Source organism: Fringilla coelebs (assembly GCF_963513975.1).
Source record: "Fringilla coelebs genome assembly, chromosome: 7".
In the NCBI taxonomy this organism is placed as follows: Eukaryota; Metazoa; Chordata; class Aves; order Passeriformes; family Fringillidae; genus Fringilla; species Fringilla coelebs.
The window spans coordinates 18,359,118-18,419,148 of NC_140035.1; the positions used below are offsets into that span (position 1 = coordinate 18,359,118).

The following is a 60,031-nucleotide window of genomic DNA, read 5'->3' on the forward strand; positions in this document are numbered from 1 at the left end:
TTACCAGAAAGAGGAATTTGCATTTATTGTGAAACGTCTTGCAGTAGTTGACTAAATGAAGTTTAAGTTCAATATAAATTGAAGACATGTAAGTCATGGTTTAGAGTACACAGTGGCAAATGTTTGGAAACTTAATCCTGAAGTTTAAATGTTTTCCTTGAGGTAGCAACAGATGATTGTCTCATCTAAAACTTTTGCTTGCTCTTAAAATGTACTTCCAGTAACTGAAGCTTGAAGTTTAGAGATGTTTTCCCTTTGAACAAGCAGGTGGAAAGTCAGGCTGAAGCAAGGCAGCTATAATATACTGCAGCATTAGTAAAGATGTCTTAAATATAAATTTGCATGCAGTCTGTCAGTATCTCTTGCTCTGAGACTGACATGATGCTGAGAAAAACTGGATTATAGATGTGCCCTTTCCTCAATAAAATATCCCCAAGCACCATCACATCTTTAAAATGCTGATACTACTAAAAGTCCTATCAGTGAGTTTTGAGCACTGTTGCTTCACTGCTCTTTTGTAGGCTTTTTTGACATTGGAAAAGGGATTGAGTGTAAATAAAAGATAGATATGACTCTTCTACAAATGTACAGAAGACGAAAATATTACTAGATTAAAACAGCTCTGAGATAAATAGCATGTCTTTAATTTCTCCATCTCTCTGCAGATATGGATACAGTATTCTAATGAAACTTGTGATTAATGGGAGATGTGAGTAATTGATACCAAAAAAATAAAAAACCAAACTGGAAAATTGTGGCCTTTTTCTTCCCTCACATTTGCATGTAATTCTTTCCTACAGCTCCCCTATTTCTACACCCACCCTACAAAAAGATGTTTGTATTTTTAGTACCTCTCCTTCAGTTTTCCATTACTTCATATAATTTTTCCACAAAGAAATAGGGAAAATGGGAAAAGGAGTAAAAGCTTATATTGCCATAACAATTTGATGGAAAATTCACTTAATATTTGTAACTGGACAACTTAAATATTGTGAAGTTAAGGATAAAAGGAAGAGGAGCTGCTTGAGTTTTTTAAGGTTTTTCTATGCTTAAACGCAAAAATATAAGCAAGGATACTTCTTAAAAACTAGCATCCAAAAATGCACTGGACAATTTGCATTCAGGCTTTCAGATGAAAAGATACATGGCTTTTGTTTAGTACTTCATAAATCATTTAATGGAATATATAACTTGAAGTCTTAATTGATTTTGGGGCCAGTTTGTATCCTGCTCTTTCATAAGCAGTACCGATTTGCCTATTTACTCCATTGTCTAATGTGAGGTAGGAAATGTGGGCTGCAGAGTATGGAGCCTGACCCTGATCAGTCGTTTTGAGGGATACGGGCAGGAACTACAGCATCATTTACCGATGGTAGCTTCACCTTCTCGCGTGGTTGTTGGATTTTGATGAGGAAACGCAAGCGATGATACCATTATGTAGTGGGAGGCTGCAGAGTAAATAAGCCTCTGTGGTATTCGTAGCTCTCATTAGCATGCTGCCCCTTCATTACATTTATTTATTCAATTCTGGCAAATAATTTCAGTGCATGCCCATAAGGAAGTGATATTTTTGGTCCGTGCTGCCGGGGGCGATGAAGGCTGCGCGCTGAGCCCGGGCTGCGGCCGCCTTGCGGTGCCGGCGCTGCCGCGCTGTGTGCGCGGCCGCTCTGGAGCGGCGGGGAGCGGAGCGGCGCCAGGCCCTGCTGGGGATCCCAGCTCGGGAACAAGGCTTCCCTTTCAAACACACCTCCCCGGGCTGCTGGGAGTGGCGTCGGGGCTGTGCGGTGCCTGGGGCGTCTCCCACCTGAGGAAAACCTGCCTGCTCCTCCTGGGATGATGAAATAGGCTGACATGGTGCTGGCTTCAGGAGGTCGGGTGTTTTGAATAGGGATATGATGAACTTCTTAGTGATTTAGAATTTGTTCTTTGTCACTAATTGAACAGTGTCTGCTTTAAATGTGTCATGAATGTGTTAACAAGGAAGCTGGACTGCAGATGTTTTCAGTTGCGCTTCCTAAGCCATAGCCATCTCTAGTGAATGCCATTTGTGTGGGGGTGATAGGGTAAACAAAAAATGTTGAAAGCCACAAAATATATTTGTTAATTCTTTTTAGTGTGGACATCAAATGGTATCACTGCTTACTTCCAGCGTGAACTGTGACAGCTGAGCAGGTTATTTTCAAGCAAACATTTTTGACTTTTAAATATTTTATTTTAGGCGCGGGCAGGGAAATCCCACGACTCAGTGGGGAATTGACTCCCAGAGTTGCCATTGTTTTGCTGGCTTGTTGTACCAGAGTCTTTATGGAAGAATTCACTTTCAGAGTAGCTGGAGGTTTAACTTCGTAGCTTTCAATAAAATTGCTCAGTTGTTTACTATACGCTTCTCACCCACTCTTACTTCTAAACAAACATCTTTCAATTATGAAATGGAAAAGTGGAAATTGCACAGTATTAACCTGTTTAGCTCCTTTGGAAAAGAGAGTGATCAGAGATTTAGTAAAGCAAAATATATCAAATAATAAAAAGAACCCACCTCAGGTTGGAAGTGTAAGCCGCGTACCTTCGCAGCAGTGCTTTCAGGAGAGTGTAGGGCAGATAATTAATTTTGTCCCAGCAGACTCCCCTGGTTGAAGTGGTGCTGAATGGTCATAAGGTGCTTACAAGTCAGGCAATGAGATGGCAGTGGGCTCGCTGCTCAGCTCCTATTCATCATTGTCTCAGTGACAAGAGTGCCTTGGGAATTGCATGGGAACATGCTTATTATTAGACCTACAGCTCTTCTGTCAGCTTTCTAGTGAAGTTTTCAGCTTTGAATTATAAAGTGAACTGAAAAGAATTCTTAGACATGTTTATTAGTATACAAGTCACTACAGGCATAAACCCAATTTTCTTTAGCATGAAAAAAAAGTGAAGAGAGTCAACATTCAATTTTAACACAACTGGGAATGTAATTTCAGGTCAGTCTTACTGTGGTCTGTCATGTTGTGTTAGCACCACAGGCCCTTCCTTTGGGTACCTTTGTGTTGATTATACACAGGTACACATGTACAGGTGAGCAAGGACCTATGGGGAATTTTTGCTGGCCACAAATATGAAATTACTATTGGAAATTTTGCCTGTAATTGAATATATGCTTTTAAAATATTTTTGAGGTTTTCAGTTATTGAAAATACAGAGAAGACTACTGGCTTACAGAGAAACGTTTTACTTTATTGATTACGCATGTTTTGTCTGTTTTCATAAAAAAAAATAAAATAAATCTTACTCCATTGACCATGGTCACTAAATTTGGGACTTCGAAATGTTAATGTGGCTGATCTTTTTTACTCATTTCTTAAGGAAATTAGGTTTATGCAGTCATACTTTCTCTGTGCCTGTCATATTGCTCAATATGTCTATCATATTTTCCTAATTAGTATTTTTTACTTGTTAGCTCATATCAGCTAAGCTTGAAGCAGAAGCAGTTAATCTTCTTCAAGTATTGTGCAAATGGGTGGTGAGATGGGAAAGAGAGATTGTTAGTTCACACCAGTAAAAAACAATTTGCACTGTGGCAAAGACCCTGATTATCAAAGTAACCACATAGAGGAAAGCTTAAACACCATGACCCTGGGGAAGAGCATCAGTGAAGCAGCTCTCATACTGTGCCTTGGGTAATCCGTCCAGAAGAGACAAATCCATAAATAATAAAGGTCCATTTGTTTCTCAGATTTTTTTTTTGTAAACGTGAAATTAAATTATTCTCATTTTTAGCTGATAGCTGAGTAGCTTATATTTACCTTGTGTCCTTTTTAGAAGATAAGTGAATTGTCAATTCCTTACATATATGTCAGTGGCAGAAGACTTCACTGTTGTGTTATATGAATTCACTGTTTCCTGCATTCAGTAATTTCTTGTATATGTTACAGGGTCTTTTTTTTGGTGAATTTCCCTCATCAGTGTTTCACTGTGAAATAAAATTCTTTCTAAAAATCTCCATTTTTTTTAAATAAATGTATTGTTTTTCAGAGTTGAATAGATACACCGTGAATGCTGCAAAGTCAAAAGCAAATCCTGGAAACAAATAGCAATTTTACGTCTTCTATTTTTGTGTAATTTTTTTTGTGGACTTGAATATATACTTAGGAGTGTCTTGGGTGTGCATGAAAAATGCAGATTGTAGCATTATATTTTGGTTGTGCATTGTCCTTGATCTAGATGGAAAGCTTGAATTATTACAGCCATAAAGCTATTTTTGAAGATAGCAATTTCAAAACATCACAGCCTTCCAGTAGATATTAATAATTTATATTTTCCAGTACGAATAGTTTTATTGACTTTATTCTCTAGAGAGAAAGATGCACTTAAACATATTTTTACTAATTTTGGCTTTACTTGAAGCCAAGCCTTGAATGAAGTCATGATTTTACTGTCATGCCATGAAGCTACATTCATTTCATTGGTGGCAATTGAATGTTGGCTCCTGGTGACCAAAATTTTTTTTGGTTTTAGGGGCCTCTTTTTTTCTTCCTCAGATGTTTCTGCTGATGAAAATAATGTGTTTTCTGGTATTTTCCTAGCCTGTTTAGTTTCTACCATTTTCTTTCAGCTTTATAGTAAAAAATAGCAACAGAGTTTTGAGCTACCAGAGAAGCCAGTCTGTAACTTTACATGACTACTAATAGCTGTGCCAAATATTTACTTGGTGTCTTTAAAATATGCACAGCACAGATTTTATTAGAGAATTGGGTTAATTATGTTCTTTCTAATGTCAGCATTTATTAAAACGATAAAAACAAGCTGTTATTGGAGATTTTTATGCTTTCGGTGTTAAAAAAAGGAGAGAAGGAAAAAAAGGAAAAAAATTAGAAGCCCGTCAGTCAAAAATCTTTTGATTGGTTCCTTATAAGTCATTTGATACGAAGAACCAAGATCATACAATAAATTTTAAATGTCTTGTTGCTGAAGTCCAAAGAATGTAATCTGACTGTTGAAGTATTGGGGCTCCACACTCTTTTTCCTGTGTTCCCTCACTGAACCTGGAAACTCCTGGAGCACCCAGATCTGTCAGTGCTTGCATAGGAACAGTAGAAGGTATTCCTGTAGCTGTGCCTTTTTTTGAGTGGATGTGACAAGGCAAAGGCATGAGGTTGGTCAGAATCATCTGCCAAGCTGGAATTTGAGCACTGAACTGAGGAGAGTTGAAACAGTGTCCAATAGGGAACGTGCAGAGCATGTCTATTGTGTAATGCTGCAGCAGTACTGAAACGCAAATGGCTGCTGGCTGAGCACAGGCAGGTCTTCAATATCACGGGATTTGGTGCATAATAAGCTAAGACCCTTTTTCATGCCACCTCTGTGGTGAATTCTTATTACCAGTATTTGTTAAAGCATAGTAAACGTGTATGTTAAATGTATATATGTAATTAAATTTTACCAATGTATGACAAAAGAACACCCATGTTAGAAGGGCAACAAAATTTGCAGTTAAATTAGGAATAATTACTAAATAGCATAATTTTTCTATCGTATGACCCTCTACTGTGTATTTATTTTGATATCCAAAGCAGTGTGTATTTACACTTCTGAGATGCCTGTTGAATCTAAAGATGTATTTCACAGGGGTGCTGCAAATGGTGTGTGTTAGGGCAGTGTTCTGCTCCACAGATTAGTTCTGCTCAAAAGCTGTGTATATTAGTGCAGCTGATCTGCTTTTGCTGATTGTGCTGCTTGTTTTAAGTGAGCTGAGCTAATGCAAAACCTTAGCTATATGTTCAGATACATAGCACAGATGAACACCACTGAATGGTAACACTCAACTTTGAGGACACCTGTATTTTTGTATACCTTCTCCTTTATAACTGGCCTCCAGTGATCATGACAGAGCATGGCTTTGCTATTTCATTTCTTTTTCTTTTAAATAGTGAAGGAAATTTGAAACTCAGTATTTTTATGAGTCCCCCTTCTGTAGGAAAGGAATCTTTTCATAACATTTTTCTTCAATCCTTTCTCATTATTTTTTCTTCAGTTTTGCCTCTCTTACTTGGTCTGTATTTTCAAAAACCAACTAATTTAGGCAATTTTTCATGTTTTTAGGCACAGCTTTGACATTTCTCAAAACATCTCTGCTAAGAATTTCAAGTCTTTTCAGTTATGTTCTTTGGAGTGAGAATGCTTTTCAGCCGTTGCAGTTGCAAAATTTTTAATGCAGATAAAACAGTTTATCTCTTTCTCCTTTTAAAATTTTTTTGCTAAGTTTAGACATGTGAAACATACATATGTAACTTGTTATGAAGATAAGAGAAAACAGGTAAAAAGTGAGAGAGTGAGAGTAAGCTTTTCATGGTTCCCTCTCCAGAAGAACCCATTTAGAGGTCAGAATAGCCAGCATAATTGATTCCTGCCAGAGGCAGTATGAATTTATATCTTTACCCTTGACTTGACTTTTAGCCTATATTTGTTTAGCCATTTAAATTGTTGTAACCATTTCCTCCGACCATGCCCTTGGCAGTCGCATTGTTGACACTTTTACTACACTTCCTCTGCATTTGAAGTCATAATGCCTGGAAATATTTTTGAAAGAAAGCATGTAGGCTACAACTACGTACTGTGTAACTCTAATCCCAAGAGTTAAAGCTTTCTCAATTAAAGCAAGCATTGTGTAATATAAGGTGTGTTTCCTCACAGGGAAGTTCTGACTAGATACTGAAATTATAATTTTAATGTTATGTTAGCCGGGATATGCAAACATAATGCTTTAAAAATGTAATTAAAGCTTTTAGAGAGAAAAGTTGATTTTAAGGTCCAGAAGTCCAGAAGATAAATGAAAGAAATTCAGTTGTCTTTTATCGAAGGGGGGAATTTATGTTCAGAAACAGAATTTTGATAATTAATAAGCCAAATTGTCATTCCCCCAGAGATCCTATTATTTAATACATCTGCTTCTTGTGTCAAAGATTTCTTTTTGAAATGTTTTAGAATTGATCAGAATCCCGTTGTATTTGAAGACAAGGCAGAATTACAGAGCCAGCAAAGCTGCTCTTTACCAATGCAGAGGTACAAGGTGTAGGGAGGAGCACGTTTCCTATCAGTGTGGAGATGGCTGTAAAATTCCCTGTCCTTCCGGTGGGTCCTTGAGCAGGGATGGTTTTTCTCTTGTACTGAGGTTTGGCTGTGGCCATTGAGGACAGCAGGTCTCCTGCTTCTGAGTAAGATTTCAGGATTAGTCTCTAAGTCACGTCCGCTTAATGAAGTAAGAAGAAAGGCACTTGGAGGTTAGATGCTTGAGAGAGAAATGTTTTAATCCCCGGGGTCCATGTGGTTACCCTTCAGCATGGAACCATAGCTTGTGCTGTTGGAGCTCCCTGTGCTCACAGTCCAGTACCTCCTGAAGGGGGGTACTCTGACCTTCCCTTTCAAGAGCAGAGCATAGGTCACTCTTGCTCTCAAAACATCTTTCTTGTAAAGATCTGCTGCTGAATGGGTATCTTGTTAATTTACAAAGCAGCACAGCTATGAAATCCACCCAGGTGCTGGAGAGCAGAGTCTGTTGTTCAGTACCTGCTGCCCCTAAGCTTTAGCTTAGTGGAGAGCATCGTAGTCCTTTCTTTAGGTAGAGACTATTTTGCTGTATAGAAAATAACGCCAAGATTCGTAGTCCAAAGAGGGTGGGCACAGGTAGCAGCCAAGTACAGTATTTACCAGCCTTTGGGTGCATAAACAGTTTTTCATGGGTTTGGGCCTGGCCCAGCTTTTCTGTCCCTTTTCCTTCTCAACGTGCTTTGCACTCACAATAGATTTTCCTTTTGTTCTTAGACACCTTACTTGGAAGAACACGAAGTTTCAGGCTCCCAGGGAGACCTCAGCAGATTCAGATATCTCAAAACTCTGTAACTTTGGGTATGTGCAGAAGTGCCTTTTTGTTAGGGGAACTTGAAAGTGAGACCCTGGAAAAGCTCACATGCCTTTGAAGAAGACAATTTGGTGACAGATTGGCAGAGCCTTCTAGGAAAGGGGTTTTGGTCTGAGGGACCAGTAACAAGGATGTTGGAGTATCTGGTTACTCCAGTGAAAGCAGCTGTTGCTCAGTCAGCAGGCAGTAATCAGCCATTTGTATGTCCCTGTGCTCTTGCAGGGGTGACACAGCTGTAGCTGTGAGATGTCAGAGTGTACCTGTTGAGATGGCACATCACTCCCTTGGTTCTTGTTTTCTAACCTTAGGAAATATGGCACCAGTTCCAGGAGTAGGAACATGTTGGCTGTACTGGGGACCCATGCTCCCTCTACATTATTCTCATCAGCTAAATTTTCTGGTGGGATTCTGCATCTTGTTCTAGGGATTTTTAACTCAGAATTTTGAAGAATCTGAATAGTTAACAAGTGCTAAAGTGTTTTCAGACCTGCATGGTTTTTTGCTCATTTTTTCTTCTTGTTCTTGCTGATGAATGCTTTAGTTCCCACATTAAAAGAGGAGTAGTGTCAGCAAGAGGCTGTGTGGCTTTGGGGAGTTCCCCAGGGGTAAGCAGGCTGTTAAGGGTTGCACAGCTGTGAGGTTGGGAGTGTAGGCAGGAACATGCCAGGTGCTTTCCAGCAACTGCAGCCATTGGACAGATGCCCCAGCTTTGGGATGCGGAACTTAATGTGCAGTTCCGTTTGTGTCTCCATCACTGTTCCCTCCCTGCACACCCCCCAAATATAAAGGTGTTCCCTAATTCTGTACTGGATCAGCAGATGCTCTCTACCTCCAGTGTAGTGCATGCAATGGAAATACCACTGTAGTACAGCAACAAGATGCAGTGACTTCTCAGCTCTCTCCACTTTGTGGGGGTACCTGTGTAGTTCTGTTTAGTACAGCATGCTGCTGGACACTGCTGCCTTCCTGCTGCTTACTGTCCAAAATATTGTGGAGTTTGAAACTGCAGTGATTTTGAAGGGGGTGTGGCTATAGTTTCAGAATATTTGTTTTGTTGTGGTTTTTTCCTCCTCACAGAAAACTCATAAGAAACTTGTTGCCTCAGGAGAACAAGTCAAGTGAATTTCTAAGAGGCTGGGCACTGTCATATAGCAATATTTCAAGTCTCATGGTTAGGGGAAATTGGCTGTAAGGATGAGGAAGCAGAGCTGTGTATCTGCAGTTGTTTTGGCAGGATTTTGCATCCCATTGCTTTCCATTGAAGCATTAAATAGTGACTACTGCTGGAGACAGGATATTAAACTTGGTACAATCGTTTATTTGTTCTTCAGAGCTTTTGATTCTCAAGAAGGGAATCAAGTCCCTTATTATAAAACTTCTGTTCTAATCCTTGAAATTTAATAATATCATTAAAATGTTGTATAATGTATATGCAATTTCTAGTTTTGACTTACAAAGGCAAGTTTAAACCTGCTTATAAGTCCCTCCTGCTGTGCATAGGATCTGGCAGACAAAGTAAAGTGCTTTGTCAGCAAAGCAAACAAGTAATTAGAACTAAACTTCTTTGCACTGGGAAGAAACCACTGTGCTCTTGCCACCTCAACCCGTGAATTTCATATAGACAGGTTTCAGTGTTTGTGGAATTATGATTTGGAATTAGTCTCACAGTCTCTGTAAGCTGGTGAGTCCTACTTTTTGGTTTTGGGTTGGTTTTTTTTTTTTTTTTTGTAGTTCTCATTCTCATATACCCACCTTTATCTTGCTGGGACTTCATACCATGCTAAAAGGTTGCAATTCTCTTCACAATGTCACTTAGTTTTTTCCAGGAAAGAAACTGGTGTTGGGGCTTGAAGGGAGCTATAGGATACATAGGAGACATTGAAACTACTTAGTATGAGGCCAAGTGTGAGCAAAGATAGCAGAGAACCTGCTGAAGTGCTGCACTTGCAGGGTCAGAGCACAGCAGCTACATCCCTGAGACTGCCTCTGTACTAATTGAAAAGTGGACAGGCATAGGCTAGGGACAGCATTCTCTGGCTGCTGCTGCCAAGTGGCAGGACACAGCTCCTGTCCACAATGGCTAAGCTGTCAGGTCTCTGCCAAAACCCAGGTACCCTCATCCAGCCTGCCTGCTGGGAATGGTGCTGGGCACCTGCTCCATCCTGCATAATCCAGGAGAGCAAGAAGTGGCCTGAGCCAAAATGCTGAAATGTGCTAATTGTTAAACATTTGGGCCAGTACTGGAATCTCTGCTTTAACCTTGTCTTCTTTAGTAGCCACTTAGCCCAGCTTATGCAAGCCTCCTCATATGTTGGGGTTTTAAACACAGAGCCATAGAAGTGTTGGTTGGAAGGGAGTTCTGGAGGGTATCTAGTTCAGCTTCCTGGAAGGAGCAAATGTGGCTGGTCCAGAATTAAGGAATCCTAAAGGTAGCTGTAGAGATTTTAATAGTTCTGTTTCATGAGCAGTGTAAATGATTTTTTACTTTTTTATTTTTCTTGCTTTCAGTGGGATTGAGCATTACCCTTTGTTAAGTCCTAAGTGCTGGGTTGTGTGTCCCTGACAAGTACAGTGTGTCATCAATCCCACACAAACTCTTTGCTTGGATAAGTGTTAGGAGCATTTTTCTTTACAGTGCTGCGGGCAGGATGGTGGCAGCTGTGCCTCCTCTGGGCAGGCTCCAGCTGTTCTTGATCTCTCCTCAGTTAGTTAATTACATGCAATATTTCCACCTCTGCTGTGTCACGGTTTAGGGGGGTACTGCCGAGTTTAGCGCTCCCACAGAAACTCTTCAAACTCACTCGCTCTCCCTCCACCCCTGAAGCTTGCTGGAGAGGAGAATAGGAGGCAAAAAAGGAGAAGATCTTGGGTTCAGATAAGAACAATTTACTGGAAATGGCAGTGAGATAAGAAGAGGAACAGTAAGGGCAACAATATTCATGACAGAGAGTACAAGAAAAATGTTATAGCGCACCTTGGAAACCCACAACAGACAACACCAGCTCTCTGCCTTGGAACTGGAGCCATAAGGAACTTCTACTCCCCAGAAAAGACTCCCTTCCCCCTGCCCCAGTAATGATGCGAGGTGGTACAGAATAACCTTGCGTTAATTTTTTGCAGTAGCCGAGGTGTTGGTGTCCTGGTTATGCCCTCTCTCGGCTACTGCAAAAAATTAACCCTGTCCTGGCTGGAACCCGGACATGCTGCTAAATTTCTGCATGAATACTTAGCTTTATAATATTCTACTCAACCTCAGGAATATATTAGGCATTTCATTTTAATTATTCTGTGATACCAAAATATCAATTTTGGTATCACAGAATAGTTTAGGTTGGAAAATACCTCAAAGATCATTGAGTTCAATCATTAACCTGACCAGTCCACCCCTAAACAATGTACCCAAGTGCCACATCTACACATCTTTTAAATACCTGCAGGGATGGTGACTTCCCTGGGCAGCCCATTCCCATGCTTGACCACCCTTGTGTTGAAGACATCTTTCCCAATACCCAATCTAAACCTCCCCAGCATAGCTCGAGGCCATTTCCTCTTGTCCTGTCTGTCACTTGTTACCTGGAAGAAGCCGCCAGCCCCCAGCTGGCTAAAAAGTCCTTACAGGGAGTTTTAGAGTGTGATGAGGTCCTCCAAGAGTCTCCTTTTCTCCAGACTGAACAGTCCCAGCTCTCTTAGCTGCTCCCCATATGAGTCACTTTCTAGACCTTCTCCAGCTTTATTGCCCTTCTTTGGACTCATGCCCTACTTACTGTCATCTGCAAACTGACTGAGGGGATGGAGACTTGATCCCCTTGTCCAGATCAGTGATAAAGATATTTAAACAGGACTGGCCTCGGTGGAGCCCCAGGAAACACCACTAGTGACCAGCCACCAACTAGATTTAATCTCTGGGCCATCCAGCCAGCCAGGTTTTACACCTATCCAACACTTAGTCAGTCAGTTTCTCCATGAGGATGCTGTGGGAAACGTTGTCAAAGGCTTTAGTAAAGTCCAGGTAGACAACATCCACAGCCTTTGCCTCTACCACTAGGCAGGTCACCTTGTAATAGGAGGAGATCAGCTTAGTCAAGGGTGACCTGCCTTTCATAGACCTGGTAACTGGGAGAGGAGAACATTTGGGGGGCAGTTGGTGTCTTTAACTGGTGTGGGTAACTTCAGAAATCCAGGTGTTTATTGAGCACAAATTTATATATGTTCTTCGTGCCTTCACTGCTTTTATCTGTCTGTAATATTGGAGTTATCAGATGAAATTCTTAAAGGGTGGTGTGAACACTGGTTACATCACTTATATTTACCATTGGGAACGATAGTGCTTAGGATGATTTCTTCTTAATTTCATCCCTGATTGTGGGCTGTCCTTCTTCCTGTGGCAGCCAAAGGAGGGATCAGGTCCATCATGATGTTCTTCATTTGAAATTTCATGACATAACCTAGAAGAAGATAGGGATGCTGTTGATATAGTGGGAAAAATTCTCCCTGAAAGCAATCTGTTACAGATTATTCTAGTGTAATAATCACCTTCATACGTGTCAGGTTAGAGTAGGACTTAAGATTTTTTTTCTTCTCTATGGCTTCACTTTCCTAATTAGTCATGTGTAATTTCATATTAAATGATCATTCAAGACTAGAAGTGGCAATTTACTGCTATTTTGAAAAAAAAATTACTTTGGAGTTTATGATTGCATATTCTGCAGCTGGATGTTTCAGTGCCTCATTGCCTCTGTTCCTGTTACAGGTACATGTGACAGTATTGCAGCAATGAGTGGAATTTTAAAGAGGAAGTTTGAAGAAGTAGATGGCTCTTCACCTTGTTCCTCTGTGAGGGAATCAGATGATGACATTTCCAGCAGTGAAAGTGCTGACAGTGGTGATAGTGTCAATCCGTCCACTTCTAATCATTTTACCCGTAAGTACTAACTCTGTGTACCTAAAGAATTATTCCTGTTTCTCAAAATAAAATAAATTTTGTGGTTAGATAAGCATGATTATTTTTAATTGAGCAGATCATGAAACAGTCTCTCCATGATGTTCAGTTTGTGACTTGCTCAAAAATACTTAGTAAAATACTCTTAACATTCTTTTACTTCTTGTCTGTTAGACTGTTGTAAAAGTTTGAGGTCCCTTGGAAGCTCCTACGTATTTGCTGTTTGAATTATGTAGCTGTTTGTAGTTAATGTTAGGAGTTGTGTTCAAAATAGGTCAAACAAGTACTGTAGGGAAAGTGCTTTAGCTCAGTTTATTTTCCTTAGCTAAATGTATTGCAGCTGTCAGCTCTCTGTAATACAGTATTGGTGAGAGTTCTTCTCTAAAAACAATATGAGCTTTCTTTTATTTGGAACTGATGAATGTTGTGTTTGGTAGACATTATTTCAATAGTTTCTATTTTTCAGGTGCCAGAGGATATTTCTGTACTTTGCAGTGGTTTTGTGTACAAATAAGAATTTGGTCTTAAGTTAGCCAAGCTACGTTTGCAGCATATATTTCTGGGAATGAGAAATTTACAGTTTATGTTTGCAGTTTATGATAGTTGTTTTAGGTGGTTATATTATTTATTAATAGTGAACTGCATCTTCTAAAAAGCAGGGATTTGCTTCCTTCAACTCTGTTGCATTTAGATCTCCTCTATGGAATTATTCCTTAAAACTGTGAGCCAAGGAGTAGGTGAGGCTCCTCATTGCTGCTCGTACAGAGGGTGTTCCATGTAACTGAGTGGGTGGATATGCCTAGAAATCATGTTTGTAGCATGTGATATGAATGTTCTTATAACTGCATTACCTACCAGATGCTGCTGTTCAGTTCGAGCGGGCATTTGGATGTGTGGGTCTGCATCCTCCTTTGCTCTGGTAGGGAATGTTCCTCCTGCACAGGAGGGACAGGCAGGACTTCTGAAATGGGTTTACGTGAACACTCTTGAGGTGCTGTATGATATTTAAGAGGCAGTGCTAGTCAGGGACCTATTTTATTGAAGTGCCACAAAGGAGTAAGTGATCCAGTAAACCTCTTTGGTAGGATTTAGAAATCTAAATTTAGATTAGTATTTAGAAAATTGTCTTGGGGACAATATTATCTGCATGCTGCTACTTTAACATTTGCATCTGTTGAAGAAGTTAGTTGATTATTCATTGTAGACTGAAAACAGGCTTTTTACATCAAACAGTTATTCCCACCCACACAGAAGACCACAGTTTTATTGTGAATACATGCACAGGTGATACAGTGAAAGGGAACAATTCAGGGGACAAACTTGTAAGTTGTAGTACATGCATGTAACAATAAGCTTTAATTGTAGTTGACATAATAAGCAATTTAGTTTAAAGGAACTTCCCTTTCTGTAAGAGAAATACTACAGTATTTCAGTGTTATGATTAATGATTTATCTAACTGAGACATTTGTGGCCAAAGTAAAAAATGTTTATCTGTGTGTGCACTCACATGCATACAGAAATTGTACATATTACATTTTTTTAAAAAATGCATTTGTGTATATCCATTGGTGATGTAGAAGTAGAAGGAACAAGTAGTTTGTGTGTGCATTGCCTTTTTTAAAAGTATTGTCTTTCATACAGATGCACCAGCCTAAATTCCAAGAAATCAAACACAGTACCTCTGTATTACTTAAGAGCTATTGAGACTCACCTGAAAATTACATGCACATGTAATGTACACTAACACAACTGTTAACAGTGTTTATTGGAAGGTATTTTGTTCATGCTTTAAACTCATTCATCTTCCACAATGAAAGGCAAGAGATGAGCTTTTCTAAGTTGAATATTTGAGTCTAAATATAAGATTGAGTTCTGTGAGACTTTTTTCAGTGAGCAGACTGAAAAGAGCCAGTGCAGAAAAAAGGCTGATGAGATTCCTTGCCTCTGTTACATGCCTGAATACCTCCTTGATGGAGGTTATATTCCTAAGCTACTTCCTGACATGTTATGCCATTTTCTGTTCTATTTAGTGGGACACTGTCAGATCCTGTGTACTGTCTTTTTTCTGGTCTGTTTCCATATAGGTGAATACAAAGTTGACTATAAACTCCCTTTTAGTGACTGGAAAAGGGAGTGAGGGTTGTGTGACCTGTAGTTAACATCAAGATCTATATATTAATTCTTAAATTGAGAATTAAAAAAAAATGCTAACATGGTCCTGTAAGTCTTATTTTTTCTTTCTAATTGACCTGACAAAGATAATTCTAAATTGCTTGTGACTACAATCTCTTCAGCACTTTAGGAAGCAAGCATTTTGTATATAAATCCATCTAGCACAGCTGATGCATCTCTGTATTTACACAGCCCTTGAAACTGTATGTATTGGGTCAGATAAACAGGAGCCTAGCAAGAATTCTGTTCAATTAGTCTTACAGTCAGTTTAACCTGCCTGCTAAATGAGGCACACAGCTGCTGTGGATCATTCAGGTGGGGCAGAACTACCAGAAGATAACTTTGTTCTCAGCAATTAACCCTGTAGTGTGATGGCAGAAAACACATGACTGAGATGGCTCTAAGTGCTATTGCTTGTGTCTGTTACACAGAGATAAGTATGGCGTTTCTTTAACAATATATCCATTTAAACAAATAAAGACAGCGACAAGAAGAAGTTAATAAATTCCTAGCCTAGGCTGCAGGCAACCGAGTCAGTAAATAAAAATTTCAGTCCATAAAGAACAGACAAATTCTACCATTAGCATTTTCTTTATATGGTGTGTGTATTTTTACAGATGTGCACGTTTTTAAGTCTCTTAGCAAAATGGTAATGGAGTGCCTTCATTACTGCTGGCAGATACAATCCCTGTTGTGTATTTTACTTACCTTTCTCAGTCTATTGAAGCAATTTCAGTTTGATTCAGCAGGTCATTAGTCATTGCAGATTTACTTTAATGGGTGCCAAAGTGTATTACTGGCTAGTCCACATGCCTGTCCCATTTCACAGACCTACCTTCATATCAGAAAGAAGGATGTTCATCTTCAAGTAGCAGTGCAAGTGTTGCGCGTACAGTATTAGTCAGGACTTAGGTATACACAGAATACAGGACTGGGGCCCTCAAAATGCTGTTGGAGCTCCTTTCAATTGCCCTGTTCAGTTCTGGCACCCCACTGCTGTGTTTCATTTGCTCCACAGCAAGCTGAAAAGCCTGGAATTGCCGTTGAGGATGTCAGTTCAGCACCCTGACCATTCCTGTATTGTGTGCACTGAGGAACACTGAGTTCCACATAGCAGCTCTGCCATGTGCCCTTCCAGGGAAGGGTAATGAAGCTCGTGAAGGGTCTGGAACATAAATCCTGTGAGGAGCAGCTGAGGGAGTTGTGGGTGTTCAGTAGAGAAAAGGAGGCTCAGAGGAGACCTTATTGCTCTCTATAGTTCCATGAAAGGTTGTGGCAAGGTGGGGGTCTCTTCTCACAGACAAGGGGAAATGACCTCAAAGTGTGCCAGGAGAGGTTTAGGTTGGATATTAGGAAAAGTAAGTTCACTGAAAGAGAAGTTAAGCATTGAAACAGGCTCCCCAGGGAAGTGGAGAAGTCACCATCCCTGGTGGCATTCAGAAAACAAGTAGACATGGCACTTCATGATACAGTTTAAAGGGGCATGGTGGTATTCAGTCAAAAATTATTTGATGATCTTAGAGGTCTTTTCCAACATTAATAATTTGATGATTCTATCATTCTCCCTGCTTTGGTGAGGTACCTGCCTCTAAATGCTTGGTGTTTTTTTTCTGATACAGAATACCTAAATTTAACTTACAGAATTGTGTGCAATTGAAAGACCTGTGGGGACCTTGTGAAGTCCTGTCTTTTGAACTTTGGTGCTGGTAATAACTCTCCATAGCACATTAATCACAGATGCATCTCTTAAGAAACATAAGAAGCTGCTGCTTTCCTCTGCCATTTCAACTTCAGTGTCTTGTAGCTGAAACTTCTCTTCCTTGCTGGCAGAGTCACTTGAGATGGCCATGGGCTTATCTGATAAGGTGATTATCACCAACAGGAGGTGGTGCCATCACACAGTCTGGTTGATGTCCTCCATCAGCTATCTCTCTATTGCCATTAACATTATCGCTGTCATGAGCAAGGTTATCCATTATCGCAGGTCCTGCCATTCCACTAATTAGGGCACTGTCTTTAGAGTACTTTTGGATGTACTTTGGTTCATTAGGAGTGGGCAGGTCACTGAGGGCTCTGAGAAAACCCTTTGGTTTCTTAAGTGCTCTTGCCATCTTTTGATTTTGCTGTTAAAGATAGTGAGGAATTTGAAAACTCAAAGACACCCCTGTTGCGGTTCCTTCAATGTGCCCTGTAAAGTACTGTTTGAATTTTTGTAGAGCTGCTAACTTACTGAGATTGCCCTATGTGCCATGCATAATGTGAAAGTAAGTATGAAATCCTTAGGAAGGTGTAGCTTTTTCTGAATTATCTTCATAGAGGGATAAAGTTTTATTTGGTATAAGGTCAATAGCACAAGACACAACCTGAGCTTTGAACTTAAGCTGCATGTTTAATTGCTGATTAATGACAGAAACTTAACTCTGATTGAGTTAGAAGTGGTGGTGCTGGTTTACTGTGGGAAGACACATGTAACTAAATGCAGGCATTCATTTTTGCACGGCATCTTGCAGTTATGTTGCCAGCAACCAGGCTTGGAATTTCCTTGTTAATGAGAAATATGTTTTTATTGCTATTTGTTGACTCATGTTATGAAATGCTAACAGGTTGAGAGGTTCTTGTATTTGATTTTAAAATATGTCAAGCTCATCTGAGCATTAAAAAGCAAGAAATGCAAATAAATTCAGCTAAACGTAGTGCAATGTCTTAGCTCAAACTCACACAGAATGACAGGACAGGGTATACCATGACAGTATCTCTTCATCTGGAATAAGGAATACTGTGGTGAGAATTGTTAAAAATTGAAAAGAGGGGTTATAAAGCAGGCTCCCACTAGTTTTTAGAATGATTTGTGTGACTAATTATGTTTCTGTATTTTTAAATAAGTTGTCTGTTATAAATTAATGCACTTTGCGCACAATACAACCAGAGACAGTTTTTGCATTACATGATATTTTTGTTGGCCCAATTGGAAAACATCAAACATCTTCAGAAGATGTTCATGATAGGTACATAAAATATGGTTGTAAATGCAAAGTGTCAGCTGAATGGGTAGCTGTGTGGCCATTCACAGAAGTCACAGGTAGGATGGGACAAAGGATTGCCTGCACTGTCATAGGAGAGCTCAGCCAATGCAAGTGTTATTCATGGGTGTTCTTACAGGGATCCCTGGTAGGATTTTCCTCCTCACAAAGCTGGGGCCTAGGTCAGGAATAATCACCTATAGAGCAGCAGCTGGCATTTAGAGGAAATGGTGAGGCAGAGAGCACTTAACCATCTCCACTCCTCCCCACAGGATAATGGTATTTGCAGAATGGAGAAACTGGACTAGTATGATGTATGTCACAGAAAAGCACTCTGGAGGTGGAGGGTGGTGAGGAAGTAAACTTAGATCTTTCACTGAAATTTTAGTAGTGAGGTTGCAGCTTCTAATATGCATCCTAACAATTAAACATTTCTGCAGGATTTCCGACAAAACACTTGACAGTGAGGTAAAATGCTTAAAATACAAATTAATCCCTCTTATTCATGTCAGACTTGTCTGTGAGCTAGTAATTTTCAAAAACCTTTTCCAATGTGACTTAAATCTGGCATTAGGCAAGCATTGCCATCCAGCTCCTCCTGTGAGGTGAATTTAGCTTTGGTTTTACCCTAAAGGAAACTGCTAGAAGGATAGAGCAATGAAGTGTTCTAGGTAGGTGGTGGTGTTCCACAGCATTGTCCTTCTTCTCTCAAATTTCCTCTAATTTACAACTGAGAATGCAGTTCCCTTCTAGACTTTGAGATTCGAATTTCTTCTAGAAAATACCTCCCTTGTCCTCAAGACTGCATGTTTCCTTTGGACGGCACATTTATGTCATTTTATATTTTCTCTTAATGTAGATTTCCAGCATGTAGGAAAAGTGTTTTATCATTCAGGGCTGGAAACTTGTAAATTAGGTGTATGGAGACTCTTAGAAAGTATGTTTTTGATAATGGGATGGAAGGAGAGGTAAGAGAAAGAGGTAGAAGCAATTTCTGGATACAACTTTTTCCTAGATTTTGTTTTCTATGAGGGTTGGGAAGCAAGCTGGCTTTTATAAGCAGTGTTCTGACCTGGATTACCAGGAGGGATTAGGCTTTGCTGTTCTGTGCTGTTAGTCTTGATGAAATGCTGCATGGAAAGTCATGGAGCAGGTGGAGAATGGTGCTAATCCTTCTTACCATAATGGTTTCTATGACACTGAGTATGTAAAAAGCAGACAAATTGGTAGTAGAGTGTAAGAAATACAGCATTTCCACTGGTCTAAGATAGAGCTTTAATCCAAAAGGCTGCTTCACACATGTTTTTTCCAGCCTTTTGAAATATTCACGTGCCTAAGGTATTTCTGCACTGGTGACAATGCATTGCTTTGCCCTCATTGATGCAGGAGTGTGAGTAATCTGCTGGGGAGCCATATGGTTCACATTTATTTTGATGTGTCTTTGACATCAGGAGAATAGCTGAGACAGCAGAAGAAAGTGCTTATGTCTTGGAGTTCAGCCAGAACTGAGATCATTTAAGTTTTGTAATCAAAGAACTACTAGTTTTCTGGGTAAAAAATGTTAGAAAAACATGATGAGCTTAAAATGTCATTCCTATCAGGATTGTATAAAAATAGGAAGCAGATTTTGCATTTGATGGATGAGCACATCTTCAGCGGGTGTTTTTCTTAGGGGGAGATTTGGATTCTCTTTCAGCCACTAAACAGCAGAAAGAAGGGCTGCATCTTCCACAGCAGTGTGAACACTGCTGTAGCTCCAGCACCCAGCTTGGAAAATGAGGATGTTAAAAGGCAAATGGACAGTGCTGCTGCATAATGCCTTGGACATATGAGAGCAAGTCAGGAAAGCTTTGCTTCAGTCTGCCATCATATTACTGCTCTTGCTTTCCTATTGCATTAGTTACAATTTATTCATATACAAATGAAACTTGGGTGATTCTTTTAAGCATAGGTTGGATTGCCAGTGGAAATGATTATCCCCTTTAGAAAACTACTTTTCACAGGATTTGGGAGTTGGATGGGCCAGTGATGGCATCTTTTACCAAGATACAAGAAATAAATTATGACTAAGTATGATAAAACCTGAATTTTTCAAATTTTCAGTAAATTTTGCTGGGTCTATAGTCATGGATCAGAACATACATATTTTGTGTGTTCTTCTGCTCCTTAGCAGTGATTCCAGCAGATTTAACATACTGTGTAAGGTACAGTGCATGAAAAATAACAAATGCCCCAGACTCTTGATTAGGTGGTAGTTCTGTTTTGTTTGGTTTGAAGAAAAGGATTTGAATCAGTTATAGGGCCCTTTGTCCCTGACATTGGAAAATGTTCAGCATTTCCATTCAGTATTTAATAGTATTTTGAGCTCATATCAAGGCAGCCCACTGCTCAGACATTTTTAGGAAGTATAACAGACAAGAACACAGTGCTTTGCCGTGCTGACTGTGCTCCTTTCCATGTCTGTGGTAGCTGAGGTGGTCACAGTTCTCGTGTCTCCTCGCTGACATTCTAATCTGTGCTTTTGACTAATCAAATACAATCCTGTAAACTCCTGCAGCTCCTGCCAGATCTGTTCTTGTAAACAAAATTCACATAAATGTTAATATATTCTAACTCCTCCTGACAAGTAGCATTCAGGAGATGATCATGGAGTTCTTCATAGGGCCCTAACTCTGCCCTTTAATGAGCTCTACTAAAAGATAGAACATGTTCCGGAAAAAGTAGTCCCATGTATTCTGAGGGCTCTGAATGTTTACACATGTTTTTAATTACAGATTGTCATATAATTTATTTGACTATCATGTTAATAAATAACAGCACAACCTTTAGTGGCATTTACAACAAATGTTTGTCAGCTCTCACATTGTCTTCATACACGTCTTCAATCTAGTGCTGAATTTACAGTGCCAGTGACACTGAAGTTACCATGTGTCAACGTTTTCATGAAGTTCATCTTAATTCTATTTCGACAGTTTTAATCAGTGATATATCAAAAAAAACCCACAAACAAACTTTGATGGTATGGCGTTGACAATTCAATTACTGAAACTGATAAAAACTATTAAAAATTGATGACATGCATTAGTGGCTTCTTTAAGACAGCCCATGACATCTACAGTCTTAACTGAGAGGCTGCTCAACAAACTTTTAGGCATAAATATATGGCAATGCATGAAATTCATGTTCTGAATTTTGATGCACACACATGGGCAAAAATGTACATAGTGTAAAAGCTCATTCTAGTTTTTATCAGAGATGACATTCTTTTTTTTTTTTGATCTGGGAGATAAAAAAACCTAGATCACAAACTCCTCTGCTCAGCTTCATTTAGCTATTATTAGTGTGTAGTATGTGAATTAAACCTAAGGGTCAATATTTATGTTTAGCCATTAATATGGAAATAGTATCTGTACCATAAAGAGATTGAGACTTGAAAAAACAGAAGTGCTTTTATTGCAGCATTTGTCATTCCTGCCCGTAAAGCAGCCCTGTCAGGAGTTCCACAGCTAAGATCTAAACCAGATTAATATCAACACAGACCTTGTGTCATAGATATTCAGGTTTACAGATGAGAATTCAAAGGTTTGTGTGACTAACTTGTGAGATTTACAGTTACCTTTGATTTCTTCATGAAATACCTGTGTATATATTTTTTTTTCAAGAGGAACTTTTCTTTCTTTGAGTATTTTGCAATAGTTTTATTTCTCATTTCATTTATGACTGGTTCATTTATTTGACAAAAAAGCTGCCTGCCTTTCAGTAGCTGCCAGTATTTATTCTGAAATAGAGGCGTCATCCAGTTAGGATCCAAATAACATTGATACTGATACCAGAAATTGGATACACCCCAGAATGGTTTAGATACGTCACTCAGCAGAAAAAGGATTTTTTTAATATGCACTTTCTTTTGTATTACAGCGTATTGGCAGTGCAGATTCTGATTTAGTGTATTTGCTTTTCTGCTACATTGAAAGGAAATGTCTCAGTATGAAAATTACCCCATCTTACAAATGCTATGAAGTTGGTTTTATTAAAGGGAGTTTTGTTTTGGAACTGTGGTATGTATGAAAAAGAACAGCACATTAAAACCATATTTAATATCATGCAAAATTGACACATCCCTATCAACTAGTCTGCTAATGAAATACCCTCTTCCCTCACTAAAGACTTCCTATAAATATTTTTGACAAGCTCTGTTGATAGGAGATTTGCTTCAACTTGGATGTAAGTAAAACGTGCCTAATGTAACAGAATTTGTCTTTCAGTTTCCCTTGGTACATGCTACACCTTTTCTTGTAACAGATTTTACTAGCAGCATGTGAGTAACAGGACCTGATCATATTTATCTGTTTTATATTTATAATCCAGCATACCTGCAGGAGGTCTGAAGTGCCTGTTACTTATATAGCAAACCATATACTTTACATACTTCTAGCAGCTTATTAGTATTTAGGAAAAGTAATCCTCCTTCAGTGAGCCACAAAGTTCTGTGATAATGTCTGTAGGATGCACTGTCTGTAATTTGGATACAGGGCTTTATTTTCTAATAGACTTGCTTTTCCCACAGTTTGGTAGATGATGTTGGGTGTTTTGACAGTTTTACTTCATGTAGAAATTTGTGGATTTACATTTGTGTTAACATTTCACCACCAGTTATAGAGGCTGAACTATGTTTCACCTGTGACAATAAACCAGACCTGTTTCAAAACCGACCTGAAGGCCAAGTGGGTCCCATCTCTAGAAATGGTGGAATTCTAGATCTTGTTGCTCTTACTGCTTTTATAGAAGGATTCCAAGCCATTCAAGAGTGCTCAGGCACCCTTTAAATAATTTTACTGCCTGAATTCTGAGGTCTCTCATTCATACCTGCACACACCTGGGGTTGTTGCCTATAAACTGCAAAGCAATGACTTACAAGCTGCATTCTCAACAACTTATTGCTATTTTGCAACAAATCAAATAAATTGAACTGCTCATCTTAAAAATCAAGGAGCATCCCTTACCTTTCTCTAAAGTTTGTGTGTCTTTTCTTCTTTCCTCTAAAGGCATGCAGCTGTTACAAGTGAGAAACAATAGATCAGTATCATGGGAAGGAGTTGCTTAGTGCCTGTAGAACCAAAAGAAGAAGAATATTTAATAGTTAAAATCTGGCGCTTTTTTAAAACAAGTTTCATATGTTACTACATATGTTTATTAAAAAACCTGAGCACAGGTATGAGTGGAATCAGAAAAGAGTTAGAAAATGCTAGGTTTAATTTTTTGTCAAAATTCTACACATTAGACTATATGCACACACATGTATTCAGTGGATGGCAGCAGAAAGACGGATGAAGGTAAAGCAAAACAAAGTGTGTCTGACTGCTAGTCAGAATTATTTCTGTATCATTCAGTGGTGATGATGATGGTATGAGTTTTTGAGACAGCATGAAACACTAAAAATACTGCTTTTATAGTTTTTCCAACATCAATTTATCACAAATTATATAATTGGATATTCTAATCTTTTCTCTCAGCATGACCCTGTGCTGTAGTGATGTGGATCTCTGCTGCCTTGTGCAACTTTGTTGGCAGGGGTTGGAAGAGGTGCAAGTCAGTGGATCACCATCTGTGTGGTGACACTGAAGGAGGTTTCTTTTGCTGGGATTTGGTTGCTTTCTTAGTAAAAGGATAAAGCATTTTTATGATGTCATTGGAAAGAAAAACCTTCCTGGGCAAGTATTTCTCTTCTGAAGTAGACAACATTGTTCATGACTGTAACAGCTTGTAATGGCTTCTAGGTTTGCATATGTGGTTAATATTTCTAACATTATCTTCTTGTTCTTCTCACCTTGGGATGTGGTGTCTGTAGTCAGATATTATCACTTGTGCAGTTCCCTTTGTCTTAACACATCTGCTGCGTGACTGCAGGTTACCGCTCACACTGAAATCTGCCTCTGTTCCAGCGTCTTCAATCCTGAAGAGAGAGAAGCGAAAGAGAACAAAGAATGTCCACTTTAACTGTGTTACTGTGTATTACTTCACGAGAAGGCAAGGCTTCACCAGTGTTCCCAGCCAAGGGGGAAGCACACTGGGAATGTCCACTCGCCACAACAGTGTGCGCCAGTACACCCTGGGGGAGTTTGCCATGGAACAGGAGAGGCTCCACCGAGAGATGTTGAGAGAGCATCTAAGGGAGGAAAAACTCAATTCTCTGAAGTTAAAGGTAAAGCTTGTCTAAGACTTTGATCTCTGCCCTAAGTTCACTGAACAGTGTGAGAAATATAGGGGCCCAAGGTGTGTGTGTGTTAAACAAACAATCACCTCCTGTGAGCTCCTTTTTCAGTAAAAAATGATGTTTTCCTGGAGTTTTCTAATTTTACTGAAGATGCATTTTTGTTTGATTATACCAAGTGCTCTTGTAGTTGCCATTGCTGTGTTCCTCCAAGTGCTTACAAGGAGGTTGTTCTTTACTCCCTGTTTTCTGCAGAGAGTGGTGGGAGTTAGCCTTGAACAAGGTGTCCAGCAGAAGTCTGGAAGAGCCAGGAAGAGAATGAGTCTTCTAAGCCTATTAGAGAAGGGAATGGTAGCATTATTGGTACAGGAAGTGAAAGAGCTTCTTTTCTTGGCTAATTTGAGTGGATTTGGGAAAAAGTAAGAAACAGTAATACTAAAAGGTTTTTGTTTTCAGTATACCAGTATTTATGATTGTGTGTCTATACTATTTAATCAAAGAATGTCCATTAAAGAAGAAATGTGTCAGATAAATTAACCAGCTCTATCAGTTTAGCTAGTCAGAAAAATTCCTGGCTAGTTTTCCCAAGATCACAGAATTTTTAAGATTGAAAGGGACTTCTAGAGATCATCTGCTCAACAGCCTCCACCAAGGCAGGGTTCACCTAGAGCAGGTGACACTGGCATGTGTCCAGGTGGGTTGTGAGTGTCCCCAGAGAGGGAGGCTGCACGTCCTCCCTGGGCAGCCTGTTCCAGTGCTCTGCCACCCTCAGTGTTGAGAAGTTCTTCCACATGTTGAGGTAGAATTTCTTGTGTTTTAGTTTATGGGCATTGCTCCTCGTTGTTCTGCTGGGCACCACTGAAAAGGGTCTGACCCCATGCTCTTGGCACCCCCTTTGAGATTATTCATGTGCATTAATGAGACCCCCTTTCAGTCTTCTCTTCTCCAGACTAAACAGGCCCAGCTCCCACAGTCTCTCCTAACAGGAAGGATGCTTCAGAACCCAAACCATCTTTGTGGCCTCCACTGGACCCTCTCCAGTAGCTCCTTGTCTTTCTTGAACTGTGGAGACCAGAACTGAACACAATACTCCAGATGTGGCCAGGCAGAGGGGCAGGATCACCTCCCTCGATCTGCTGGCCAAACTTCCTTGGTGCCCCCCAGGATACCATTGGCCTTCCTGGGGTCAGCTTCCCAATAAAGCTGTCCTTTTGAATATAACACAGGAGAAGAAAGAAACTCTCTATTTGAGTAAAGGAGAATGGGGAAAGGGAGTGTGTTGCTTCTCCTACTTTAAAACTGGTGACAGAACTGGTTTTTGTCATGGATTGTGTTGCACATGTTTTTGACTCTTTTTCAGTTGAATCCTGTAATTAAAAGTGAACAATATTTAGAATTGAAACTGAGCTTCTGTGGTGCACACCCCCTTCTTTTGTGATACTACATCTCTGTTTCTGTAGTTGTACAGAGCAAAGTGGTGCCCTCCAAGTTTAAGAAATGCCTTTAAGCATTTTTTCTATAGAATGAAGGATGAGTTCATGAGTTCTTTTTTTCAGGGCCCGAGGAAGTGTGCATGATCTTTACATTTGTAATTAATTTTTTCAGTCTCCTAACTTTTGGGGGTTTTTTTCATAGCTAAATAGATTCTTAAATAAATTCATAAGGTCATAAAATTTGAACTGTCATGGAACAAACATAAAACCTCTCAGGATGAAGGTGAATCACAGACAGATATTTGGACAGGTTGGAAACCAAAGGTTAGTAGAGTGTTAGTAACTCATCCCTTGATAGAGGGTATACCTGTAACATCTCACATCACAGGATTTTCAGAGCATCAAGTGTGAATTGTGCTGTGTAACTGATGATAGCTGTAGATCCCTTGGCTGACTTCCAGGAATCAGCTCAAAAATGAGGAATCCCCAGTGGAGTGAGTAAAAAATAGTCAAGTACACCAATATTTCACTTTTCTTAGCTAGAATGTAAATCCAGAAAAATCACAGATCTTATTTACCTTGAAAGAGTAGATGAGGCCTTTTAGCCTTTATGCATTGGAGCTTGGTTCTTCATCCTTTCCTAACCCTCCCCTTGGCTGGGATGTATCTCCTTTCTTAATTAACTTGTTTTGCTTCCGCCCAGCCTGTTTTGGGGACACAGACCATACTTTCTGCTCATTTTCCAAATACATATTTTTCCAACTTCCCAGCCATCTGTTTGAATGGATGGTTATTAAGATTGTTAAGTTTCTGCAAAATCTCTTCATAAGTATTCAGTGAATAAGGAGAGACTTATTTGTATTCCTTATTTTCATCTTACTGATGATAAATCTTTTACTAGAGTGAAATATTGCTATTCATCTGGAGCATGTATAAAAACATAGGCAACAAAAATCTTCCTGTTTTAACTAGTCCATTAACCTCAGTTTAGTTGCATCCCTGATTATGTACTTGGGTTAAAAAAAAAAAAAAAAAAGAAAATTTCAAATATGCAAAGAAAATCCAGGACTTGCTGAATTAGTGAAGAGTCTCTGTAAAGTACCAAGCATGTTTTGTTTGCTTAAGAAAACAGGGCCTTGATGATTTTTCATTACAGAGATGGAAGAGCTGCTTGGTCATTCACATAGTTTCTAAATGAATAAAAAAGGAAATGTGGCATTCTAAGGTGACAGTGTCAGCAGTTATGTCAGCAAAACTATTATTCTTTTAATGAAAATGTGCTAATCAGAATTTGCATTAAAATACTGTACATCACAGAAAAATGAAGAAAATGAGAAAATGGAGTAGACTGAAGTTTAGTCACATGTTTTTCTATTTGAAAACCATTATGTAAACAGAAAGTAACATTTTTGGTGTGGTTTTTAATTTCAGTTTCTCTGGGATTTTTTTTTTAATTGCATTAAAATATACAAATTGGTGAGTAGAAAGTATTTGCTCCTGTAGAACCTGTTAAAAATATAAAAATACAGGAATATATTGAAATTGAGTTTCCATAATATTAGGTACTGTATATTGTTTTTGTTGGTAAAAGCAAAAGGTCAAATAAGAAACACCTCTAACTAAAAGCAGGTAAAGGCTGTGAAATCATCTTCAAGTCACTTTGGCCATTTAGTACCAGCACTTTGATGTAAACACTGCTGACAGGAGCATAAACACTTATTAGCAGCAGAGTGTGAAAATTCTGGATGTAAAAGCATCTTATCAAATGAAAGGTACAAGGTAATCATTTGAGAAAGCATGAGTAAGCACAAAAAATTTCCTAAGAGAATCCTTATTGCTTACTCATAATGTCTCCTGAAATTAACACTATTAGCGTGAGACCAGTGGTGTTAAGGCTCCCTGGTCTGTGGGAGTAGGTTCCCTTTGTGGGAAGTTGTAAGGAGTAACTTCCAGCTAGGGCAAGGCAGAGATGTCCCTCCTGCATTTCTCCTGTTTTACTGAGTGGGACTGAATTTCACCCATCATCATTGGCCTTTGTTCTGTTGTTATGACATTAACCTCTAGATTTATGAGGAAATTTACCCATCTACTATCAAGTTTAATTCAGATGAGCAATATTTTGACAATCAAGTAGTTCTGGACAATGTATTTGGTAGTTTTTGATAATCTTCCTCCCTCTGTAGTTACCCGGTTACTTTTTTGAGAAATTTTAGACTCTTTCCTTTTATTAATTCATTTTTTCTTAGTGTGGCAAAATGGAGGGAAAAAAAGTTAGAGGAGACAACAAGGAAATCATCCTGCAAAGGAGTCAGGAGCTGAGGTGCTTTGAAATGGCAGACTGCTGGCTGGTGGCACACGTTCCAGCCTGCAGGATGTGCGTGGCATTCAGCACATCACTGCAGGCCAGTCCCTAATGCTCTGCTGCTGTGGAGCAAAGTAGTTAAGGTTTGCAGGAGGAGGGGAAATATGTGACAGGATTGGAATGGTTCTGTAGGTGCCTTTGTGTGCTGACCATTTACAGCATTCACCTCATGGGTGAGAGCCCTAAAAGTTAATTTTTATTAAACAGTAATTGGATAAAATAGTAAATAAATACAGGAGCAGGGATTAGAATTTTTCTCCCTCCACAGTTTCAAACTTAGATTAAATAACAGTGATCTGCTTAAGGAGTGGTTTGAGCCTTGCGTATATAAAACTAGAGAAATCAGATTTCCCCTGTTGTATATTAATTTTCTGAATGGTATGAGATCTAGCAGCTAATGGCAAACAGTAAATTTAGGTAAATTAAGAACAGATAATTTCTTACCTTCATTACAAACTTGGTATTAAATGTGTTTTTAATTCATATTCTAAATGTGAAAGAAATGCTTGGTCACCCTAGTTGTGATCATTTTCTGGAACTTCTTGGCAGTCATGCAGCATTTTTACATACAGCTTTTTGTCAATTGCTAATGCATTTCACATATTGACATCTATGACATGACGTACGTGTGAGTGTCGTTTAAGGACTTTGTTCGTTGTTCTGTGCAACAGATGACAAAGAACGGTACGGTGGAGTCTGAGGAAGCCAATACGCTGACTCTGGATGACATTTCTGATGATGATATTGATCTAGACAACACTGAAGTAGATGAGTACTTCTTTCTTCAACCCCTGCCTACAAAAAAGCGGCGGGCGCTGCTGAGAGCTTCTGGAGTGAAGAAGATCGACGTGGAAGAAAAGCACGAGCTGCGAGCCATCCGCCTGTCCAGAGAGGATTGTGGCTGTGACTGCCGTGTCTTCTGTGACCCAGAAACTTGCACCTGCAGTCTTGCAGGCATAAAATGTCAGGTAAATGTCTACATTATTGTCATTATTTAATTGTCTGGGGAGGGGGAAGGTTGTGTGTCCATGCACGTGTGTGTACTTTCTGTTCTTGAAGTTATAACTATTGGAAATTAAGTATTAGGCAGTAACACTTGTGGGTGTCCAACCTGTTTGCAAATGCCCTGTTTTAAGGTTATATAGTGGGCAATCAGTACAATCTCCCAAAATATCTTCAGTATGATTTTAGGCGCATACATGGCTTAGGGTATTTTTTTGTTCTTACACAAGTATTCTGCTCCTCATCCTCCTTTTAGGCCTTTATCTAAATAGGCAGATGCAGACAACAGAAGAAGAAGTAGCCTGCAGATTTCAGAAGGGATATTAGCTTTTATTTTAGAAACAATTAGCAGACACTCCAAATGGGAATTATAGTCCAAACTCTATGGGAAACGATAAATACATTCTGCGATGCTGTCCTTTATGTAACATGCATGATACTTAAAATCCGTGCATGACAAATTTGCATGTAGGCAGTAATAAGGTATCTGCTAATCTAGCAGGTTTTTCCTCTGCAGTCTGAAGAGGTATTTCATATTGTACTTTTGCATAGTGTCAGCTGTACATGTCCCACAATGTTCCCTAAAAGATATTTCTGCTAGTTCTGCTGAGTTGCTGTTTTGCAGCTGAGTTTTCCTCCTGAATGCATTTTTCATCATCTCATAAAACCAAGCTAAACTTTCTCTGCTATTTTAAATAATACACTCTCATTTCTGTTCCTGTTTTCATCTCCACATGTGGGGAAGATGTACTGGATTGTTGTGTGGTTCTCCTGCGCATATTTGATGTTTAGGTGTTACAGTGCAGGTGAAAGTCACAGACCTTAGGCTGACCAATCAAACTTGCCAACATATGGATTCAAAATTTTAAGGTATTAGGTGTAGAAGTTCTGTGCCTGGTCTGTTGACCTTACAATATTGCATCTAGAATTGACAGGATTACCTTTGAAAATGCACTTGAGTTTTTGTTCCTGTTTTCTGAGATCAGGTGTCCCCATTGGGAAACTTTATAAAGGTTTCTGTACATCATTCATTTTGTTTCAATGGGTGTCTAGTTTCCATGATTTTTACCAAATTTTAAGGTGTTCCTGGTAACACTTTTGCCCGGATTTGAGCACAAAAGGAAGTAAAGCTATAGCAGATCAAGAAATTGAAAAGCTACCTATTTTTTGTTCCACTGTGTAATACTTTTACCTATGGAACAGAATGAATTTTCCCTTCTCTGCAATAGTGGAGCATGTCCAGGCCCCTTACTGTTCTCTCAGTACTGCTAAATTCCAGGGCTGACTCCCTCAATGAATGTTAGCTTGGACTTATTCTACCAGCATTTCTCAAGGTGAATCCCACTTCACCTTTGTATTTCTCTAGGCTGTCTAGGCTCTGTCATGTCACCAGGCTTTTGCTTCCTATTGTTAATCTGTATTCTCTTTTTTAAAAGGTGGACCGTATGTCTTTTCCATGTGGTTGCACTAAAGAAGGGTGTAGCAATACAGCAGGTAGAATCGAATTTAACCCTATCCGTGTACGGACTCACTTTTTGCACACGATAATGAAACTTGAATTGGAGAAAAATAGAGAGCAGCAACTTCCAGCACTCAATGGCTGTCACACTGAGATAAGTGCACATAGTAGTTCCATGAGTCCAGGACCCCATCCAGTTGAATATTCGATTGCAGAGAATTTTGAGATTGAAACCGAACCCCCGGCTACAGTTATGCATTCCCAGTCAGCCGAGGACTTGGACTGCCCCGGGGAAGAGGAGGAAGAGGAAGATGGGAGTAGCTTTTGTAGTGGAGTTACAGATTCTAGTACGCAGAGTTTAGCCCCTAGTGAATCAGATGATGACGAAGAGGAAGAGGAAGATGAGGAGGAAGATGAGGAGGAAGAAAAAGCAGATGATTTTGTAGAAAGTATGAGCTCCCATGCTGATATGGTGCCTCTTCCTTCTGTCCTTTGCTACTCTGATGGAACTGCTGTGCATGAAAACCACTCTAAAAATGCCTCATACTATACTAACTCTTCAACTCTGTATTACCAAATAGAGAACCACGTTGCTGGCACTGCTAACCAGATTGGTGAGACTTACTCAGAAAGGGATGCTGTCAAGAATGGTAGTCTTTCTCTGGTGCCTTACAACATGACTTCAGAACAGTTTGTTGACTACACACGGCCATCAGAGGAAACTTTTAGCAGCCCTCATTACCCTTCTGCAAACCCCTCAGTGATTGTTTGCTGCTCATCTTCTGAAGGGGATGGCAGTGCTCCCTGTAACAGTTTATACACTGAGCATAGGCCGAGTCACCCACCAGTGGAATTTCACTCGTACTTGAAAGGTCCTTCTCAAGATGGCTTTGTCTCAGCTTTGAATGGTGACAGTCATGTGCAGGAACACCCTGCTGAGAATTCACTAAACCTCCCAGAGAAGAGCAGACTGCACGAAGAGTGCATCAAATCACCAGTGGTAGAGACGGTGCCTGTTTAAAATTAAATTATTCTAGGACTGACTTCCTGTGTTAAAATTCACTCCCACTGGATTTTCCTAGAAACTTACTTTTTTAAGAGGTAGACAATACTTGGACTATAGTCAATGTTCCAGACACATTTTGTTTTCTCAAGCTACACTGGCAGTGGTATTGCACAAAACCAGTTAATGTAAAGATTTAAATAAAAATCATCAAACCCTTTTTTTTGATAAAAATAAAACAGATAAGTAAAAATTACACCCAACATATTTCAAAGTAGCCTACCTATGAACATATGTGAAACCTGCCAAGCTATCTGAATCAAAACTTCATGTCGGGCCTGTGCAAGATTGTTAAAAATGATACTTTGAAATAATCATGTTTAGAGTCCTAATTTTCAACATATCTGAAAAGATGGTAAGTTTAATGTAAAAATAACTACTGTACAAAAAAAAGTTTTAATTGTCCTGTACTGTTTGTATTTTATTTATGGTAGTTTAAGAGTCATGTTTTGATAAAAATGAACAGCATGTTCATTTGAGCAGAAGATCCATAGTTACTTACGAAGAGCATGTCCACTTTTCATCTGGAGTACCTTGTATTCTTCCTTATTTTTTCCTAATACTATTTCTGATAAATCATCTTGAAACACATTTTTAGAGTGTACTATTTTTCTCTTTTACTGTTCTTGACAAACAGAAGAGTCACCAAGGGGGCATTTACATCTTCTAGAATAAAGAAAGGTAGACAATCCTCCATTTAAAACTAAAATCAGTGGCATTCCAGAACTAGTTTCCCCTCCCCAAAGAAGAATGATCTTGTATATAATGGCAAAGCAGTAGCTTAAGCTCACACAGCACCTTCAGCCCAGCCACCGTTCAGATCCTTACGCACTTTAGTGCCACTTTGCAGTACTGTACGAACTGCGGGAACTGTGAACCTCCTGGGACAAATGCCATAGCTCCAGACCCTGAGGCAATGTAACATCTTAAAATTCACTGTAACAAAACCTGTACATTTCTCCCAAGCCAGTTTATGAATATGTCAGTATGCAATTTATAAAAGCAGAGCCTTACTGATCAAAGTTTAAATAAAGCATGGGAAAAAATGTGGAAGTGTCTAGATTGCCTAAATTTTTCACATACAAGACTGGCTTTTGTGGACTTCTGATTGTATCTCAAATTTAGTACCATTTGGTCTTACTAGGAAACAGTCCATTCAGTGAGGAAAAATAGCTTCAAAATTTTATACGTGCAAAAGTCTGCAAGCAAAAGAACATGTGCATCATATGGATATCCATAAATTGTGATCTACTTGTTTTTAAATGAAATGGGAATTAAACTATCTTTAATTTATTAAACAGTCTTGCTTTTGTTTAGGAAAGGAGGCATAGGAATCAGCTTTTCTCTGCACTGGTAATTCTGCACTGCCTTATTTTGATTTCAAAATCTATTTCAGCATTTTTGTTCTTCTAATACTGAGATTTCATTTATTATACATCAAGTAGTTGAAATGTAGACCTGTCTTGTTTGTCAAAATGCGGATCAGCATCTTAGTTTTTATCTGTGTCAAATCTAGATGGTTAACAGTGTGCATGTAAACACAGTGTAAATTTTATCTCTGTAACAGTGATTCTTCTGGTTAGAAGCTCTTTAAAACATCATGTACAGTACTACAGTAGAAGAACTGCCAATGTAAAATACGCTTTTCAAAAAAAAGAGCTAACTTAATTGTTTTTATATGAAATCTGGGCAAAGTGATTCCTCGTATTTATGCTAAATTAGCAAAATATTTTTATTCCATGTAGTAGCTGGAAAAGTTTTTTATTTACTTGTTTCCACAAGAAGTCCTACATGTTTTATATGAACTGCATTGAAAAGTCTAGTTCTCTAGGGACTGGATTCCAAACTTGCAACGTATTCCATCTCCTGGGAAAGCGCACTCATGTTGGTTTTCTGGCTCAGCAGTTCCACAGCCTCTGTTCCTCGCAGTCACAGACCACTCTAGTCTCTTTCTCTAAGGCTGAGTAGCCAGGTAAGTGCCTGTGTTCTGCAATGCCATACAGCAAATACCCACAATTTTTAAAGAGAAATGTGCTAGTCCGTAAAGTTCTGCACTTAAGAGTAAATTATTCTGTTCAAGATATTCTAAGGGCAAATTAACAAGTCTCTGTATATATAGGGATCTTGCTTTAACAGCAGGCTTAAATTAGGCACTCCCTTAACACCAGCACCAAAAGCACAAATCTCTTCTGCTTGAGCTGGGACAGTAGATGAGGATCAGTAGTGGCTCTTTAACTTCAGAGTGTGTTGGAGAACCACTCACTTTACTGGGGTATCTCTCTCAGGGGAAAGTAAAATGAAATCTTTTGCTTTGTTATTCATGCCCTTACTGAGCAATAAGAAATTATTTTCTTGGCCCCTATGCTTTCACATGAAAAATATCTTTAATAATATCAGCAAGCACAGTAAGTGATCAACTGTATAAAATACTTGTCAGCCAGCTTTAAACATTGAGGTGATGGTTATTTACTATTTCTATTGGCACAGATTTCTAGTAGGATGTAGAAATCAGGTGAGAGTCAAGTTTCCCATCACTTGTTTAAATTTTGATTTATTTTTTAGAACAAAAAAGCATACTCATCATTTAAGGAAAAGCAGGCTTAAGTCATGGGATGGAAAATATCTTCCTGTTATTTTCTGGACTAGTATATACATGTATTAACATGCTGTGTCCCATTTCCCAGCTGGTTAATATTCACGTTGATAACCAGTCCTTTCATTTTGGGTAGGCTGTTTCTGTGTGATAAAATTATTATGTTACTAAATGATATCCAGCAGTATTTGCTTCTGTATCAACACAGTGTATTATTTGTGAAAATATCTGTATTACTGATAGTCTTTATCAGCTTCATTTCCAAGATATCTGGCTACTGGTAAACACTCCCAAGAAGCCCGGTATATATTTGTGATTATATTGAATCATTCACAAAAATGAGTCATAACAAAGGCATTTCCCTGTCTTGAAACAAACTGGAATTTTCACAGAGACCATTACTGGAACAGCACCTAAAAGCAGATGCCCTTTTGCCTATAAGGTGAACTTCACCTCTCTTGGAAAAAGGTGCATAGTTAATATATATGAACCTGTAATTGATGTTAGACATGAAATTAGACATGAAATTAGACATGAAATTCCTAAACAATTACAGCAATTGCAATTGTTGCTTAACAGTTATAACTCATGTCCATTGAAACATCCTTAAAATTAAAAGCTGGTCAGTAGGAGCTTCTAATATTCTTTGATGAGCTGTATGCCACTTAGATCAGAAAATTCTGGATTTGTAAAGCCTTATAATTTTTCATTTGCATAATTTCCTGCTAGTGAATCATAATTGGAGTTGACATCTGTTTATTTTAAGGCCATTGGTTCCACTCCATAGTAACTATCGCTTGTTACAGATAAGGTTCAGCTGCTCCCCTGCTCTGTTAACAGTGGGATCCTGCCTTTGGTCCAAGTGCTGCAGAACTCCTGTGTGGTATTAGTGATGCTGTTACTCACTAGATTGCTGACTGATCCCAGGCCAGATCCAGTTTCTAACCTGATCTGGCTGTTTTATTTCAGTAAATCTGCTAATAAACTGATCATGTTGCTTTCCCTGCCTCCCAGGTAGTACCTTCACAAACACAGCTGCTTTGTTAAAGATTGTACACATACATTTGTATGCAAAACCGAGCATGTATAAAGGGTTTTATTAGTTCAGGTGTTCCTGACAGAAATGTGCCACACTGGATAGAGAGTACTGGGCTCAGACAGAGGAGTCCCTTCTGCCTTTGTCCTGTTGTGTCATCATGTTCTCTGTGCTCTGGTTTGTAATGTACTTGGAGATACTGTGATAAAACATAATTCTATACAACAGGTAAAATACCATTTTATTCTCATGTTTTGGCATCATAACTAAATTTTTGTACTGCAGACTATGCCATTTTCCAAATTAAGCCCAGCCCAGCTCAGAAGTAACCAGAAATTTTTCAGTAACGTGAAGAACAGCTGACATGAGCTCTCCTTTCCTTAAACTGGATTAATGAGCAAAAGTTAAAAAGTAAATTTCACAGTGAAAAATTAGTCTAAAAGCTATGTTGAATATACAACATTTACCTGTCTAGTGCTTAATATTTGAGCAGCAACATTCCTGCAACGCCATACTTGGCAGCAACAAGCAGTCTTGTTCCTCTGCATGTTGTCTTTTGCCAACTGAATTCTCTCAGTTGAAACTCCTTGTCTAGGCTCCTGTAGCAATGCAGGTGTTCCTACTCAAACATAAAGCAAGACAGACCCATGATACCCTTTTAAAAGGCATTTGTTAAATAAGGGCACTGTTAGAGCTCATGAGTTTTTTAAACCGATGTTCATTGTGCCAGTTGTTTTATTTCCTGAAACAGTCAGGGACAGAAGAGGATGATATGGAAAATCCTTAAGCATTTGGGGCTGTTACGCTTTCCTGCTGAGACTAAAGAGTAATTCTGTCATCTGCTTTATTACGGTTGCAGGACAGTTGATGTAAAATATTTGAAAATCTAGAATTAACTCAGAGAATATATTCTATAGAATTTATTTCTAAAATACTAAAAGTGATTACTATTTTTTTAAAATGGTAGAAAGCTGTTATTTTCAAAACAGAGTCTAGTTCACTTAGCGTGTTCCTTGGTATGAGAAATCTCAGCATTTGCCTTTTCAGTGTTTCAAAGTTTTTTTAATATTCCTAATTTTGCTATTCTCTGTAATCATTGTTCATGTTCAAATTATTGTCCATTTTCTCCAAGAAGTGTCAAATCCAAAGTACAAATACTGTGAAGTGATGAAGAAGTGCAATGTAGTTTTAAAGATGTCTGAGTGAACACATGCTTGAGTTCTTCACAAGTTTTTCCTTTTCACTGTCTCTTCCCTCCCCTCAATCCAAGGCAGCTTTTAATTTTATGGCTAACAAAACCAGAGTATAGTTTCCACTTAAGGAGGAAAATTTTAACATCTTTGAGGACTTTTCTGCTACCCTAATGGCTGATTTTACTTTATATGAGCATCCACTTTATGAAACACCTGTTTTGCAGCTTTATTATTTTCTTTTTAGTTCCTTCCTTGCTGCTGGTGTTTGGGAGGTCTGTTGTACAGTAAGACTTTCCATTAAAATCAAGCACAAGGACAACTCTACTGTCCTTTGTGCTGAGAATGAGATTTTGAAAAGCCAGATTGGGTGGGGTTTTGGACAACGTGATCTAGTGGCCGGCAGGGGCAAGGGGGGTGGAACTAGATGGTTTTTCAGATCCCTTCCTAACCAGGCAATTCCATAATTCTAGAGTTAAAATATATATTGCCCTACTACTGTCTTTAAGGTTAGGCAGACACCCACCCCTCAGAGGGTCCCACTGACTGGAGAACCATATTCTTGGTGCTCTGTGTTGCACCTTCTCAATTGAGAACATAGTCCTTCATCCAAGGCTGGGGGTGGAACAAAAAAAAAGTCAAAAGATTTTGTACTTTATTAACACAATTATTTAATATGGAGTTGAGCAATGACACTTCTCTTTCATGAATGAATGTCCAGTAGACCAAAGTCAAAAAAAGTTTGTCTCTCATGTACATTCTTCTAACTTCACTTTTCCAACAAACCATGAAGATGGGATTAGCTTTTCTTGATGGGAAAAGGGTAGAAGATAAAAATGTGCATCCTTGTTCTAATACAAGGATCGAGATAATCCTTTGTCTTCAAACACTTGAGCGAGTGCAAGGAGGATAGAAAGAACAATTTAGAGGAAAAGAAAGATGAAGGCAAGAGGTAGATTGATGAGGATTATTTTTCTACTAAAGGGAAAAATAAAGCATATTAGAAAAAAAGCAACTGAAGGAAAAAGGCAAATTAAGATCTTTCAGAGCAAGTATGGTAAAGTGTATGGACATTCACTACAAGCTTATGTTAGATTGAAATATTGTTTATTATTTAATATATTGTAACCAAACGTGAACTCGGTGGAAATAGGAACTGACAGTTTTTTCCAGACCAGAGTTATACAGGTGGCCATTCAATAAGACACATGCAAATCCATGGGGTAAAAAAACTAAAAAGCAGCACGCTAGAAGCATTGCTACCATGTCACTCTTAGCAGATGGCAGTTTCCAAGACAAGTTCAAAATCATTTTAGTTAACTCTGCTCCCAGGCACCTGTTCTTATATACCCAGTTTCTCAGCTAGTGAGATGCTAAAAGCAAAGACAAAATGTTCTTTTATCAGCATTTTATCTTGGTGTTTTCAAATGAGGCTTACTACATTATGGCAGGTAATTATTTTGGGTTTCTCCATCTTAAACTTCTAAAATACATTCTTAAGAATGAAATTTTGGGTTGGATTGTGGATGAAGGTTAACCTTGCTGGGTAATGGGGGAATCACTGTAAAGAACCATTTGTGACTCTCAGATATAGATTCAGCACCAATTTTCAACTTCTTGAAAAGCTCATGCTGTGCACTGGCAGCTGGTTCTCTTAAGACCAGAAGCAAGCATGCTGGTTTTTTTCAAGCCATTTCACACAAGTACCACAACTTCAGGTCTCAAATGCCCATGTAAACAAGGCTTAATAACTGGGCACTTCTTTTAACTGACTGATTGTAGGCACTTCTATGGAAATATGTCTGAAGTGTAGTTTGTGAAATATGTTTAAAATGTGTTTGATGTCAAATAAGCACTAGACATTTAACAGTGCAAAAATAGTCAAAATCTGTAGATTACAAAACTGTTCCTAAGATCCTCAGCCTGTAATATTGTCTTAGTAAAGTTGATCTTTTAAGTTACATTGCATTCTGGTGTAATAACCTTTTACAAATAAAATTACTAGTACATATGTACTTGTTAACACCTGTTAACATAAAACATGGCAGTTGGTTCTTTTGATTTGGTTTAATCTCCAACTAATAGAAATTTTGTAAAAAACACAAACAGAAAAAACTCATTACCTTTTATATGTTTACAGTGTTTTGTTTTAGCAGACTGTATTAACATTCACACGGTCTAGTCCATCCCTGTCTTTTAGCAGGTTCATCTCTCTCTGTTTACATACATACATATATGTATTTCCCCACAAGAATATAAAATTGCTTTTGAAATTTTTGTTGGCAAGTGGTAAATAGTACACCATGGCATAATCCCAGAAGCACTTGAGTTGATGGTCTTTCAGACAGGTAATCCATTCAAATGGGACTAGTAAAAATGCATAATTGCAGTCATTAGTTTAAAATTTGTACATTACTTCTAACACTACTGATTTCCGAGAAAAATAATTGTTACGTACTTAACATTTTCCATTACAGATGATCTTGCATACTAAAATTATGGAGGTCTCAACAGTTAAGCAAGATATTTATTTGGACTGCTGCTTTTAAACTGTTTGAAGAAGCAAAGGGAAAGAAAGTTCATCTTAAAATCTGTATATGGAAATAATTTTAAGCTTCATGAACTACACATTCCTTACTTTCCTTTTTTTAAACAAGTTGTAACATCAAAGATGCCAAAGGGTAATATAAGCTACAATAATATTCAACAGAACTTAACCTAGATCTTATGTTGTAATAATTTATTCAAATTAACTGTATTCTTCTGTATTTATATTTTCCATATTTATTATGAATGATATGAAATTTGATGTATTTATTGTGGCTTATTACTGCAGTGTATATATTACAAAAATGAGCATTTTTAAGTCTTAGTTTTTTTGTTAATTAGTGGCACTTGTATCAGCTGTATTTTTATTATATATTGTACAATATATATTGTCCATTTGTTTGCAATGAAGTAAACCAGGTTTCTACGTTACATGCTGGCTGCCAGTGCATTGTGCGTCTCATTTCTGCTCTGCAGTCACTAGACAGCCTCTCAGCTAAGAGAGCTGGCATTAGTACTGCACCTCCTCCCTGGCACCTGCAGAGCCTCCAAAGGCACTGTGAAATTTCAAGCATTTCTCCCATTCCTGATAGTCTGGTAGAATAAGGAGAAGCAGTTTGTGTGGAATTTCTCTGTGTGTGTTCTTTTGTTTCTAAATATTTGTATGTCAATTAAATTAAATAAACAGAAATGCCTTCTTAGGTATATCCATTTGCCCTTTAATGATACTACTGCCTACAATTTTCTTTGGCCAGGGAAATACTGTGCCTGATTCATAATAAGGTAATGAAACAATTGTTTTCAACAGCTGTTGGAATAAAATTTTGCAACAGCTCTCTCTGGTGGACAAGTTGCAGTAATTTTATACATCAGATCATTTCAATGGCAACATTCAAAGAATACTGCTAAATTTCAGGACAACTGCTTATTTTGAAAACTGATGATCAACATAGCTCCATTAAAAATAATTAACAATCACAGCACGATCTCTGCTATCTTTTTATTCTGATATTTATTCAAACTGAGAAGCACATTTGTAAAAAGTAAGTTGCCCTTAAGTTTGCTTATATGATAAATTATGTATAGCTAAATTGTTTGTGTTTTAAAAAACGGATAAAGATGAGATGCTGTCCTCTAGATTATAAGAAAGTTCTCCTGGGAATTAGGGTACCACTTGGTTGTAGTCTGTTGGGAGTCCCATATTTGCTTTTGGCATTGCTGTATATGGTGGCTAAAAGGGCTGCTCCAGGGCTTGCTAAGCCATGCTGATACAATCAAACGTAAAAGAACTTTCAACACTGGTTCAATTCAAGATCCCAGGATGCCCCTTCAGCAGAAGATTTAACACTTTGGGTTCACTTGTAGGTTGATCTGTTAATAGTACTCACATTATTCTATACTCACGCTAGACTAAAGCAGCAATTACTCCCAAGGGTGATAAAAAAAATCCTCAGATATTGTGGGCTGGCAAATTTCCACTGCAGTGAATGGTGTCATAACCAGGTGGAGCCCGAGCAACCAGTAGGGACCTCTTGTTCACAGGCAGTGGCACCCAGAGCCACAGGCCCTGAAGTCCCAAAAGGTTTAAGACCTGCTTCATCCTGCTGGGAGCATGGCTCAACTCTCCTGGCCTGAAGTCAAGCCTTCTTCAGCACTTGTGATTACTCCCTGGATGTGTAAGAGAGCACAGTGAGATGGAGGTTAACACTGATGACAGCTGTTTAGTAACCTGCAGCAGTTTTTACAGCCATCTGATGGAGGTACCAATTTTTACATGCTGTGTATGGAATCCTACTCACCTTTGTCCCCTTCATAGGAGCAGAGAAGGGCATTATAATATTACCAAAAGACATAAAAGAGCCAGAGAACCCCCCCTGCAACAAACTGCTTTTCAGCAAGCCTTTCTAATTATTAGAAACTATTAGCCACTTTCAAGAGAACATTAACCGCCAGAAGATGATGCTGCTTTTTTATTAGCTTAAAAAAACCCCAAAATCCAACTTCCTAAACCTCTAGTCATATTTACAGATCTTATTGTTCTCCTAGTATTATATGATGCCTATATATGTGTGTACACACACACACACACACACACACACACACAAAAATATTTGGAAGTGTAATAGTCACTGTGACCTAAAAGTTAATTTCACATCTTCAAAAAGAAAAGAACAAAAAAAGTCACTTAAAATTTTCTTCTACTTATAGATTTGCTTCCCTCTTTTCAGGCAGGCTGGGGAGAGTCCAAGCAAAACTAAACTGCAGTACTAGGTACTGCAAAATACAGACTAAAATGTCACAGTTTAGGGAACTATGCTAGTTAACATACCAAAAAAAATATTATATATATTTTGTACTAGTGACCTATGTTAGACCAGAAAAAAGTCCCAAAAAATGAAAGGAAAATCTTTAAAAAACCATTTTAAAATCACAGAATTAATTTCCTTTTCTATAGCTAGAACTAAATGCAAAATATAATAACTAGGTGAATTGATATAACTAATCTCTGTGAAAAAACCCTACATATACTGTTATACATGCAAAAAACCCAAAAAATACAAAGTGGAGCCTCTGTAGCATTGCTTAGGAAGAGGTTCCTACTTCAAGTGCAACAGAACACTCGTTTCTTTGCAATTCAAATTCTACCCTGGTTTGAAATGTTAGGTATCAAAGAAAAACAAACCCTCAAACAAATGGCAAAAACCCAACTGATAATGAGTAGATAAATGATGTTTCATATGTGCATATCCCAATATGACAAGCTTCTAAGAGAAACATGTTGCATGAAGAAATGATCCTTTAGTGATATTAAAAATAATGCATTTTCTGTATAACATGAACTGAGAACTAAAAGAACAAGTACTTTTAAACTGGCATGCTAAATACTTTGTCTTCTAGAGCAGGTTCCTCAGACACTGAGTTTCCATTCCATACCCAAGGTTCAACATAACACAATTGGCTCTCTGCATAATCTCCCATCCTCTATTCATATTCAACCCTTTTCTCATTGACCTGTGCTATATTTTTTCCTCAACTCCCCCCATTTTATCAAGTGCATGTATTGGCCTTCAAATATTGGTTTGATCTGCAAAAGTAATAATACTTAGCATTCCATTACCAAATTAAAATATTTATCAGAGGATGCAGGCAAATCTTTGTGCAGTGTTGTTCTACACAACCTTCCAGTTTCAGTGGCATAAATAACCTTTCCTGGTACAGTCTTTTCAACTATTTCAACTATTAACTCTGCATCAAGTTATTTTAAGTTGTATAGCTTTAATATCCTGGGATACTCTCAGCAGGTGTCTCCAAAAGCCTTACAAAAGCTGAGACACAACTCAAAGGCATTATCAACTCTGAAAAAAAAATTAGCATTAAAGCTTCTGGCAAATTATCACTGGTCCTTGCTTATACACTTTTTTGTGTTTTAGATGACTTATAAGTACTGAAAAGAATTTTTCTTGCTTTTATTCAGAAACTGAACTCATTAGGTACCATTAAATTATGAACAGGCTCCCTCCCCACCACAGAAGTAAAAAAACCCCACATCATCATCCATTCACCCACTAGATTTAAGTTAGCATTTATCTGTAATGATATTACTTACTTACTAGGATAAAAGAACAGATTCATTATTAGTGTATTTTTGTCCTATTAAGCCTGTAATACCCACTCCTTCATATTTATTCTCAGCTTTATGTTTGCTCATGCAGCCAAATACTTTTGTCTTCACTTTAAAATTTTAAAAAATTGATTATATATTTGATGATGCTATATTATTTTCTATAATTAGCAGAATAGTTAGGAAGGCCAAGGTCTCACTCAGACTGATAAATCTGAGATCAGTCCTTTGTAACAAGCAAAACAGAAACAAGAAAAAAAATTAATATATAAGTGTTGGCACAAGAAATTACATATGGATAACATTAGAAACTTCTGAAGTAAACATTGCATAAAACACTAGAAGGTAGGTACAGAAGTTTACTAGATAACATGTAATTTAAAAGCAATAATGAACAGAATGCTGAAGAAATGTCTGAATGTTAAACAGCTCAGAGGCCCACTACAATAAAACTTTATAATAATTTTTTAAGTCCATGAAATATAAAAAAGCTGTACAAGAAGTTTTGGCTAAACAAAAGATTAGTATCAAAATAAGCAGATTTTCCATTAAAATAATCATAAATATATATTTTAGTGAGAATTACTTTTTTTCTTCTGCAAAACAACTGACTTTCTAGAAGCTGAGCACAATGTAGTATCCTATTTGGCTTTGACCTGATGATCTAATTTTCCAAGTGAAGTAACTTTAAAAATATTGACAAAGTTTCACTGAGTAAATTATTAAAAAAAAAATAAAGTCAGCCATTTGAGCATAAAAACATACATATAAAATGTATTGGGTTTTAGACAGACAAAAATTTCTCACAACACTACAGAGAAAATTAGTCTTCTTCAGAAGTACTTACAGTATGTCAGGAAAAAAAAAATCCCACATATGGCCCCTAAGATAAGAGAACTAATAGGATCCATAAATCAGTGGTCAACATATAAAGTCTTGTCACAGAAATATTGTAAACAAAACATAACCAGGATCCCAATTATCTTTGGTATACCAGACTTCCAGGGAATCTCTTATGGCACATTTTATATCCAACATAAGAGGGAAAAGAAACTGTTTAAACATTTTGCCTTTAAACTATCACATAAAAATCACAGTTCAGAATGGTTCTTTTCTTTAATAAAATGTTTCTGGCCTATAATATCAAATTAATCGTTCTGGCCAAAGATCCACTTCTGGAAAGGGTCTGAGGGATTACAGGATGCCAAACTTGGATGCTCTCCATTTCCTGTAAGGCACATATGTAGCGCTTCATTGTACAGAGTTTGATCCTGAAGTGAGGAAAAAAAGGAAGAAAAGAAAAGTGAACAAACAATGAACATGCTAGCTCCCCCCCCAGGCTGGGTGCTAAAGAGTAAGCTCATACAGGTGGTGCAGAGGGGGCTAGAAAATACATAAGCAGTACATAAGTGCCAACTTGCTTTGTTAGGAAAGTTTTGTAAAATATTTTAAAAACATCTGAATATACAGATGTACAAAATATACAAAGCATCTGAAATGACCACCAGGTGGATGTCTAGATGTCTAGACAAACACACTAAAGGATATCAACTGGCTTTTTAAGTGACATTCCTACTAGTGACATCAAGTTTTGATCTGCAACTGAAAAGCTGACATTATCTCCATTTTCCTGCCAAAACTAAACTTACATTTTTTTTGCTTCAGAGTTTCTGTTTTGCTGGCATGTTTGCTTTTATTGAAAATCCAAAATTAACTAATAAAAATTCAATTTCACTGCACAGGATATCTACCTTCTGGTGCAGCCACTGCTCCTCCCCAACAGCAAAGGTTTTCTGGCCTTTGTAAGTGCACTCACGAAGCTGCACAGGTCCCTTGGAAGCATGCAGACAAAGCTCCTTCTGAATGTTATGGCGAATTTCGTGGTGTGCAGAATATTCAAAGTACTATTTAAATAATCAAAAAAAATTGGTAAACAAACAGAAAGAAGAGTATTAAACTAAATTAAGCCTTTCGAATTCCCATACACAAAATTATACATTTCTTATTCAAAAATTTGAGACTACAGAATAATTCCTCTGATATTTAGCATAGACACTTCAAAAGTGTTTACAAAACTAAAAGTAGTTTTTAGTAGTAACGCAACACTAATTTATACTTGTATAAATTGGAAATAACATTTGCTGCATGTGTGATGCAAAATCTTACTCCCACACAGACCATATATAACTCAAGGAGACAAACTGAAGAGTAGAGATAGTTTAAGATAACTTAAATTTTGGCATTTCTTAACTAAAAATCTGCATTCAATTCTGTTGCTAGATTTTGGGTTTTCTTAAAGCAACCAAAAAGAAAAGTTGTCACATGAAACAATGCTGATTGCTGTATGCCAACTTTTGCTGCTTGATCTAAACAATAAATGTGAAGAGTAGGATGCTGTTATAGCCTCTTGTGAGGTAACTATTAGAAAATTATAAGCATGTATTTTGTGAGCTCATTTCACCATGATTTTCTGACAGCAGAGTAGTCCTAAGGCTCAGCTATAATTCTGATCCTAACAGGGATTTACTTCTAAAAGATACAGACACAGCTGCTCTTTTACCCCTTCAGCCCTAACCTATAATTAGATCTCTTCCTTTTCTCCCACATTTACCAGCAGAGTCCCTAACATTACATCTCACTGCTACTGTTTCTTGCCGCTGGATGTCAGCCACCTTCACCATATCTTTCCTTTGAATATTAAGGCCAGACTCAGTTACCCCCCTTGGCCTTCTGTTTCCCAGTGGTCAGCAATCATCTCCTCCCTACCTTGGAAACAATGGGAACAGCACTGAGGAACAAACAGGCATCTCACTCTTAAGACTCTAGCACCAACATTAGTCCTCAAAACAGGTAGTGAAGGAGGAGTGAGCTGCTTAGTCATTGAGCTCTCAGACATAGTAATTTACTCTTCATCTGGTTATCTGACCTAATCTGTCCTGATTTATTTTTGGAACTTGAACATCTCTGCAAGCCCTGAAAATAATTATTTGAAAGCTATGTTTAGAACTTTATTAATTTTGGATATTGAGATGACCATGTTTTCAGCCTCCAATATTCTAAAAAGGAAGAATAATACACAACTGACATATAACTCTGAAAACTAGGTTCTCTTTTCTACTCCCATTTCAAATATGTGGATGAAGATGACAGCATGGGAAATATCAGCCTACACTGCCAAAAGTCTGGTAAAGAATAGAGGAAACTGAAAACAGAGCATTGTAATGAGAAGGGTTAGGCAAGCAAATATGCATCTCTTAAGCATTATCAGCAAAATCAGTTCTCTGAAGGCTGGCATTTAAAGGGATTCAGACTGTTATTTTGTAGCAGGAGGGAAAACAAAAAACTTAACACTTGAAAGAATAGAATTTTAGTATGGCCAAGATAACTTAAGAGAACAATAGAAACATACAGCAGATCTCTTAATACGTCTTTCTACAGTGTTCCCAAATTAATGACTGCGACAATGTGAAAAGGCTAATAGAATTAATCCACAATCAAATAAAACCCCAAATTCAATCCTGTAAGAAGCTAGCATAATAGGGTAGTTTTTAATCTAGACAGCATGCCATGTCTCACAAAAAATGATTAGGAAGAAAGTATCACATGACAAGGATTGTGTCTCAATTTTCACAGCGCAATAAATGGATGTCTTTTAAGATTGAAAAAAAAATATTAACACCCTCCCTCCCATAAGATAACAATTATATTATATATATATCTTTTAGACCTTTGCTGACCTTTAATTATTAAGGATCACTTTTAAAGGTAACAGAGAAGTGTGCATTTCTGGGCAGGGAAGGAGATGCTCTTTTTGTTAGTATTACAGTAATGATGGAACGATTCAATATCTGACATCTATTGAAAGTCATATTGTAGAAGGAACAGAGCACCATAGCTGCCTCCAAGAGCTATGGACCAAAGAGAGCTCTTCTTGAACAAATGGAATCATATTATTCACTTGCATTAGCCAGTACAGGATAGGCCACTTGGACCTCACACTGTGAGGCTGCAAGCGTGATAGGGAAGGTGGCTCAGGCCTGGACACCTGGTCTCCCAGTGGCCGGATTCCAACCAGCATCTTCCTTGACAGTGCGAGTCCTGGTGACAGAGAAAGAAGCAACAGGAGGAAGCATAAGGAAAGGAAGAATTAAGAAGACAACACTTATAAGACAGGAGTAAGGGTGGCATGAAAAGGTTTTGCACAGAAAAGAGAGGGCAAGTGAAGCAGTGCAAGTGTTTGAAATCTGAATTTCTATATTGAAGTTAAAACATTAGAAACAAGACATGACATGAAGAGTGGTATAGAAATTTTTCTTCAAATATATATATTTTTTTTTCAAATATATATATATAGGAATTAATTGTTAAGAAAATAAAGGAAAAAAGAGATAAGGAGAGAGAAATTGCATACTAAAAATTAGTCAATTTCTCTAAAATTAATTACAAAATTAATTACAAGTTTTTATACGGTAAAGCTACAGCAGAAGAGAGAATAAAAATCAGGTATTAAATATTTTACCTGGTTTCCTCCAAGTCCATGACAAGAATACATAATCAAGGGTTTGCCACCATGGTTATTTTCACCGACATCCAAGCACATGCGGTTACCTATATTTTTTAACTAAAGAAAGGGTGTTGTCAGGATAAAAAAGCTCAGTGGAATGGCAGAAACTCAAACTGTCTCAGTCACAGACAAAAGTCACCTTTAGCTTAACAACAATTACAGCTGTTCATTCATTTTTACTTTCTGCTATGCTCAAATCTAAAAATCCTGTTTCCTCAGGTCATCTTTTCTAACTAAAAGTCTAGTAACTACAGTCACACATGGAGTTATTTATTAGCCTGCTCTGTACAATGTTACTGTGATTCAAATCACAGTTTGAACAGATACACGTAAATTATTTAAAACAGGAGGAAGTGTAAATACACACTAAAAATTAATGTTCACCTCAAGCTAAGAGCTATTACTTTATTTTAGCAATGCAACGTCTAAGTTATTTGGCAGGGAAAATGACTTTTGACATAAATGAAATGTGAAAATGACACAGCTATTGACAAAGCTATAAAAGGTATGCAGAAGAGATTCTTTGTCCAGAATAGTGACAGAAAACCCTAGAGAAGTTAAAGATAGCTAAAGTCTAAAAGCTATGGCTAAGGTAGTACAAGAGATTAGCAAACATCCTGGACTATGAAGAATACAGGAAGTAATTAAACTTACATATCCAGAAAACAAAGGATTCAGGTCTGGCACATAGGCTTCTGGATAAACATTACTGAGGTACCAGGTAAAATTTTTACACTGCAGGCGTTCCCTTAATGCAAGTCTTTTTGATATGTCTCCAAATGTTTTCTGTTAGAGGAAAGGAGGTAAAGAAGGATGGAATATAAATACATTAACATTCATTTTGCACATATCAAGCTATGATATTCTGTGTAGTACCAGGCAAGTTTTAAGCTTCCTTTTTAAATTTTTTTCTTGTTAATGCTGTACTACTACAGTTACTGCTGTCTTTCAGTGTCATAACACCACTGACATCCTGCCTGCAGCATTTCAAAGCACTTGCAAGAAAAATACATTGCAAGACGGAAAACACAGAAGTATCTTTAGTCCCAAGAAAGTTTTAACAGAGTGCCATGAAGTGGGAAAGTGCAAGTAAGAACATACTGATTACAGCCATAAAGCAAACTGATCTCACTAAAAGTGTAAGCTGAAACAACAAACTGGATCAATAAAATAATTAGCATAATATCCAGTACAATGTAGAATCTTCCAAACAAAATTCAGTTGCTGGACATGCCTAGGAAATGTAATGCTTTCAGTGATACAACAGTCACAAAAATTTATCACATGAAGGGGGAAAAACAACTTCTAAAAGAAAACTATTCTAGCTGGGCAGAAAACTTACAAAATAAATAACCCAATACCCAACCTTAACCCTAAATATTTATTTACTTGAAAATAACTGACTTTTTAAGCAGATAAAGAGAGGATGGTTATCCATCATCAAGTAACTTTTATTCTGCTGCTAAAGAACCACAAAAATCTGTGTTTTCAGTAAGAATACTAAGCAATTTGAAACTAACAAGATATTTTTCTCACTCCAGAAAATAAGTTAGTTTACATTTTCTACACCCATTAGTTTCTGTCATGTTCTTCTGGTAGTTCCTGTACCTGCACAATGCAAACAAACCAGGAGAATGTATGAAAAAACCAATAGAAAAACCTCACCATACAAAATGAACATTCATCACCCAAACACTTTAGTTTTTTTCATGTTTGTTGGGCCTACACCATTAAGCAAACTAAACAGTCTTTTCATTAAAATATCTAGAATCCTTACATACTTTGTCAATAAATAACTTTTGCTCACCAAAACTTTCACCGCAGCAAGTGTGATTTCTAATACCACCACCACCACCTACTTGTTTCACAATTTTTGCTGCCTCTGTGTTTCTTCGGTAAAATATTTCTTTATATTCATCCATCCACACTTCTGCAAGGCGAACTTGATTACGTGTGATCACCTGAGTACCTTTTGGGAAAGTATGGGGACTCTTGCTGCGAAAGACATGGCCAACAACAGAGCAAGGCATGATCTCCAACTGTCCACCACATTGCCATACCTAATAATAACATTTAGTGTGTAAGTATACTGCAATTAGAATTGAGGGACTGGAAAAAAATTCAGAAATACTATTGTTTGCCAGAACACATCAAACCACTAGCAAGAGTACATATATCAGGCATACCATTAGTGAATTTCCTTATCAAATAAGTTCTGGAAACATACATTTCAGATAGCAACCCTAAAAGCATTCTAAAAAAATTAAAAGCAGTTTAGTGAGCATGTTTGTATTTTATTTAATAGGTAATTAGTAATTCAATTCTCCTTGTCCTAGTTGGCTGATTGAGCAGAGGAGTCAATATCTATTACTAATTTATTCTCAAATCACACTGTCAGCATAGAGGCAATTGCTAATTACGGAGCTAAACTTACTCTGAAAGACATTTCTATATTTTCACCTCCCCATATTTCCATTTCTTCATCATAGCTTCCGATGTGTTCAAAATAGTCTTTTGATATTGAAAAGAGACCTCCAGCAAAAGTAGGTGTTCTGCAAAAACAAAACTTTGCTGAGAAAGAACGTTTTTTTAAATATAGATGTAAAATGATGGTGCAACTGTTCTAGGAATTTTCCATGCACTTGTTAGTATTTCACTACAGTGATGCACATTCCTGGCATAGATAATACTTCTAGCACTTAAATATGTTCACATAGAGTCTCATTTGACACCTTATTGCCATTTCTTAAGAATCTGTTCAGGCTAAAAACTGCTGGCATGAAAGAAAGCATCAGCAAAACAAAATTTCTCTGTATGGAGGAAATCAAGTAAAAGTACAACTCCTACAGACCAGTAACCTGTCTGTGGACAAAGCAGGTACAATTATCATCATATCACTACTGTATCAGCCTGGTATTTGGGTGCTCTGACCCTTTGTCATTCATTCAAGTAAAGTGAATGAGGAGACAGAATCATTGTACTGTCTCTGAAAATAACTGTGCGAAATCCTCTTCTGCACCGCCCCCCCCTAGGAATACAGGTAATTTCCACTGTATGTAGAAGAAGTAATGCAGAGCAATTACTATCTTGATGAGGCTATATTTTTATGAATGCTTTAAAACGTGGTTCGCAAAGAAGGTATTACAAAAAACATCTAAGATGCCTGATAATACTCATCTGAAGAACTAATTTATTTACTAACTATTGTTCATAAGATAAACTCCGTGAAAACAAAAGGATTTAAATAGTATTCAAATTAAATTTACCTAATTGGATAGGTTTCATCCTTTCTTCTTTTATTCTCATGTTTAGGAAGAGACTCCCATCCAAATGACAAACTCCAATCAAAATTTCCTCTGTTGTGGCTATGCCCATAAGGAGATGGTTTACTGAATTCAAAGGTATTGAGATCGATAGAAGCAATGTCAGGGCTTACAACAGCAACAGGATTCTCAGCTATTCTTGCCAATAATGGCTCTAACCAGCCATAAAAGCATTCACCTGTGGAGAAAATGGGAACACTGTATTTTTGCTTGGCTATAAAGTAGTACACAGGGTATATTTTAACATGTCCGTCCAGCAAGCCAATATGGAGTATTTTTAAATACCATTGCTAATTATACCTTCAATAATATGAAATAGCAATAGGAAAGATGATATATTGCTAACATTTATAATTTAATAAAAGTCTGCAACATTAAATTAAAGACAACAGCATTATAAACCTGACCTGGCATATTTACAGGCTACACTTACAATGAGCATCCAGGAAGGTAAGGGTCTCTCCTGTTGCTACTGAAGCTCCCAATAACCGTGCAGTGATCAGACCTTTCCTTTCCTTCTGACGGACTACTTTAACTATTTGAAACTGTTTCACATATTCATCTAGTTTATCATGCAGGTACTCTAGAAAGAGAAATCAGTGTCAGGATATTCAGTGTATACACATGCCACTGCCCAAAGTGAACAAGATAAACAACTCTCACTTACCCCAGAAATTATCTCAACATCAAAGCCATAAAAATTCCTATCTGCTGAAGGTTATTTTTAGGGGCTGAGTATTTTGGGGGTAGAGATGTACGAAGAGGTAACCAGCAGAGAACAGGAGATGGAACATTAAAATAATTCTGAACAAGAAAGGACGTGCTAGTACATCTCTGCTGCAGTGTTAACCATTTGAATACCAGTTCCATTTTCATAGTAAATGGATCTCATACTTACATTACCTGCAGAACATGCAAATTCTTTCCTTAATGATGGCATACTTACACATATTTCAAAGGCTACAGTATTTACAACAGCAACAGAAGCCATATAAAAAACTATTTAAATGTTCAGATTTTGAGAAAGAAACCCATATCTCTCATGAAACATCCCACATCATCTTTTTTATTCTGCCCATCCTAAGTATTAAACTGTACTACTGAACATGCTTCACATCCAAGCGTTTCAATAGACTCAATACGGGCTTGCAAAACAGTGTAAATGCATTAGTAGAAGTATGTATAAACACGTTCATCTAAAGCTAAGCATACAAAGTTTTTTAAACTTGCATCTGTGTTTATATAGTATATATACTTATCTACTTTATATATATTACTTATATACTTTATATGTATATACTTAGTATATATACTAAGTATATACATATAAAGTACATATACTTAGTATATATACTAAGTATATATATATAATTTTTGAGACTAGCTTGACTGTTGAAGATTATTTTGCCATTAAATAATTTTGCTTTCTAATAAAGACACTACCCTTCATATTAATGAAATTTATTTGCCTAAACACAACCACTGTGATAAAATAAAAATTTCTACAACTCTGGGCCAATTTATACTTGGATACTTTGTTCTACAAATTGCAATTGGTTTGAAACAAAAGTTACAAAGGCATTTGTCATGCAAGCAGTTATGCAGGTAAATCAGAATCAGAATTGGAAAAAACAGAAATGGGGTTTAAAAACCTTTTAGAGCACAGGAATTTCATATTTAACTACCTTATGGAAAAATGGTGGGGGAGGGCTATTTTATATTAAAAAAAAAAAAAAGAAAAAAAAAGAAACAAAACCACTTAAAATACTGTTATGCGTTATACATGTCAATAGTGGTGAAGAGACCTTATCTGAAATCATAACCTCTTCCATTAAAAACAAAAACAGAAGCAAAAGCAGGAAGACTTCTTACCATCTACACTGGCATCATCCACCAGAATAATCTCTTTCAGCAGTATGGCAGGAGATGTGTACATCACACTGTGGACAGTTCTGAGCAGAGTTGACCACGCTTCATTATGGAAAACAATGATAATGCTTGTGGTTGGCAAGGGCGGGCAGCGCTTAAACTTTTGTTCAATACATCTATAAATCAGAAAGTGTCAGGGGTAACAAAATGGACAACAATTTTTTACTCAAACTCTTAAACTTTTCTTTCTAGTACAAAACTTTGTAACTATGGACATTACATGGTTCCGCTTTTGTGCTTTCTATCCTAGCTTTGCAAAGGCAGGTATTTCAACTGAAGCAGCTGTTCAGAATATTTTTTTTAATACCATGGTTGAGAATAGAACAACTTAGTTTTGCTTCTGTCTCACACATTTTTGATTACATTTCATATAATACCCAGGCCTTTTTCATGAAAAAATATTATTTTATTGAGAACAGCAGGTACTGACTGAGCTAACTCAAAAGTCACCATTACTGCTGAAACCTAAGAATATTTATTAGAAAAAAATCAGACTTTGCAAGAAAAATATAACCTATCTAATTCAAATTTCAAAGCTCTGCAAAAGTGCTATGTAAGGCTTAGGGCAGCATGTCCCATTCAAGGGATACAATTTTATACCCACAGTTTTTCAAGACTGACATATCCTAAACATAACTTCAGATCCAATGGCAAGTCAAGATGACAATGCTGTATTCATAAGTTGCACACTTAATGTTATGGCCTGTCAGCTTTAGGGCCTGGAGGACACCCCAAGGTAATAACCAGTCATTGCCTCACAAAATACACAAGCAAAGCCTCCCCAGTTATGCTCTAGGAGAGGTTATGGTGAGCTGCATTGTGTGTGTCAGCAGCAGCTCAGTAAGTTCAGCCACTTCTGGCACAGATGGCTGACAACATTTCATCTGACACTGACAGAGTCACTGCTCATAACTAAAACCCACTCTCCCCAAGCCCTACAGTCTACATTTAAAAAATTCTTCAATACTACAAGATTGTTGCTGAGATCTTCCATTCCCTTGTTCAACAGTTTACAAATCCAAATTTATTAAATTATGCCAAAATTCCTAATTTATTAAATTAAATTATGTAGTTTTATTAACACTGAAAGCTAAAAAAATGGGGGGGGTTGGTGTTTTAATTGGAAAAATGTTGAAAACACATTTTTAGTTTTATGCTAAGTAAAACTAAGCAGGTTTCCTGAAAGTTACTCAGAATTTTAGCCTTAAAGGCTAAATCAGAACACCTTATTTAAATATGGTTACTTTGAATTCAAAACCGTGAAAGAAGTGAGCTTTTCTAAACATTCCTGGCTTTGGCACTGTGGATCACTATGTACAGCCAATCATTATGTATAGCTAGGAGACTTTCCTAAACTATCAGCTACTGCTGAACTCAAATCACTTTGCAGACTGAATTTCTGAGAAGTTTTTCAACTATCAGGACATACACATTTCAACTTACTCAGGAGGTCGAGTGTCTGGTCCAAGATCTCGGTGTAAAGAAATCCTGTCACTTGCAAATGCATTAAAACAGTGTTTCTCTTCTCCAGCCTGTTTTTCTTTCTGTTCTTCTGAACTTAAGTTGTTGGTTTTAAATGCTTTGCCAGAAGCTCCAGGAGCATTAGGATCTTGAAGGGGCCGATCTAGAAAGGGTTTCAGTTCCACTGGAGTATAGTGCCCTGGCAAGCAGTGTCTCTCTCCAGGAACCTTAGTTTGCCTAATGGGTGCTTTTATCTGCATTTTTGGCTTTGCACCTTTGATATTGTTCATAGCATTTAACACAAGACCTAATACGTGACTTTTCTTTCCAACAACTGGCTCAATCCCTGCTTCGTCCTTAAAATCTTGAACACCCACTTCCCTTTGTAATAAAAATAAAAATACCAGAAAGACAAATACAATAATGCTAAACTTCCAAAGTTTCCAGTGAAAAAATGTCTTAAATAGCTTAGGTGTCTTTTTCAAGGCCATTCTAGTTTTAAAAATTTTCACACAACAGAAGTTTCTGTGAGTGTTGTTCTTCAAATATGTCACAGCATTTCTTGAAAATTATAAGACCTATAAATTAAAACAAATAGTATTAATCTAGACATCATTAGCATATTCAACTATATAAAGCCATAAGAAATTAATGGGAAGGAATTAATTCACAACTCCTAAAAGTCAAATGTTATGCAAGCTACATTACTTAAACCTATCTATAAGATATCCAAAATGCCCTTTCCCTGCTTTTTGCTTTGGGTTTTATTTGCTAAATACACTTCGTATAGAAGAACCAGAAATTAGGTATACCATCAAGAATAAAACATTATTTCTATATAGTGCCACTACTTCCAAGTTTATTTTCTTCCAAGAAGTTTGTTTAAAATTAGAATAAAGTCTTACAGAAGCAAGGAATTTTAGTTAAATGATGGGACAGAAGAAAAACAGGTGGCATCAATACATTAGCTCAAGCTGCATGTCAGAAAGAGCCATGTAAAAAGTGAACTAAAATACAGGAAAGACTTTTCAATCAACTTATTTCAACAATTTTCAAGTTTCTGCCATTATTTTTTTCACAGACAAGTAATTATTCACTTACTTTCAAAGATGAAATTATGAAAGACATTTGAGGACTACCAAAATCCAAGTGGTTTGAAATAAATTCTCTCTGCCAAACTGGCAATTTACAAGGGGACACCTTCTGCCATCAGCCTGAATAGCTGGAATAGCTATTCAGAGAATAGCTTTGTTTTTGTCTAAATTGCACATATGTGAATCAAGAAGAGAAATAAACAGCATCTAGCTAAAAGCCACACTTCCCACTTGCTAACTACTGACCACAAAATTGCAGAAAACTACTTTTCTATTTATTCCTCTGAAATACAAGTAGACCTTAACTGGAGCAACATACAGTAAGGAAGAGATACAAGTCAGTGAAAACAAAAACCCCCACCCCTTACCTGCTTTTCTTCAAGAATCAGCACGACAAACTAAGCATCTAGATTTCTTCACATTATTCTGTTTTTCAAAGTTTATGTCAGCTTAATAAACCTATACATTCAAACTAGAGTGTTTTTATCATAGAGCTATTATTAAAAGATTGCAGAGGGGAAGCACACTAGATCATACTAAAAGGTACCAAAACCATGCTTCTCAACTCACAACATTTCAACAAACCAAACCAAACAAACCAGTCCATTTCTGTGTCATGTATTATTTTCCCATTTTTCCTTACTGCTGAAACATTTGAACTACAATTCCACGGGTCACAGTTCCTGCCAGGATCTTGCTCCTGCATGGGCTCTCCATAGGCTGCAACTTTCTTCAGGGTAAATCCACCTGCTCTGGCCTGGGGTCCTGTACAGGCTGCAGAGTGGATACCTCCTCTGGGGTGGTCTTTTCGTGGGCTGCAGAGAAATTCTTCACTACAGTCTTCTCCATGAGCTGCAGGGGGAATATCTGCTCCAGTGCCTGGAATACCACCTCCCCTCCTTCTTCACTGACCTTGGGTTCTGCAGAGCTTCACATTTTTCTCACAGCTGCTGTGCAGTATTTTTTACCCTTTCTTACATACCTCATCACAGAGGCACCACCTGCTACACTGGGTGGCTCAGCTTTGGCCAACAGTGGGTCTATTCTACAGCTGCCTGGAACCAGCTGTGTTCAGCCCTGGATGAGACTGGAGGTGGGGGGGCAGCCCCATGTCTCTTAGCACAGAGGACAGCTGTGCAGTCATCCTCACCTCCTAACCTTGAAAATGCAATACACAATGTAAAACACCAACCATATGTACAGATCAGCACTCAGCATTGCAGGGACTACAGCTTCTGCACATTGCTAACCAGGAGTGATTTCCTAATACCATCAAAAAGAAAATCACATTACTGTTTCACAGTGCACCATGCACAAGCACATAAGATACTAGTAAACCTGAAAGCTTAGAAATCAATAAGCAATATAAATATATCTTCCTCAAATGGAAAGAAAACATCTTCATATTTATACCTCTATCTGTCTATACATATATTTGAAATACCTGAAGTCATAAAAGGCATTAGAAACAAGAGACAGGTGGAGCTTGCTGCCACAACACTGGTGTGAAATGTATCTGTCCCTAGAAAAGAACCTTCCCTGGAGTTAGGTGGGTTGTGGAAGACAGCAGCACAACTTAACCCTTTCAGGGTGGATTAGTACACTCCCTCAGCATGCCATGCACAGAAACAAGTGCAAGTGATGTTTCTTTAAGAAAGGATCAAGTGACAGCCTTGGAATATTATGTGCAGCAAACACCAGGTGGACAGGGGCTTGATTGCCACAAGCATACAGCAAAACCTTTTGATATAGACAAATGCTGAGTGTAGCTTTGTTGACAAAATATCTGATAGGGATATTGCTTACAATAAGAGAAGAGTTCTTTGTAGCACAGAAGAGTAGCAGTTTCCAGAACAGAAGCTGCATTGTCCAAAGAACTTTTGCCATGAAAGCTGTATTTTACTTAGGGTTTTTACCAGGATAATTTTGTAGTCAGAAATACAATCTTTATTCCCCACAAATGCCTCTTACATTTTCATGGCATAGCAATGTGTCAGCAAACACAGACCAAGCTACTATTCAATCCTCCAGGACATGATGAAGAAATATGTGGCATGATTAAACTCCCTGGGGTGACTGTTTAGCAAAGTGTTTAATCTTCTATTCATTAGTGTTATTTTCACTAATAGTAGTCTGGATTCTTACAGCACTTTGAAATAACTAGCCCTAAACATCTGAAGTTGGATTTTATTTTTTTTTTTTTGAATAAAATAACCAGAAAACTAAAATGTACTACTAAATTCTTCTAAAAGTGCCAAAAAGCAGCTGCCACACTGCTTCCAACCACATCACATGGGCAGTGTGAGAATTCAATGCAGTCTATGTTACACCATGCCACCCACTGGTTCTGATGTCAGACTGCCTGCAAAAACTCTTACAAGAAAGCTCTGCTAATGTAGCCAACAAATAGAAAACTCTGATTTTTTTTGTTAGTTTGATCTAAACAACACTGTAGAGAATAATCTTTTATAAAAAAGTCAAAGTACCATTAACCCAAATCAGCAGAACTTCTTTCCAATCATGCAAGAAAAAATTCATTGGGGTTAGTATCAACAATATAATTGACCTTGGTTTTTTTAAAAAAAGTATTTTAAAATCTACTTTTCTTCTATCCAAATGTTAAACAGGTTTCAAATGTTTTCTGACAACATTGCTTATAGAACATAAAAATCTGAAAGAATAAGTAAAAATACTAAAACCAAAACAAAAAAAAATCCTAAAAAATGAAAAAATGGTTTGGACTTATTCTAATCAAAACAATTTAACTACATAATTGGCTTCAACTTGATCGAATTCTTCTATAATGCAAAAAGCATAGTCTCATAAAAAGTTTGTCTATTTCTACTTGTTAACAAAGCATACAATCCCTTCCTCAAAGCTTAGTGTCCCCTTAATCAGAAGGCAGGTGCGAGTAAAAACACTGAGCAAATACTTTAGGGAAAAAACCAATCAAACCCAACGATGATCAACTGCTCTCACCAAATTAGCAAAAGTATGACTAAGATATTCAGGATACTCTAACTGTAAGAAGTGCTACTTGCCCTACTGGCATTTCTGAATCTAAAATTCTAAACAGGGCTTTTTGTTTACTTTGCATGAGTATCAATGTAGGTGCTACTAAAACATTAGTTACTGAATCTTCTACCACCATGGAAATTGATGCTTTTTTCTATTGGCAAATAAAAAAAAAATCACTGAAGAAAACTGTTAAGTTCCTCTCAGAGGAACATCCATTTACATAAACACCTCTGGTGACAGACTAAGAAACATCCAATTCAGAGTGAACCCTTCATTAAAGGTCTAGCTTTATATGGAATATGAAGATACTTCACAGAATAAAAACCATTCAAAAGCACTTCAGAAATTTGGGATAATTAAACAAGTTGCTTAAGTTTAGCAAACTATGCTAGTGTTTACAAGAATATTAGCTCATGAAATAAATAAAGGAAAATATAATAAAATGAAATGTACAGAAGTTAAAGACTAAAAACGTGAAAATGAGAAACAAATCAGCTGTTTAGCTTCTCTCTCCCCACTTGCTTATCTGTTTCAGTCAGTTCCTACTGAATGCGCTCCTAAATAGGGCACACACACCTAAAAGTTATAGAAATTCACAAACCCCAGGTGCTGTTCCTCCAGGTACATTCTTTGAAGCTCAACCAGTTAAAAAAAGTTGTTACAGGAATTCAGCATGTGTTCAGTCCTGAGCCTTCATTTTAGAACATTAAGAGCACAGGTTATTCTAGTGAGCACTGGATGTAACCTGCCTCATTGATTATGACAGAGAAAGCAGAAGCTGTACCTTTGGAGGAGCATACTGAAGAAGCTGAAGAAGTTCTGAGCAACAGCAGCACAGAACAGCTTGCTGAAACAAACTTGGTCAACTATCTCCTTCAGCAGTTTCATTTAGATAAAAAAAAATACATGAGGAAAAACTCCAAACAAACCATCACCAAACCTCCTTCTATGTATTCTGATGGAAGTGCTTCAAACTCAAACTTTCACGTGCTTTTTCAAAATTAGCACTACTACCACTTTTCTACAGCCAAGCACTGCATGTGATAGGCAGAGACAGACAGTTCCCTTTGACAATTGACAGCATAGTAAAAATACACAGTAACCATATATTATAAAAATATTTATGGTTTATTTTTACAGACCTGGGATATGTAAATGACAAGCGCTTATCTCAAATTTAAATCCCACTCAACTCTGTATTTTCCTTTTTTCCTTGGTCAGATTGCTTTGGGCCTCTGTTAAAATTATTTCAGATTGTCCCTAAAAATGCCATGATGAAAAGTGAACATGATAGCAGCTGTAAAGTGCTGTTTTAAATTAGAAGGATTAGTGTCTCATTTTCATTTAAGCACCAGAAGATAATGTCTGGACCATAACTAGAGGACTCCTGTTTGTTTTCCTGATTGCAGCAACATTTCTAAGATTACAAAACATCCAAGTATCAAGTGCAGGTCTTAAAATCACAGTTTTCTAACTGGCCTTAAACTTTTGTTTAAGAGATAAGCGTAAAGCAAATAAAGTCTCCTCATGGGAGATTTACTGGGTTACTGACTGCTAAACTAATCTTTGTTGGAAGCTCCCATAGCTGTCTTCACTTTCCTCCTCTCCCCACTTCAGCGTCTCTTTTCCAGATACATTTCACTGCTGAATAATGTTAGTCCACTGTAGTTAGTCATTGATGCTAAAATTTAATTGCTGAGCCACTGTCAGCGGTTTTGTGATATGATCTCTGTAAGCAGAACTATTTCCTATGGTATACGATCTCAGTGAGTCTTAGGCAAAATCAGGCAAGAGTAAGACAGCAAGTGAATAAATCCAAGTTTTACATGACTGAAAAAATCTAGCACTTTATAGTTCAGAAACCTGAGGCACTTTCAGATCTTGTAGAAGGCAGGCACAACAATGAGCAGATTAGGATGAGAAACTCATAAGTGTTGGCAGGCAACTGATCAGCATTTCATATCATTAACATGATTCTCTACATTGATTCCAAGAGGAAAACCTTGGACTAGGTAACAGCTCTTCAAACAGGAGAACCAGGCAGCCAACTTGGCAAAGCAAAAAAAAAAAAAAATTATCTCAAAGCAACACAGTGTGT

At 37.6% G+C, this 60,031-nt stretch overlaps 2 protein-coding genes across 2 annotated transcripts; one reads left to right on the forward strand and one right to left on the reverse strand.

Annotated features, from left to right (window-relative positions):
• Positions 1 to 12,652: 12,652 nt before the first annotated feature.
• On the forward strand, positions 12,653 to 31,514 carry CSRNP3 (cysteine and serine rich nuclear protein 3; the record flags this gene model as incomplete). The annotated part of the gene is made up of 4 exons (XM_084209135.1): positions 12,653 to 12,815; positions 23,969 to 24,228; positions 28,704 to 29,000; positions 30,471 to 31,514. The coding sequence occupies exons 1-4, from the start codon at positions 12,668 to 12,670 to the stop codon at positions 31,512 to 31,514; spliced, it is 1,749 nt and encodes a 582-aa protein (XP_084065261.1). The 5' UTR covers positions 12,653 to 12,667.
• Positions 31,515 to 43,692: 12,178 nt separating this feature from the next.
• GALNT3 (polypeptide N-acetylgalactosaminyltransferase 3) lies at positions 43,693 to 54,312 on the reverse strand (the record flags this gene model as incomplete). The annotated part of the gene is made up of 10 exons (XM_084209158.1): positions 43,693 to 43,815; positions 44,296 to 44,448; positions 47,064 to 47,165; positions 47,763 to 47,894; positions 48,968 to 49,168; positions 49,543 to 49,660; positions 50,375 to 50,609; positions 50,865 to 51,014; positions 52,304 to 52,476; positions 53,804 to 54,312. 10 exons carry the CDS (start codon positions 54,310 to 54,312, stop codon positions 43,693 to 43,695), a joined length of 1,896 nt encoding a protein of 631 aa, XP_084065284.1.
• Positions 54,313 to 60,031: the final 5,719 nt, after the last annotated feature.